Source organism: Triticum aestivum, chromosome 1A, assembly GCF_018294505.1.
Source record: "Triticum aestivum cultivar Chinese Spring chromosome 1A, IWGSC CS RefSeq v2.1, whole genome shotgun sequence".
NCBI classification, from domain to species: Eukaryota; Viridiplantae; Streptophyta; class Magnoliopsida; order Poales; family Poaceae; genus Triticum; species Triticum aestivum.
Genome location: NC_057794.1, coordinates 347961398 through 348033486, shown reverse-complemented (window position 1 = coordinate 348033486; position 72089 = coordinate 347961398). Strand labels below are relative to the sequence as shown.

The following is a 72089-nucleotide window of genomic DNA, read 5'->3' as shown; positions in this document are numbered from 1 at the left end:
AATACATGAGTAAAGCATTACATCATCCAGATACAATCAAGGTCCGACTACGGAACCAAAATAAAAGAAGAACCCCAAATGCGACAAAGGTCCCTGATCGACCCCAACTGGGCTCCACTACTGATCAACTAGAACGGAAACAATACAAAGGACAAGATCTTCATCGAGCTCCTCCTGAGCTTGGTTGCGTCACCTGCTCGATAACATAGGCACCTGCAAACTGGTTTGGAAGTATCTGTGAGCCACGGGGACTCAGCAATCTCGCACCCGCGAGATCAAGACTATTTAAGCTTATAGGAAGGCTGGAGTAATGAGGTGGAGCTGCAGCAAGCGACTAGCATATATGGTGGCTAACATACGCAAATGAGAGCGAGAAGAGAAGGCGAAGCACGGTCGATAAAAGTATGATCAAGAAGTGATCCTACAGCAACCTACATCAAGCATAACTCCAACACCGTGTTCACTTCCCGGACTCCGCCGGAAAGAGACCATCATGGTTACACACACGGTTGATGTATTTTAATTAAGGTCAACTTCGGGTTTTCTACAACCGGACGTTAACAAATTCCCATCTGCACATAACCGCGGGCACGGCTTTCGAAAGTTCAAATCCCTGCAGGGGTGTCCCAACTTAGCCCACAACAAGCTCTCACGGTCAACGAAGGAATAGACCTCCACCCGAGACATTCCGATCAGACTCGGTATCCCGGTACAACAAGACATTTCGACAGGGTAAAACTAAACCAGCAACACCGCCCGAATGTGCCGACAAATCCCGATAGGAGCTGCACATATCTCTTTCTCAGGGCACACTCAGATGAGCGCTCCGTACAACTAAAACCAAACCTCGAGTTGCCCCGAGGGGGCGCTGCACAGGACTCTAGTTCGGACCAACACTCAGAGGAGCACTGGCCCGGGGGGGTAAAATAAAGATGACCCTCGGGCTGGCCGACCCAAGGGAAAGAAAAGGCTAGGTGGCGAATGGTAAAACCAATGTTGGGCATTGCTGGAAGAGCTTTACTTAAGGCGAACTGTCAAGGGGTTCCCATTATAGCCCAACCGCGTAAGGGACGCAAAATCCGGAAACATAACACCGATATGACGGAAACTAGGGCGGCAAGAGTGGAACAAAACACCAGGCATAAGGCCGAGCCTTCCACCCTTTACCAAGTATATAGATGCATTAATTAAGTAAGATATATTGTGATATCCCAACAAGTAAACAATGTTCCAACAAGGAACGAACTCCATGTTCCAACAAGGAACAAACTTCAATCTTCACCTGCAACTAACAACGCTATAAGAGGGGCTGAGCAAAGCGGTAACATAGCCAATCAACGGTTTGCTAGGACATGGTGGGTTAGAGGTTTGACATGGCAATTTGGGAGGCTGACAAGCAAATGGTAGGCATCGTAGCAGTGGCAAAGCAAAAGAGCGAGCCAACTAGCATAGCAAAGATAGTAGTGATTTCGAGGGTATGATCATCTTGCCTGAAATCCCGCAAGGAAGAAGAATGAGTCCAAGAAGAAGACAAACGGCCGTAGACGAACGAATCCTCAAAACTCCGGAACGAAACCGAAGCTAACGTGAGAAGCAACCCGGAAAGGAACAAACAACATAGTAAACACACAAGCATAAACAAGTCATGATGCACAAACAAGTATGATGCATGTCCGGATTAAAGGGGCATGGCATGGCAAAATGCACAATCAATCCTACAAATTAAATGGAGCTCAATATGCATCGGGATGCATATTGACAAAACACCACATCGATTATTTAGTTCTCTCTCGTTTATGCTACCCAACAATATTAACTGTTGTTAAACATGGCAAGAGGTGAAGCATAACATAAACTATACCATCTAAACAATTTAAATGGGGCCGGATATAAAAACAACAAATCCGGTAAATCCCCATATGCATTTAGCAATTTAATGCAACAACAAGTTTAAACATTTTAATTGTTGTTATCATGATGCGGATGACATATACAAGTTTTATGCAATTTTAAGAAAAGTTGACAAGAGCAAATTAAGAAGCATTTGTCATCATGGCGGAAAGAAAGGGTGCCAGGGCGACGATAACGGAAACGGTGCCACGGCAACGTTCTGGTTCCGGAAACTCGATTGAGATGCCGGTGGAAAAGAACAAGTGTGACGGGAGCGTGTCATGTGATGAACGGCGGGGTGCTCCCGGATACCGGGTTCCCACAAGATGGTGGCATGGCAACGAGGTGAAACATGCACGCGACAATTCGGACACGGTGCAAACATAAGCATCTCATACAACACACATGCATTCGTTCATGGGCGGTCGTCTCAGGGTTATACCTTTGAAGCGTGCATTATCAGAACGGATCGAGTTCGGTGGTAGGGGTACACTTGTCGAAGGGGAAGTAGTTGTTCACGGGTCGTCGTGGGAAGTAGAGGAAGTAGTCGTTCAAGCGTCCGATGGTAATGGTACTCGGTCGTTTCGAAGAGGTACTTGGGGTCGTTCGAACTTGCCGATCTCGTCATCTCGAAGGGGTACTTGACGTTCTTAGCGATCCCGAAGACGAGGTAGAGGTACACTTGTTGTAGGGGTACTCGTCGGATCCACGGCGACGGTAGAGGTACAAATGTTCTTGCGGTACTTGTCGGTCCAGTCTTGGTGTAGATGTACATCGCAAATGTAGTGGTACTCGCGGACTTCGGCGCCGGTAGTCGTACACATGTCGTAGAGGAACTTGGTCTTGCGAAGAGGTACTTCACGGTAGTGGTACTTGACGCAAAACGCACTATCTGTAGAGGTACACGACTCGCAGCCATCCAGGGTCGTGGTACTGGTACTTGACGTCCATGGAAAATTAGCAGCGGAGGTCAGCGGGAGCTGGGCCGGAGGAGCTGGCGAAGCTGGACCTTGGCGAGGCCGGGGCCGGAGGAGCTGGCGAAGCTGGACCTTGGCGAGGCCGGCATCGGACCGCGTGGTCCCTGGGTAAGCAGCCAGGGCGAGAACGCAGCCCAGGCGCGGTCGAGGCGGGTGTCCTCGTGACGCTCCTGATCCTGCTCGATGGAGAGGGCTGCGGGGGCGGCGCATAGAGGTGTAGGGAAGCGACGGCTTGGACGAGGAAGCAGAGCAGCGCTGTGACTTGATGCGGCTCCGGTGAGAGAAGAACACAGTAGGAGGCGGCGATGGCTTGAGGCGCGATGCAAGGGCGACGACCATGGGACTTGCAGCGGCATCGGCGGGAACTTGGCGCGGTGGCATGGGCACGATGCAGAAGGGGCCCGAGCGAAGCTGCTCCATGGCGAGGCGACGGCGCCATGGGGATCGGGCTGTGAGGCCATGGCGAAGGAGAGGCGAGCTCCTGGCGCTGGCTGCGGGGTGCTATGCGGGTGTGTGTGTGTGCGCGGCGGCGGTAGGAAACAGAGGAGGAGAGGGATCGAGGGAGGAGCGAGACGAGGGAGAGATCGATGTGCGGGGCTTCTCCCTGGCGGCGGTGGACGAACGAGGGAGTGAGGGGAGAAGCGAGGGGATCGGGCTAGGTTAGAGGGTTAGGTGGGCCGGGGGAGTGGGCCTTGGAGCCGGCTAGGTTAGATGCAGCTGGGCCCAAATGGCCTGCTGGGCTCCCTTCTCTCCCTCTCTTATATTTACTTAGCAGAAAACAATAAAGGAGAAGAAAAGGAAAGGGAGGGTTAGGGAAAAGGATCTGCGCATGGAGACAATTTTCCCGGACTCACAAAAATGAGCTCGATCCAGGAAAAATAGAAGTGGGCATGACCGAAAGATTTAAATTCAAATTCATTTGAATTAATTCAAATGATTTGAATAGGAAGTGAGGGTTGGGAAGGTCCAAAAATGTTTGGATTTTTGGTGGAGCTCCGGAAAATGATGAAATAATTTATGGGCAAGGTTGGAGACCAAACTTGAAGCAGAAAAGGAACGAAATTATTTTGTAAGTGTGTTTTGGTGATTCCAAAAAAAATAGTGGAATATTTAATAATATAGCTCCCTAAATATCGGGAGGGTATGTTATAAAGAGAAGTCACCATGTGAGTCCCTCGATTTAAATGGATCGAAAAATCCATACAATTTATTTAGTTGAGGTTTTAAAAATTAATGATATGATGGCATGATGACATGATGCAATGCACATGATGCAAGGATGAATGCAACAAATAAAACAAATCACACGACGAAACTCGGAATAGCTGGAAGTCTTCTGGAGCGTCGGTCTCGGGGCGTTACATGCATCTCATATCATGTCATCATGTGCATTGCATTTGCATACGTGTTCATCTCATGCATTCGAGCATTTTCCCCGTTGTCCATTTTGCATTCCGGCGCTTCGTTCTCCTCCGGTGGTCATTTCTAGATTTCTTTCGTGTGTGGGGTTTAAACATTTCCGGATTGGACCGAGACTTGCCAAGCGGCCTTGGTTTACTACCGGTAGACCGCCTGTCAAGTTTCGTATCTTTTGGACTTCGTTTGATACTCCAACGGTTAACCGAGGGACCGAAAAGGCCTCGTGTGTGTTGCAGCCCAACACCCCTCCAATTTGGCCCAAAACCCACCTAGACCTGCTCCATCATCTAGAGCGTTCGATCACGATCGCGTGGCCGAAAACCGCACCTTTTTTGGACTCTCCTAGCTCCCTCTATGCCTATAAATAGGCCTCTCCCCGAAATCCGGATCCCCCTCGTCTGAAACCCTAGCCTCCGTCTTCCTCGCGCCGCCGGACAACGTCCGCGCCGAGTCGGACATGTTCGGCTAGCCGCCGTCGCCGCCACGTGTCATGCCCCCGTTGGCCCGGCCGCATACCCCGCCGCCGGCCCGCCGAAGCCCGGGGCGGGCCCTCGTCGCCGCCTCCCGGGTCGCGCCTCCTCACGCCCGAGGCCGCCCCGCGCCTCCTCTTCCCCGCCGCCACCGCGCCGGTGCTGCACCTCCGCGCCGTGCGCCACCACCTCGCCGGTGCTGCGCCGCCGCCTCGCCGCTTCCTCCGGCCACCGGCGCCGCCCCTCTGCCGGCCAGATCCGGCGTCCCCACGCCCGGATCCGGCGCCCGCGCCCCTCTCCGGCGAAGATCCGGCCCCACTCCGGCGAACCTCCCCATTTCCGACGATCCTCGATCCATGCGCCAGCCGGATCTGGATCTGGGACGAGGTTGACTTTTTCCCCTCGAGTTTTTCACTAAGTCCCTAGATTTTCAGATCCATGTGCCTATATTCATCATGTCATAACTCCGCATCCGTAGCTCCGATTTGGGCATATAGCATATCAAAATGTTCATCTCAGAGACTAAATCATTTCATTCCATTGCATCATTTTCTTTTGAGTTCATCTTGATGCCCAAAATGCTGTTAGAAGAGGGCTACTTGAGTTAATTGTCAGATCTGCTACTCCATTTAGAGTTTTGTCATTTTTTCCATGATTATTGTGTGCATGATATGCCCTGATGCTCTACATATGTTTCGTTAAGGGTTTTGTCATCTTTCCAGAGGTGCAACCCATGTATTTTTGTGATGTGTGTGGTGACTAGCACAAGCTTGCCAAGTGAGGCACTTGGTAATTCTGTTTTCAGGGACTTCGCATTTCCACTAAGTCCTTGAGCTGTTTATCTCATGTTGCCATATGTTCATGTTGTTTTCGAGTGATCCGTGCCTCTTTTGAGGATGACCAGTAAGGATGTTTTATTAATCTTGTAGTGCTCTATCCATCCATGTCTTTGTTTGAAATTATGGAGCACCCTAGCTTGAGTCAATCGAGCTCTACTTTTGCTACTTTGTAAACCTGGGCAGATTGTCAACTCGTTTGCAATTTTGCCAATGATGTTGTAGTTGACCCATGCATGCTATGCTATTGTTCTTGCCATGTCTAGCTTGCATTTTGTGTGTTCTTGATAGATGTATGCTTAGCTTTTCATGACTTGCACCGTAGTGAGTGCATCGAGCTCGTGAACATGCCTACTTGAGATATGTTTCAGCCTATGCCAGTTTTCACAAAGTCTGAAAACTGATTATGCTTTTGCTATGTTCACATGCTTGTTAGTATATTTTATGATCCCTTTTGGCTCAAGGTCACTAAGGGACTTTTGTTAAACTATTTGAGTAGCTCCACTTCATGTCTTACTTTGCCATGTTCAGGTCCTGTAGCATGTATTTTCGTTGCTCCGAAGAGTGCTACCTGATCTGAAATTCCAAACAAGTGTTAATTTCACTAAGTCTGAGATCTGTTTACCATTTGCATTTTTGCCATGCTTGTTTGAACCTGTTAATGGATGAATTGGCTGTAGCTCAGTGCTAGACTTTTGTTAAGCATCTTGAATGCATCCCTGCCATGTATTTTTTTGCCATGTTTGAGTGGTGTAGCATGTTCATCTCATTGCATTTAGATGGCTACTTGCTGTAAATCGCAGATCGTGGTCATATTTGAATCGCTTGCCATTTCCAAACCGTAACTCCGATTCCGGCGTTCTTTATATCGTTTTCAAGCGATTTCATCTCATCTTTCCAGTGGCACACTTGTATTCCCAAGTTGAGGCCAGGTTCATGCATTCTCTCTCAAATCTTGCTTATGCATCCCGCATCGCATCCCGCATAGCACATCATCATTGCACCATATTGTTCGATCCTTGCACGTGGTTGATTGTGTCCTTGTTGCTTGTTTGTCTTGTTTGGGTAGAGCCGAGAGTCGAGCTCGCTAACGAGGAGCCCGTTGAGTTTGCTTTCGAGGATCCAGTCAACTCTGACAGCTTTGCAGGCAAGATGATCATACCCTCGAAATCACTACTATCTTTGCTATGCTAGATTGCTCGCTCTTTTGCTATGCCAATGCTATGATGCCTACCACTTGCCTTCAAGCCTCCCAAATTGCCATGTCAAACCTCTAACCCACCATGTCCTAGCAAACCATTGATTGGCTATGTTACCGCTTCGCTCAGCCCCTCTTATAGCATTGCTAGTTGCAGGTGAAGATTGGAGGCCGTTCCTTGTTGGAACATTTATTTACTTGTTGGGATATCATTATAGTATCTTGTTATCTTTATGCATCTATATACTTGGTAAAGGGTGGAAGGCTCGGCCTCTCGCCTAGTGTTTTGTTCCACTCTTGCCGCCCTAGTTTTCCGTCATATCGGTGTTATGTTCCCGGATTTCGCGTTCCTTACGCGGTTGGGTTACAATGGGAACCCCTTGATAGTTCGCCTTGATTAAAGCTTTTCCAGCAATGCCCAACCTTGGTTTTACCATTTTCCACCTAGCCTCTTTTCCCTTGGGTTTCCGGAGCCCGAGGGTCATCTTATTTTAACCCCCCCGGGCCAGTGCTCCTCTGAGTGTTGGTCCACCTGTCAGCTGCCGGTGGCCACCAGGGGCAACTCTGGGTTGGCCTACCCGTACCTAGGACAATCTGAGTGTGCCCCGAGAAAGAGATATGTGCAGCTCCTATCAGGATTTGTCGGCACATTCGGGCGGTGTTGCTGGATTAGTTTTGACCCGTCGAAGTGTCTTGAAGAACCGAGGTGCCGAGTCTGATCGGAACGTCTCGGGAGGAGGTCTATTCCTTCGTTGACCGTGAGAGCTTGTCATGGGCTAAGTTGGGACTCCCCTGCAGGGATTTGAATTTTCGAAAGTCGTGCCCATGGTTATGGGCAGATGGGAATTTGTTAATGTCCGGTTGTAGATAACTTGAACCTTAACTTAATTAAAATGAATCAACCGAGTGTGTTACCGTGATGGCCTCTTCTCGGCGGAGTCCGGGAAGTGGACACGGTGTTGGAGTAATGTTTGCGTAGGTTATCCTTTAGTTTCTCGCTCGCGCTTTGCCTCCTCTTCTCGCTCTCTTTTGCGAATAAGTTAGCCACCATATATGCTAGTCGCTTGCTGCAGCTCCACATACATTTGTACCTTACCTTACCTATAAGCTTAAATAGTCTTGATCACGAGGGTGCGAGATTGCTGAGTCCCTGTGGCTCACAGATTACTATTATACCAGATGCAGGGCCTGATGATTCCGCTCCAGGTGACGCGCTCGAGCTCAAGTGGGAGTTCGACGAGGACTCTCAACGTTACTATGTTTCCTTTCCTGATGATCAATAGTGGTGCCCTGTTGGGGGTGATCGGGACCGTGTCGCATGTTGGGTTATCTTTTATTTTGGCGCCGTAGTCGGGCCATGAGTGTTTGGATGATGTAATGTTAATTATGTACCTTGATTGACGTGGCGAGTATAAGCCAACTATGTTATCTCCCCTTTATTATTATATTACATGGGATGTTGTAAAGATTACCTTACTTGCAACATATGCCTTCAATGCGATTATGCCTCTAAGTCGTGCCTCGACACGTGGGAGATATAGTCGCATCGAGGGTGTTACAGATGAGACCCCCGAAGAAAGGATGAAGACTTCATCATGATGAGCACGGAAATGAAGACATCAACAAGAGGGTTCAACTTTTTCGAGAAGGGCAACCAAGACCGAGATGACTCGTTAGAATTTCGTAACCAAATCTTTTCCCCATTAGTCCCCCTCTTGAATCTCGGGACGAGATTTCTTGTAGTGGAGGAGAATTGTGATGCCCGGATAATTAGACTACAATAATTCCCTGCTAATGATGCCACGTCACCTCTGTCACTATAATTAGTCTCGGGTTAGATCAAAACCGATTCAAACTCAAAATTGAGTTAAAGTCAAACAATTAAAGTTTTCAAAAGTCAAACTAAAATGTTCGGTGTGTGCCAAATTAAATCCTAAGTAATAATGGTGGAGAAACCAACATTTTAAAAGCATCTGAATGCACTAAAATAAATAAAACAACAACTGAAACAATAACTTAAATGCTTTTTATTAATAAAGAATACAAGGTACTTTGGTTTTGTCCCAAACTTTTTACGAGAATAGTTGATTTTACAAATCTAATTTAGGAGTGGGTTTCACTTTTTATAAAACTATAAACTATTAAATAAGTAAAAGAAAACAGAGACAAGAAAAAAAAAGTGAAAATAAACAAAAAAGGGGGGGCCCAACCCCCACCCCCCGATGGGCCTCGGCCCAGCTAGCCGCCGAGCTGGCCGGCCCACCCGTTGCCTCCTTATCCCTCCACTCGCTCGCAAACCCTAACCCACCCGCACGTTGTTCCCCACTCCCCCCCACGATCTAGATCGAGCGCTCAACGCGCTCGTCGCCCCTGACGCCCTGCACTCGCCCGTCGTCGTCCAACATTGGACAAGGTCCCCGCCGCCCGCGGCGTCGTCGCGGTGCGCTACACCACCGCCGCCCGGAGACCTCGCCGCCTCGACCCCTTCCCCGTCGTCGACCCCACCGACCCATCCCTGTCCTCCTCCACGCCGGACCACATCGAGCCTCGCCGCCACCTCTGCTCTCCAACGCCGGTGAGGGCCGTGCCCTCCTCCTCCCCTCTCTACCCCGTGTGCCACGACCTCGTCCGCCGTTCGCTGTTGCCACCTGACCCGCGCACTGGCCGCACCCAGTGTGTGCGCCGGCGGCCGCCGGCGGTGCTCTGTTCGCTGCTGCTGCGGCCCGCGCGCTGCCTGCGCCCCACCTCCGCCTCTGCCTCGCCACCGCGCCGCATCGCTGCGCGCCGCCCGTGAGGCCGTCGCGCTCGCCCTGTTCGACCCGCGCCTCACCTGTGCTTTGACCGACGCCTTGCTTCCCCCTCGTCGCTGCACCACGCCTTGCATGCGCCCCCACCGCATCCTCCCACGCGCGCCTCTATGACCGGCGCCTCCTGCCGGCAGATCCCGGCGAGCCCCCCCCCTCGCGCTCCGGCTGCGGCCACGGCAACCGGCGCCAAGCCGTGTGCCAGCCCCTCGCAAACCGCCCCGCAGTGCCTGCACGGGCGATGCCCGTAGCCCGCGCGCCCGCTAAGGCTACCTCTGGGCCAATGACAAACGGGGCCCACGCCCCTGAGAACGAAAATGGATTAAAAAGAAAAGGTTTAAAAATAATAATAATAACTATAAAAAATATATCAATTAATTAACTTAATTACTTCTAATTAATTAACCTAATCACTTAGTTAACTAAATTAATCATGATTAGTTAACCTAGCCAATGACAATTGGGACCCATATACACTATTTACTTTGGACTAGTCAAAATATTGACTGGGTCAACCCTGCCCCTGGCCCAACATGCCATACGTATACACACATTGCTGGGTACACTCTTGTGTACCCATAGCAGTTTGTCTTTTTTATTATTTCGAATTACATTAAATCCAGAAATTCCAGAATTTGTTTAAATCTTTGAAAAATCATATAAAATAAACTGTAACTCGGATGAAAATATTTTGAACATGAAAGTTGCTCAGAACGACGAGACAAATCCGAATACGCAGTCCATTTGTCAGCCACACGTCCCTAGCATAGCGAACATGGAACTTTCCCCCTCCGTTCCGTCTGTCCAAAAACGCGGAACACCAGGAATACTTTCCCAGATGTTTCCCCCCTTCGTCGGTATCACCTCCTATCGCGTTAGGGCATACCTAGCACCGCGTATTGCCTCGTTATGTTTTGTGATGCTTTGTTTGCTCCGTATTTACCGTTTCTTCCCCCTCTTCTTCCCCGGTAGCCCCGAGACTGACGCTGCTGCTGGTACCCCGATCGACTATGGTGTTGACAACCCCTCTCTCTTGCCAGAGCAACCAGGCAAGCCCCCCCCCCCCCCCCTTGATCACTAGATATCGCCTACTCTCCTCTATACTGCTTGCACTAGAGTAGTGTAGCATGTTACTGCTTTCCGTTAATCCTATCCTGATGCATAGCCTGTCATTGTTGCTACAACTGTTGATACCTTACCTGCAATCCTAAATGCTTAGTATAGGATGCTAGTTTATCATCAGTGGCCATACATTCTTGTTCGTCTGCCATGCTATACTATCGGGCCGTGATCACTCGGGAGTTGATCACGGGTATATACCTATACTTTATACATGATACATGTGATGACTAAAGTTGGGTTGGCTCGAGGAGTACCCGCGAGTGATTCACGGATTGGGGGCTGAAAGGACCTTTGTCCCGACGGCTCTCTGGGTGGATCTTTGTGGCGGAGCGACAGGGCAGGTTGAGACCACCTAGGAGAGAGGTGGGCCTGGCCCTGGTCGGCGTTCGCGGTGTCTTCAAGATAACACGTTTAACGAGATCTTGGTATTTAATCTGAGTCTGGCTACTGGCCTATACGCACTAACCATCTACACGGGGACAATTATGGGCACTCGACGTCGTGGTATCAGCCGAAGCCTTCGTGACGTCAGCGACTGAGTGGCGCGCGCCGGATTGGACTGGAACGCCTGCTAGGCTAGGTCTGCTTCCGGCCGCGTTCGTAACATGCAGGTGTGCAAAGGGCGATGGGCCCAGACCCCTGCGCCATAGGATTTAGACCGGCATGCTGACCTCTCTGTTGTGCCTAGGTAGGGCTGCGACGTGTTGATCTTCCGAGGCCGGGCATGACCCAAGAAAGTGTGTCCGACCAAATGGGATCGAGCGTGTTGGGTTATGTGGTGCACCCCTGCAGGGAAGTTAATCTATTCGAATAGCCATTTCCCTCGGTAAAAGGACGACCCGGAGTTGTACCTTGACGTTATGACAACTAGAACCAGATACTTAATAAAACACACCCTTCCAAGTGCCAGATACAACCGGTGGTCGCTCTCTCACAGGGCGACGAGGGGAGGATCGTCGGTTAGGATTATGCTATGCGATGCTACTTGGTGAACTTATCATCTACTATCTTCTCCTGCTGCAAGATGGAGGTGGCCAGAAGCGTAGTCCTCGATAGGACTAGCTATCCCCCTCTTATTCCGGCTTTCTGCAGTTCAGTCCACATATGATACCCTTATTCCATTTGATACCAATGCATACATATTTAGTGTAGCTCCTTGCTTGCGAGTACTTTGGATGAGTACTGACGGTTGCTTTGCTCCCCCTTTTCCCCCTTTCTATACTCGAATGCTGCGACCAGACGATGGAGCCCAGGAGCCAGACGCCACCGTTGACGACGACTACTACTACTCGGGATGTGCCTACTACTATGTGCAGCCCGCTGTCGACGATCAGGAGTAGTTTAGGAGGAACCCAGGCAGGAGGCCTGTGCCTCTTTCGATCTGTATCCCAGTTTGTGCTAGCCTTCTTAAGGTAAACTTGTTTAACTTATGTCTGTACTCAGATATTGTTGCTTCCGCTGACTCGTCTATGATCGAGCTCTTGTATTCGAGCCCTCGAGGCCCCTGGCTTGTAATATGATGCTTGTATGACTTATTTTATTTGTAGAGTTGTGTTGTGATATCTTCCCGTGAGTCCCTGATCTTGATCATACACATTTGCGTGTATGACTAGTATACGATTGAATCGGGGGCGTCACAATCCAAAAATAGGATATTACATGCTATCTAACCATTGAAGCATACCATCCTTGATATAGGCTTAGCCCTGATCATTGTATCTCTAAAATATCCAATGAAGTTTCTTCTGCAATTTACTAATGAGCATATGATGCCTTCGAAAATTGCATCATTTCTTTGAATCCAGATGGCCCATCATCCTGTGATGATAATTTCCATGAAAAAATCCCATTTGTATCTCTGTTTTGCATCCATAATCATCATGTTGGATTACGCTATTGGATTTGGATTAGATTGTGATAATATCAGATTTTGGATTATATGGGGATCAACTTTGGTGAATGAAGAATTGAAGATTTGACCGATATGGTGACCGGTAGAAGGATAACCCTAATTTGCTATTATTGTGGTTCTACCAACCGCTTATGAAAATGCTTTTACAAAACTACTATATGTACCTAGTAGGTTAAATTTGGTTTTTCATAAATGATGAGACCTAGCATAACAACCCCCTTTCATGTACTAAGCCATGCATTAATATCTATTACACCTCCTTATGGGTTGCTTGTGAGTACATTGTTGTCCCTCACTATTAACTTGGTCAGGCATGGAGGAGTAGTATGTGGATGAGGGGTTTGACGATGACCTGGCGAACTAGGATGCAATCCTAGTCGATTGCATGTGGCGTCCTGATGGGTCTACTCGATGCATTTAAAGATTCCGCTGCAATGTTTGGAGTGGTGACCATCACCTCAACCAAATGGTCATAACTATGTAAGTATAAGTTCAATGTTTATGGATGTTCTTTTGTTACCAGTTCGACTGTGCAAATTGACACACTGGTCATGAGATCGTTGTAGGATGCACGAGGAAGCTTCAGTTAGCTAGACCGGGGTCCCCACATAACCACTTTTACTTAGCTCATTAAAGGTAAGGAGTTAAAGTTCGAGACAACATTTGAGAGGCTACATTTGAAGGATTCGACTAGAGATGCTCTTAGCCTATGTCGACAAGCTCATACCACCAGAAAGAAGCGTGACGAGTTGTTGAGATCCGTATTAATCAATGTGTCGGTTCATTAAAAAGAAAAAGAAAAACAGTAACTGAAAGCTCTCGGATAACTCACGGTGATGATTGTCCAGACGTGGAACAAGATGATGACTACTTTAGATTGTCGTCTAAGTATAAGGGCATCTTCAATGCTATACATCAAAACGTCTATAACCCTCGGATTGTGCAATCAAGACACTTTGCACTCTCCAACACCGTCCATCGAACATCTATGCGCAGGTCCATACGTCGGAATTTTCGCAAGCGTAGAGATACGATCTGCATGTCTAGTGGATTTAGCTGGTACTCGTCTGTGCTTTAGGGTGTGTTTGGTAGCATTCCCAACCTAGCGTGGTTGTTTTCCTTTGATACATGCTCAGTGTAGACATACTGAGTGCATGCATTTGCTATTGTTTGGTAGCGGTGTATGTGCTGACACATGCTAAGCCGAAACTCTGTTTGGTAGCTTGCATGTGTTTAGACATGTCAGTCGGTACTGTAGCAACCGATATTTTCAAATAAGTGAACAAAACATTTCAAAAATGTGAGCAATTTTTTGAAACATGAAAAAATAACATTTTTTAAAATGTAAACATATTTCGAAATTCTAAAGTGTTTCAAAAATTTAAACAAATTTTGAAAGTTTGATCTTTTTTGAAATTTAACCAAATTTGAAATCTAAACCTTTTTTGGAAAATCAAATTTTTTCAAAAGTGCAAACTTTTTTCAACAAAAAATTAAACAAAATTTAAAATTCTGAATATTTTTAAAAAATCTTAGCAAAATTTGAAAAGCTGAACATTTTTTGAAAATTTCGAAAATCTAGGCATTTTTTGAAAATTTGAGCAATTTTTGGTATTTTGGAAATTAAATTATTTTTTAGAAATTCAGAACATTTTTTGAAACACGTTGTCGCTCGCTTCGCTCATGCATGCTGACCAGTGGATGGCTCTGGGGATGTTCTCTCTTCGTGTATGCTAAAAAGGTTTTTGGGCTGAGCTCGTGCATACTAAGGAGGCCCCTGCAGACTACCAAACACCTAAAAATGGATTGAGGAAGGAACTTTTAGCTAATACACCCCTCATGCACTCTACAAAACACACCCAACAATGAAGGCAGAAACTAGGACGATGTATGAAATGTTCATAAGGCAAACCAACCTCTAATTGAGATGGTTAGATGGATAGTGGTATCCCCAACCCAGGGAAAAAATCTGGTGCATCGGTGCTTGTGGTGCTACCGGTGCACCGAACTTAAGTTGCACATTTTAAATGCATGAAAAATTCTGAAAAAAATGTAGCACATTCACACAACATTAACGTAGATTGTCATAAAATTTCAAGTAAATATTCGAAGCATAGCTCCTAAAACAAAAATGATAAATTCAACATTGAATAGTACATAACATAAATTGGGCTTCAGATTTGGCCCGTTATCACACTGATGTCAATTTTGTCATTTTTGTATCTCAAAAAATATTTCATATTTTGATACGAAATTTTGTGGAGATATACATTGTTGTTGTGTCAATGTGCTAGATATTTTTCAGATTTTTTGAAATGTTGCACGGTATCCGGTGCACCGGTAGCACCACAAGTGTGGGTACACCGGATACGTTCCCCCCCAACCCACCAGGGTTCAAATCCTGGTGCTCGCATTTATCCTGGATTTATTTCAGGAATTTCAGCGATACGCTTTCAGTGGGAGAAGACGTTCTCGTCGACTACGAGGCGCTACGGTGACTTCGTAAAATCTCAAGATGATATGCCGGCTCATTCTCTCGAAGGTGCTCATAGGGATAGGGTGTGCGTGTGTGCGTTCATAGAGGTGAGTGTATGCGCGTGTATATGAGCGCTTATGTCTATACTGATGCTCAAAAAAAAAATGTGCGTAAGTCCTAGGACAATGCTCGGTCATTCCAACTTGGTATTTCATTTCTGCTTTCCGTTCACTTCCAGAAATAACATCTATGATTTCGTTAATGAAATCTGGGAACAAACTATCTCTTTCCTAAAAAAGCGAGGTCGTGACCAGAGGACAGAGCGGGAGCTCTAGAAACAAATCCAGAGCGTGACGAGGTGGCACCCTTGTCAGAGACACCTCCCGGCGCACTGCGGGGCCCACGCGCCAGCCGCCGCGTTCAAAACCTCGCGTCGCCCTCCGCATTTTCAAAAATCAAAACCCTCGCCGATCCCTCGCCTGCCTCCCATCGCGGCCCCTCAATCCACTGCTAGGGTTTCGGTCCACCATGGCGAGGGTCAGCCGGACGACGCCCAACGCCGCGGCATCGTCGCGGACCAAGGAGGCGGCGGCGCCCAAGTCGCGGACCAAGAAGACCCCTGCCGCGCCCCGGTCGCGGACGAAGAAGACCCCCCCCCCCCCCCCCCCCCCCCAGCCGCCAGGCCGCCCTCTCCGGCGCCTGCGCCGGCGAATCAGACGGTACCTGCGCCGGCGACGGCGAATCAGATGGCACCTGCGCCGGACGTTGAGGTGATCGAAATCTTCGATTTCCCCACCGCATCGTTGAGCTCCGGGAAGAGGAGGGATCGGAAGAGGGCGGGGGCGACCGCCTCCTCGCCGCTCGACGTCGACGAGATCGAGATGTGGACGCCGCGGCAGAAGCGCCGATTCGACGAGGACTGCCTCATCCTCTCCGCCGACCCCCTGGCCGCCAACAAGGCCCGACCCGTCGTCGTCCCCGCCGCCGCCGACGACGAAGACTTGGCGGTTGTCGCCGAGCGCGGCCCGGTACGAACGCCACCACTCACGGAATTTTTCATTCCCCTCTCAGATTGTTCCTTCCCCAAATGAGCCCGCGATCGGCGCGATTTCGATTTGGATGTGTCTGCAGGTGGCCTGCAGAGATTTTCCGCACGCGAGGTACCTCTGCGTCAAGTTCCCCTTCGCCACCACCCCTCACGAGAAGCACTGCGAGCAGGTATCTTCGATTGACAGAATATCCGAATTACGATTATCTAAAATTCCGAAATGTCGCTAGTGCCATAATACAACTACAATCTCGGTTTTTTATGCCAAAAATGTCACTCCGGTCAAGTGTCAATTTTTCTCACTGGGAGACCATGGCTTCGGCCCCAACCGCTGCATCGCGCGCCCGCGTTCGCTCCTCCCTGCTGCTTCCCTGTCCCTTAGTTCCCCTCTCCGCAGACCGTGTAGCGCCCTTGTCCTGGCTAGGCCCCGTGATGTCGACGTCGACCGCCGGCCCGTCCTGCTCTGCTAACCACGCTGCCGGAACCCTGCTCTGCCGACCGCGTCCCTGTTTAAGCTTGCTCCCTCGACGCCGACTTCAACCGGCCGGCTGCGCGTGTCCAGGTGCTGCCCGTCTCCCTGTCTCTTTCCCGTGGTCTTCTCTCTATGTGGCGGTTGTGCAGCTGCGTAGCAGGATCAGCACTGTGTCTGGAGCAGAGGCTCCCGTGGCTCTGTCTCTCCCTTAGGTGATTTTTTTCTCTCAACTTCATCACACAATGCCAGTCATTTCAAGGCTCAAAGTGCAAATGATACGGCAATTCATCATTTGTAACCCCAAATTTCAAGCGAGTAGTGTACAATATAGTAATCCATCGCTGTACTCAACTGCAGCACACAATGCTAGTCATTTCAAAGCTCAAAGTGCAAATGATACGGCAATTCATCATTCATGACTGCAAAATTTCAAGCAAGTAGTGTATATATAGTAATCCATCGCTGTACTCAATTATTGTCTTGCTAATTCACAAGGTCACATGCTAAGCTCGCCGGCCCGCTAAATTCCGGCGGATTTACAGTTCGCGTGAAAAAACAGGCCCGGATAGATACCGTAAAAACAGCCCGGCCATAAACCGCCCCCGATTCCCGCATATATATCGGAGCGACTGCGTTTTAGGGTTCACATCCGGCATTTCCCATATCCCCTGTGTCGCAAATTGTCTTCTCCAGCTAGAAATCCTCCTTCCTCCGGCCGCTGTTTGCCGCACGCGTAGGCAGCCAAAGCTTGCCCCGATGTCGAGCGTTGGTCGTGGGAGGGGTGACCAAGGGGGCTGCGGCGGCTCGCCGCCGCTGAAGCGCCGCCATGACGGCGAGGCGGGGAGCTCCTCCCGCAGCGGTGGCCGGCGGGCCTAGAGCAAGTTCGACTGCCTCGGCAAGATCTTCTGGCCCGCGCTCAAGCGACTCCAGGAGGCGGAGCGCACATGGTACGGGGCGAAGGAGGCAGCCGTGCTCAAGTGACTCCACAAGGCGGAGCGCATGTGGTATGAGGTGAGGAGGCGGCCACCGCCGGAGAAGAAGGTGCCATGGCGCGGGTGGCGGTGGCGAAGTAGGAGTACGATCTGGCGTTCGTCCTCTCCAACTCGCTGATGGAGTACCATCTCCAGGTCAAGAAGCCTGTTGATGATGATGAGTAGATTTAGGTTTTTATTATGTTTTAAGCTAGTATGAACTCTGTGGTTAACTTCAGAGATGTATGTGGCGCGAACTAGTAGTTTACATTATGCGGTATGTGTTTATCGGATCTGATCTTTCATTACGTCCGCGGTACCGCGAATTCGGTTTACAGTACCCCGTAAACAAAATTTGCGGTACCGCGGTTTGCGGGATCTGCTAGAGATGCTCTTAGCCTCAGTTTGATACTAGTGTTATTTTGGCATGAAACTATTGAACTGAGTGGCATTTTGGTACTTTGGTTTTCACTAGTGGTATTCTGGAACTTTCAGTTTTGACTAGCGCTATTTTTGCTATTCTCTCTTTTCAATTGTCCCATTCTGTTGGGTACCACTTAATCACACTGACAAGCCTACATTTGAAGCCTGAAAATGGTCATGTTTGCATGCTAGATTATCACTCATCTTGTTTCTTCTGTGCTGCAGTGCTACTGCTTTGTGTGCGACGTTGCTGCTCCGTGCGCAACTTGGAGAGGACATGCCATGTATGGGCATTGCCATGCTTCAGACCAGGACAAGATTTGGAAAACCATGAGAGGAGCGAAGAAGGCGAACCCGTGCAAGACCTACTGATCGTCCACCATGCTTTAATCATCAATCAACTTGTCCGGGCCGTATGGTTACTTTGCAGAATTACCTGTATAGAGTTGGATTAGGAAAGAACATGATATAAAGAACTTGGCGCGTGAGCTCGGAATGTATTGCAAACAAACTAGCAGCCGATACATATGGCATATATTAATATCAGTGCAATCAGCTTAATGTTCCATCCAATTTTAGCATGCTACTTGTTCTTGTCTTGCTGTTCACTTACAGCTAGCTCTTCTACTAATTTACCCCCTTGAGATCAGCAGATGCATGCAAATTTACATGTTCAGGTTCTGTTTGACATAAATTGCATACTGTCTTTGTATGCCTCCGATTCCACATGAGGCTCATTCTTGCTTGATGTTCCATTTGGGATTCTGCAGCTTGTTTTTTCTGTCAACAAGTACGCCCTCTCCTTCCCTTTTATGTCCATGCGATAAGTAGTATTTCTCTGTTTGGGAGCTCTCCTGCTTGCTGGTTGAGAACTAGGAAGGAGGAGATGATCAAGCTTGAGAAATGGAAGAAGTCAGAGCAATTGAAGCAGAAAAGCAACAGTATTGCTAGGGGGGCTGAGACCAGGGCTCATCTTTCTTCATTCCTGTGTCACTTTGAGCTCCTCAGAAGAAACAGAATGAGACACCATTTAGAAAAAGTAGACAGGGGTAGCAAGGGAATGTTGGTTCACCCTGTTCATTTAGTCATGCTTGACTAATAAGATCCCTATCAAAGATACTACGGTCTGCAAGATGAGGGCCGCTCCCTAGCCTGCAGTGTCCCTCAGTCCCACACGTTGAAGCTCAATACACCTTGGGCGAAGGCTGTATGCGACTTGCTCCACCTTTCTTCGGTCCTTTGGTCTCGCCAGAAATTTCCATACCTGTAAAAGAGGATCACCATTTTATACATCAAGTTAGCCAGGTGACGAAACAACTTTCCTTCTATAATAGCTTTATTGTGTGTAGTGCATAAAGTCCAAGCCAACGCGGTGAACTTCACCCAAGCCAACCTACGGTTTTGGACACACATTTCTTTGATAAACCAGTATAAGTCCGGAAAAGCACTAGCATTTCATCTACACCTTGTGGCCTCGTGAAGCACACTCCACGCAAATCTCGTCACAATACACCGAATAATGATATAGCCGTTTCGTCTTGCCCGCACCAAACATATTTGCCATCCCCTGGCCCATGTCGTTTCCTAACTTGATCCCCACCTGGGATCCTATTCCTCGCCACTTGCCATTTTTTTTTCTATTTTAGACGGTTTACATCACATGGTGTTATCGTGTCAAAAATCTCCCGATATAAGGACACCGTAGAGAAATTGCTTATTAATCGATACCCTAAGTGACCCCGTCTCTCCCAGAGCTGACCCTATGGCCGGCAGTATCTCGGCAGACCCTCCCACTCATGTGTTTCTTGGGCTCCAGGTGATCTATGAAATCGGGGAACCGAACAGTTACTCGCCCACACATCCTCCACCAGCCTCGGGGTTGTCCGAGATGGCAAACATCTTAGGATATGTCTTGTTAAGCGAAAGTGCCTTTCTGCTCCCGAGCTCATTTAAGCTCGGTGAACAGTAAAATCGAAAAAAAAACAAAAAAAATTCAAAAAATTCCAAAAAAATTCTCAGAGAAACATGGACAAAAGTTCTAAATGCTTGCAAAAATTCATCATGAAATCACATTCATGTAAGGCGTGGCAAAAAAAACAAATTCAGCCTCCAAAATGCTTTTGAAAGTAGTATTTTCAGAGTACCGATTTTGTTTTTTTTGCCACGCCTTCTAGAAATGTGATTTCATGACGAATTTTTGCAAGCACTTAAAACTTTTGTCAATGTTTCTACCAAAAAAAATCTGAATTTTTTTGAATTTTTTTCGATTTTACTGTTCACCCGAGCTCATATGAGCTCGGGTGCAGAAACTTCACGTCCCTTGTTAAGAGCCTTCTCACCACACCATTTATTCAGCCAAAAGAGGGTCACTCTACCGTTCTTCACCTAAAATCTAGTACCCGATTGCAACAAAGGTTGAACTTTTCCCACACCCTTGGCAAATTGGGAAAATTTGGTATTCGGACGGAAATCCGTCCCCTCCTCCGCAAGGTACTTTGATTTGACTATTTCTAACCAAAGGCCACCCTAACCAACAAGAAATTTCCACGCCCATTTCGCGATTAATGCGTGTATTATTTTTCCATACACAAACTATAACATACCACAAAAGATACGATGTGATGTGATTTCTTTAAGACTTGGTGAACATATTTTGTGTGATTATCTATTTCCCCTATAGTCAAATCCTGGCTCCGCCCCTGTCTCTCCCCCGCCCTCCTAATGTTTGTGGGCGCATCCGGTCGGTGTCTAAGGAAAATTTCAACAGGCCAACCCAAACGGACACCAAATGTGCTCGTTTTTTGTCCGTTTGGTTGGCCAGGCGAACACCAAAAGTCTGCCCGTCTTCGATGTCCCACCAGCGCGCCCAACGAGTCAGCCGCATTTTTTCCTTTTTTGAATTAAATATATATATATATATATATATATATATATATATATATATATATATATATATATATATATATATATATATATTGCCACCAAAAGTCTATCCATTACATTAATCACTACTAGAAAACAGGCTATAGATGATATAGACACTAATGGCGCATTATACATGCGGTGCGCCACTACTATATAATAATGGCGCACCTATACATAGTGCGCCATTAGTATCTAAAATAGTAATGGCGCACCTAGTAAAAAGTGCGCCATTACTATGTTTGACCAAGCTTTGGCCCACTTCTGAGCATAGTAATGGCGCACTTTTCCCTGATGCGCCATTGCTATTTTTGATACTAATGGCACACGTTTCCCTGCAGTGTGCCATTGTGGTTTTATAGGTAAGTGCCGCGGCCTGACCGCCCACCATCTCTCTCCTCTCTCTCGCACGGAACCCTGTCCTCTTCTTCCTCACCCCACGCGCACACACACACACACACACACACGTCTCTCGGCCTCGCCCCGGCCCCGATCCATGCCGCCTCCCAGTGCTCCCTCCTCTTACTGCGCGACGGCCCTTGCCCTCCTCTCTCTTTGGTCCCCTTCGCGCCTCCTCGCGGCAGTCGCAGCCAAGGAGCCCGAGCTCGGCGGCGACGGATCGGAAGGCAGCGTCGGCGCTGGATCTGGGAGTGGTGGAGCCGCCACCGTCTCCACTCGCCGGGAACTGGCCAGATCCGTCCCACAAGCTTCACAGGTGCCACCCCCTCCACCACCAGCCATGGTGGCCTCCCCTGCCCCGTATCGGCGTGGATACAGCCGCCATCTCCCGCAGCAACGGCGGCCTCGCCCTGCTCCGCCCCCGCTCCTCCTCCTCCGCCTCCGCGCCTTCGCCTCGCTCCCCATCCTGGCCGCCGCGAGAGGTGGCCTCGACCCGTCTCCCTCAGGTTCTCTCCGCTCTCACACCCTCCGTGTCCGTCCTCTGGATTCCGTTTCCCAGGGCCTTGCGCGCAGCGACGCACGCCGCGCTTGCTGGACCGGCGACCGATATCGTACATGTGGCTAGCTCGATAGGACGCGGATCCGTTAGTTGGCTTGAATTCGTGGATTATGCCGCTGTTATTCACGGACTGGGACTGGTGTTAAGACAGACTGTCAGTGCACTGGCAGTGGCAGTGATGAAGAGCAAGAGCTCTCCGGATGCATGATTTGGAGTGACTCCTACACTAATTCGTAAACCTAGATTCCTGAAATGGCACATATCTTCTCTCTGTCTGTCACCAAACTTGCTCTATCAGTCAAGACTATGCATCCATTTGCCACTTGCTGGCCACATGTTAATTCAGCTCCCGCAATTAATGTTACCAAATGAATATCTTCTCTGTTTCCCCAAACTCGCTTTATCAGTCACGGCCGCATATCGATCTGCCACTTTCCTGCCATAGATTAATTCAGCTCCTTGAAAAAATAAGAATAGGAAAAAAATCAGCATCTATTTGGTCGTCTTTTCATTCTTCATAAACTTCACATGCAATTTCTAGCATATGGTGTTCACCCAAGTAATAATCTGCTATTGTTAACCAGGTATCATCGATGAAAAACATGGGTCGTTTTCGCGTACTCTTCTTCAGGATAAGCCTGAGATCACATATGCTTTGTAATCAGAGCTTTCACTTTCTATTCATGTTCTTCTTGCGAGGGAATATTTGTTGAAACATGCCCCGCAATGGTTTTTCCAACAAATTTAGGGAAGAAATGATTCGTGGGTATATGAGCAATTCTGAACTTGAGACTGTTATACAAGACTTTGGGTGGCGCTGTGCTAATGTCTCCAGGATATACAAGTATATGATGTAATACTTTGCTCCCTGTCAATGAGTACGCTCAGAGTCTGTCGAGCATTTTTTGGGATCGTCAATTTGTTTAGCCATGTCATATAGATATTGTTATGATTGGTTAATATCCAACTGTGGTAGGTAGACGATAGAAATAAAATGCATTACTGGTCTAAATGGGGTTCAGTAGTTCACAGTTACACTCAATAAGAGGTAATATAACTTAATATCAGTTTAATGTGTATGACTGTAACTTGCGGCGGAGGAGCAGAGGCGGCAGCCCGCGCGCAGGGCGGCTGCTCCGGCCAGCCCCTTCGACTTCTCCAGCATGATGAACTTGCTGAATGTAACCAAGAGCTTATACTGAATTCTCTGAATGAAGCGTTTACAGTTTCATACTCTGTTTTGTTCTGTTCATTTCCAAACGCGAGTTCTTGGAGGATTTTACATATACTACAGGTTTGAATCGGTTGTTAATTTGGTTGGGTTTCACTAAAGATATTCGCGTCCATTTTAACATATTCGAACTTGCTCAATGTAACCAAGCTCTACTGAAGCATTTTACAGTTTCTGCAAAACTAGAAATACTCTGCTCTGTTCTCTCCATTGTCAAAGTTGAGTTCTTGGGAAGATCTATTTATACAAGCTCGAATTTCCTGTGAACATATTTCGATTTCATGGGAATTTGTGTGAAAATTAACTTGAATCGTGGATTTTGTTGTGGCATGGGCGCAGGACCCGAGCATCAAGGAGATGGCGGAGCAAATCGCCAAGGACCCGTCCTTCAGCGAGATGCCCCGTAAATCTACTGTATGATCAATCAAAACACGTTTTGTCCAAAGTCCAAACTTAATGGTAAACAAGAGGCTAATCTTGCTATTTTTGTTTGTTATTCGGTTTGCACTTTCTGTTTCCTTGAACAGTTTACAGTTCATCTAATTTTCATTTTTTATGTTAACTTTAGCAATTAATTTACCTCAAACAAGGTAATTAATATGATAATTATCCCCTGTGTATACCGCAAGTAAGTAACTTACTGTAATTATGTTAAGAAATTAGAATGTTTGTGACCGACTGTTTAATAAGATGCTCTTTTCACAAGGTGTGATATTGTGGCATATTTACCCTGGAGCTAGCATATATATGGAGCTGACTTTGTTCCTGGAGGTGAGCATATATTGTTGATCTTCTCATGTCAATTGCAGCAGTTCCTTGATTCACAATTTATATAGTGTGGTATAGTGGTTATATTTGGAGGTTTATCCCTGTGAAATAATCACCGCTGCAGCTAATGTGTTATGCATAAGCTCAGTGTGTTTGCTCAATTAGCTACTGCTCAATTAAAATTGGTGACCTTCCATTGATGATAGGTTTAGCAATTATGCATTGAGTAACTGGACCTGACCTGGAGTACTTGGTTAATTCAGTGATCTTTTAACAAAATTTTAACTGAATTATTTTGGGCAATGGAGTACTGAATTTTAACTGAGTAACTTGCACTTGCATATGCACTAGACCACTTGTAAATTCTTTGGCTCCTCTTTAATCTGGTGCAATTACTTAACTGACCGTAATAGCCCTGACACTTGTAAGTAACCATATCATTCAAACATCCAATTAAATCTATTCTACTCCATTTCCTGAGATGAAATTGTGATGATGGGAGTGACATTAAACAGCTTGAACATCTAATTGTGCATGTACTCCATTGTTATATACTGATCCATCTTATCTTTGCCCCATGTTAACATTCAAATTGTTAATTGCATTCAAAGTGTTAATTGCAGGAGCAGACACAGAGGAGGAATCTGCTACCTCAAAGCAGTTGATCGACGCTGGGAGGGTGGGTACGTGATGTCGGAGGCTGCCGGGAGGGTGGTGACGAGCTACCGAAGAGATGAGTTCTGGCTCTCCTCAATGCCAGGACGAGGCGCTGCTGCCGATCGGACGTGGACTCGATTGATTTTGATTTGAAATATGACAGGTTGTAATGTAAAATGCACTTCAGTTCAAAATTTCCTCCCCTTGCGAGAGGTATTCTTGGACCGAGGGAGTAGAAGATTAGTTATAGGATTTTGTTTTATTTCTGTGCAATTTTCTTTTTATTGGATACTTGTAAAGACATGGTAATATTCTTGCTATAATAAAAATTATGGTTCTATTTCATTTTTTGTTTTTAAATTATTTTTCCTTATAGGTTGTTTTTTGTAAATTTGTATTTTTTTTGTTTCCAAATATACTATTAATGGCGCATTTCAGCCTTTATTGGTGGCGCACCTAGCTTTTTAGCTAGTGGCGCACCTCTAAGGTTACTAGTGGCGCACTTGGCTTTATTACCAGTGGGGCACCTAAAGGTTAGTAATGACGCACTATTAGGTGCGCCATTACTGTCTGGGATAGTAATGGCGCACCAAATGTGCGCCATTACTAAAACTTACTAATGGCGTGCTAGTAATGACGCACCTAATGTGCGCCATTAGTAACCAAAATAGATGCGCCATTAGTAACCTGTTTTCCAGTAGTGAATTAAACTTAAAAAATAACAACAAACTTAGATCTACTTGTTATCCTTATCCACGTCCTCGTCACTGACGAGGTCAATGTAAACTGGAGGCGCCCATGGATATGGCCACGCTGGTGCAATGGACATGCTCGTCAGTGCGCGGGGTGGCGTAGTTGGCGCATCCTGGTGCTTCTCCTCTGGCTCAGGAGTGCAAGGGAACATGGAAGTCCACATTTACCCCACCAGCCCTTGTAGTGGCCACGGCTCTGGTGGCGGCGCGGTGGCCTCCGCCGCTGATGCGTGGAGCGCCATTTGTAGACTAGGCTACACATGAGCTCGGCCAACTCGGAGGCCTCGAGGGCCTACTTGAGGGTCTCGTCGTCCTCAGGCTCCTCCTCCTTCACCATGGTCCCCCGTTGCGGAGCACACGCACGCGGCAGCGCTGGAGCACGTGCGAAGCACGACTGGCGATGTTGGTTGTGCTCGTCGTCGAAACACGTGTCCCAGTAGGGGTAGTCCTCGACAACTGTCAAGTCATGGACGATGTCCTCGGCCAGTAGATCCCGACGACGGCGAATCTCCAAAGCCCCCCCCCTAGCCGCGACATTTAGCCGCGTGAGCCTGGGATGAACACCAAGCAGATGCACGATGTGTTCATCTCCTGTTCATGTGGACGTAAAACCGACCCAAATTTAGGGTGGATTTGCGTCCATACGGATACAAAACATAAAGATTTGCCAAATGGGTCGCCGCATAGGGCCATGGTTTTTACCCACGCGGACTCAAACGGACGCGAGCGGATGAAATGCGTCCCATGTTGAAGTTTCCCTAAGCACATTCTCTTTGAACCCTCATTTTTTTCTCTCACACAACAACCCCCCTAAATTTTCCTATCACTTCACACATTTCATCGAACATGTCGCGGGTGGCACCGGCAGAGCACGCCTGAATGCGGGACGACCTCACAGACGATGTGTGCATTCCCGAGCAGTTCCACCGCCGGGAGGGCGCGAGATCGGATGGCCTCGCCCGAGCAGTGCCTAGCACGCACGTGCGGCTATAAGCGGCTAGCTAGTTGTCTAGCACGCACACTCGCAGTAGCCAGCCAGAGCACGCGCGAGGGCGCTGACAGGGGAGATGAGCGCAAACGGTGGCGGAAGGCGTGAGCGAGCTCTTCTCCGGCTTCGGGAACGGATGTGAGTGACGAGCAGCCTCAGCCTCGACCACGAGCGGCATGGGCTCCACTGGCGGTGCGGGTGGTGGCCAGCACACCCGGGTGAGCTCCTCTCCGGCCTTGGAGGACACGAGCGTGAGCTCCTCCTCTGTCCTAGAAAACGAGAGAGAGAAAAGGGAAAATCTCTACTCCTAATGGACGAATTGGTTGAATAGTCCCCCCCCACTTTCAACCGGTTTATTTTCAACTGGTTTATTTTCAACCGGTTTTTCTTCGTCCCACCTCCCACCAGCCCCTCCCACCGGTTTTTCTTTTTTCTCGTCTGACCAGCAATACCCAACATATTTATGGTAATCAATCATAATTAATCCATGTATAGTAATAAATCAATCCAGGTATGGTAAGGTCATAACTCAGGAAATTTTGAATATGGTAATTATATGTAATAAATTTAAATTACCCCAAAGGCTATCAATCCAGGTATGGTAAGGCCATAACTCGGGAAATATCGAATATGGTAATAAATTTAAATTACCACCAGGTATGGTAAGGCTATCCACGTATAGTAATAAATCATATAGTAATAAATCATAATTAATCCACGTATAGTAATAAATCAATCCAGGTATGGTAAGGTCATAACTCAGGAAATTTTGAATATGGTAATTATATGGTAATAAATTTAAATTACCCCAAAGGCTATCAATCCAGGTATGGTAAGGCCATAACTCGGGAAATATCGAATATGGTAATAAATTTAAATTACCACCAGGTATGGTAAGGCTATCCACGTATAGTAATAAATCATATAGTAATAAATCATAATTAATCCACGTATAGTAATAAATCAATCCAGGTATGGTAAGGTCATAACTCAGGAAATTTTGAATATGGTAATTATATGGTAATAAATTTAAATTACCCCAAAGGCTATCAATCCAGGTATGGTAAGGCCATAACTCGGGAAATATCGAATATGGTAATAAATTTAAATTACCACCAGGTATGGTAAGGCTATCGATCCAGGTATGGCACGCCCTCACCTGATCACCTATCACAATCTCCAGCCCCACGCACGCACCAAAGAACCCACCCGGCACCAAACGCAGCTCCTCTCGATCCCCTCGAGTAAACGCCGCCGCCGTCGTGCGATCTTCCTGACACAGACGCCGTCGCCGCCTCCTTCCCACCTACGGCGTCCCCCACGTCCATGGTGACGGCGCTCGCGTCCTACACTGACCCTCCGCCTCATATAGGTTGGTCGTTGATGGAGTGGGATGTGCCGCTGCGGTTTGGGGAGGCGCAATCACGATCTGGTTGGGATCTCAGTGTGGACTCGTTCTCTGCGATGAAGGATGGCGCTGCCTCCCTGGCAAATGGGATCGGAGGAAGGGGCTCTACGTCGTGAATGTCGGCGAGGCAGCGGCCGAAGGCGAGCCCGACGGTGAGCACGGGTGTTCGTCCCATGAAATAGGCGGCCACGGAGGGCGGATCTGAGGCCACCCCAATCGCCGGTGGCCCTTCCTCCCATCGCTCATCGCCTCCATTCTCTCTCTCCTCTAAATCTTTGTCGCCCCTGCCTGATTCTGGCCGACGCCATCCGGCTCTCGCATCGACCACCACCAGCACGGCTGCGGACGAGGCGCAACCGCAGACGCCGCCGCCGCCATCCTCATCCACCTCCTCCACCATCCTTCCCAGCCGTCGTCGGGGGCACCCGCCATCTGCGCTCTAGCCCACCCGCTCCCTCCTATCCCCTCCCCCTGCCTGCCAGCCCCGTGATCCATCGCACAGATGGCAGGTACTACAGCGACCTCCTCCCCAGCGGATCCGGCCTCCTCCGATGGAGATCCATCCTGGGCACCGCCTTATTCTCATGCGTGCACGTCTATATCAACGTCTCATTCCACCTCACCTGAGCCTTTACCTTCCCACCTCTGCTTCAGATCCACATCACTTTGCAAGGTATGTGCTTGATTGTTCCGAACTGGATCGATGGATTGTGCAAGGTACTTTGGGTGTCGTCATTGACGGCAATTGTCACGCCATGCTACCATCGGAGGGGTCCCTCATCGATGATTAGGGTCTTCCGAACTGCACGAGCTCCATTGAGAAGGATGTTTTTAATTCTGGTTTTGCCTACATGCTTTCTTTGCCTGTATCTACTTAGCTAATGTCTTCTTATAGATAGTAGCTGCTGAAGTGGTGATCAAAGTTGTTCACTATAAGGAAACAACCATGATAACAAAAGTGTATATTCCCTGACCTTTGACCTGAAGTACTTTTTCATTAGAAACTTGCAACAGCCAGGCATTGAAATTAGCAACAGCTTCGTACGTACTGAACTAATTTGCAGCAACACGTACTGAACTAAGTTAGGTTATGCTCATCGTTCCAACATGCTTAGTGATAACCACCTAGCAAGCTGATCAAACATGAAAAAATTGAAGTGCTACTGCTAATCGTACTATTCTGAATGTGAAAATCTATTTAATTGGCTCTTCTCTAATTGTACACTTGCATAAATCTCAGATCTTGCAAATTACAGTATAACCATAAAAGTCATGCTTTGACTCCTATAGGGCCTTTTGCACTTTAATATGACTAATAATTTGCCTTAATATCACAGATTGTATTACTACCTTTCTAAGTGAATGACATTCAAGAAGGTCATTAAATAAAACCAAGAAATCCTTCTGGTATTGGAGTGTAGGAAAGTTGAGACTATAAAACCAAAAGGTTATATTTACGTTTATTAGAGAAGGTTCTTTACTTTTTATAGGAAAACACAAAATGTTGCGATGTAGAGTCTAGGTGGTGGGCCTCCTTGATCCACTTGGTGGATGAGGGCGACTCCGGTCCTGGCACCCATAGTGCCAGTGATCCAAAAATCATAGGGCCTGGATATAGCTCTAGCAGACGTATGCGGCTTGCGCATCGAGCTTGGTCGTCTCGAGCATGGAGATAGGCGAGTTGTAGACCAAGAGCTGGTACAGAGATAGGCGAGTTGTAGACAAGAGCTGGTGGGCAGCAAGAAACGCATGCACACCAAAGAACAAATCTGAGTCACATGCCTACTTCTATTGGTTTCTACAAAGAGCGGCTAGCTTAGATCTTAGACCAGTCGGTCACTGTCGAGGTCGCCAAGGTGATCTTACAGCACCGCCGTGGGGATTTCTCATGATTTTATGTAGGCAAGCCGCAAGCGGTGGTGGTGATTGGCTGGGTGGTGTCGCTGCCTTGGGAAGAGACGAAGTGATGGTAAAAGTAAGCAGGATCCGATGATTCTTCCGTGGGGATAGCCAAAGTCAAGATGTCGACTACAGACTCGTCGCAGACTTGCAGTGAACCTGGATGCGGCGAGCCTGATTTGTGGATCGATGGCGGGTCTTGACTTTGTTAGGCTGGGATTGGATGGTTGCGGAGGGTGGTGTGCTTGGTTGGGTTCCCATGGAAGAATGTGGCCTCCTCGTGGATCTGGTCATGCCCATCCTAGAGAACATTGTGTCCCTAGCTCCCTCGAGGAGCAAGGACAGTGCAAGCGGCAGCAGGGGGTAGGGGTAGATGTGGGGAGGGATGTTGGCGGCTGCTCGAGGTCATCATGATGAAACCCTTGACGTCCCATCTTTATCAATGGAAGTGGAAGAGCACGAAGTCGAGATTGGATAGGAGTTTGAGTTCTTTTTGGCACCGATCGATTCCCCACTTTAGAGATGTATTTTTTTTGCGTGCGAGCAAACAGTGGGTTGATTCTAAAAGGGATAGGCACTTTTCAACAGAAGTGCATGACGGACCAAAAATATGACCTCATTTTATTCGTTTGGTAGATATCGTATTATTCGTTGTTGTTCGTTCGGTGAAATTTCCTAATATTTGATTGTTGTGTTTCTAATTAGAGCACCCCATAATCACCCAATATGAGGGGATGATAAATGAAAGATACTGATTATAAATTTTGAAGAGCCCGTGGCAACGCACGGGTGTTATACTAGTTATGTAAGGTTGCAGGTGACGCTAGGTGGGTTGGATGAAATTTGGGCTGACATTGCGGACATGTCGAGCCTCCCCACCTTTTTGAAAAAAAATGTCGAGCCTCCCCATATTTGGCTTATATATGGGTTGGATTTGAGAGCACCAGGACAACCCGGACATGTAGTGAGGAAATGTTGAGTCTGGTTGGGTGGGCTTTTTTCTATATCATGTCCGAGCCCTAATCGAGTTCTTGGCCTGGATGTATAGGAAAAGAATGGAGAGTGGGTCCAGTTGTAGATGCTCTTACTGCTCTTAAACCCTTAAAGCAAGTATAATAAAGTGATGCAAGCAGCATGTAAGCATTTAAATATGATATTTATACTGAGCTGGAGGAGAGAAAAAAGAAGCAACTTGTAAATTAAAAGTCGACTATAGCATGGAATCCAAAAAACTTTATGAAAGAGTGAGATGGGTTAGATATTAATAAAGTGGTATCTTTTTTTGCAAAAAAGTGATATCTATTTACAATCAACTACTATACATGTTGACTATAAAATTGTCCATAAATCACATGTCAACAAGATATAGCCAACAATCAACTATATTATTAAGCATGCTCTTAGGTGGCGACGTGGGTCCCAAAGGAGCTTCATATTATCTTGATACATGAGTACCATGCGTCAGTAAAATCATGTCTGAATGCGAGAGTGGACAATGCTTGCCACCGAAGAGGCTAGCAATAGGATGTTATCGAGGCGGAAGCCCAAAACTCAAAAATTTGGATTAATAATCATAAAGAACTCATCAACCAAATAAATGCCTCATGAAATTAATAGTCATAGTACAACAAGTCAAGCATCTCATGGGGGAAGATCGATAGGCTCAACACCATCGTTCCATGCGGAAAAAAAATTCTCTTCCATGTGACAGACATTTTGCTTGTCGTGTTGTCACGTGCGGCCCTTTTCTTCTCTCAATTGTTTCCACTCACCTACTCCCTCCGTTCTGAATTACTTGTCTTGGATTTGTCTAGATACGGAGGTATCTAGCACTAAAATGATTCTAGATACATCCGTATCTAGACAAATCCAAGACAAGTAATTCGGAACGGAGGGAGTACCTTTTTTTGGCATAGTTGCATGTACACCGGCCCCTCCACTTTGCTCCTCTTTGTCATCCAATCCAATAGATTGTTGGGAAGTTGATCCACCGTTTTCTTGAACTTCTTGATGCCATTTCGAGCTCTTCAACGATGGTTCACTTTGCTTTCCCGTTCAGTTTCAACCAATAATGCGACAAAGTGGATGACTTGCCCTCGGTTTGGTTGTACAAAGTGTCCCCCAAACCCAACTAGCAAAACAAGAATCACTCAAAACAATGCAAAACCGCAATGAAATACAAATGATGACAATGTGAAGTAAGTCAAACTTACATGGCTACTCACTGCAATGACGATCTGGTTCCGGCACTATTTGTGTATAGTAACCGCAGAACTTGTAGACGCTCTCTTGGGTGAAAGACGATCTATGTTTGAGAAAGGTCTCTTTGCGGGTGGTATGGATAGCGTGTGGCTCCACATAGTTCTTGTGCTCATGGTAGTGTTTATAGATCTTTTTTGCCAATACTTGACGCCCTTTTGCTCAGTTTTGACAAATGGGATACATGATTGTGGCCAACAAAGATTCACACAACAATACATTCATAACTTGTGAATGTCGGACCTCTTGCCTTTGGTATCTTCGCTTTTTTAGCGTGTGATGTTTGTCCAACATCAAACATAGGGAAATTGATATCACCCATGTCAAAATGCCTAGGTTCTTGACCATCGTGTATCATGTTAATCATGAGTGTGTCCTACAATATACATCGTAATGAAACTACCATCTCTAGTTGATCCAATGGCATATAGGGCAAGAATTAATGTACCATATCTTGGTCGGCCATATCATCAAACAACACAGCATGCCCGACGCCGGCCTTTCCTAACGTTGCCCGCTCCGTTGGAGTTGCGGCAAGTCGTACACCATACCCATGACACCGTCCTCTTTCGTCCAGCGATCCAGAATGCCCGCCCATTGGGAGGTCGGAACAAAGTCGGGCTCGGTCGACAGCTTCGTCCTTCTCACGGTCACGGTGGAAGACACAAAGGCAGTTGCCAGACCTAACGCGCCCAAGTCCATGTCAGCGACCTTCACCAAAGTTGCCTTCTCCACAGCTCCCCAACACACACTGCTGTCTGTATCGATCCCTTCAGGCGACGTTCTCCACTTTGCAAGAGACGACAGCCGAGAGCAATATGGACTCCGTCAAGGCATCATCCATGGCGGCAGTGGGGGCCAGGGTACTTCGTGTCAGTATCTAGGACAGCAAAATCGGACGGCGGAGAAAGGGAGGGGAACACAAGAGGAGTGCAATCGATTTGATGGATTTAGTCAATTTGGAGTAGGTCCGACCTAGGTGCCGAACAGCCTAAAATGAAGGACATCAACAAAAAGTAGAACATCATAACATTTCATTCAACAGTATTTGTCTTTACCAAGATATGAGTTGCAAGCCAAGCCGTAATTCACATCCAAGCCAAAGCTCATCTGCACCTGATGAATAGTAAATCCAAAAAAAAGTACAAAATTCTAAACTCTTTTGGCATAAAAAATGCTCAACTGCACAAGGAGCATGCAAAGTTTCGCGGTATTTGGAAAATTTGAGGACCTCTAGGCAAAAATACAAAATTGGGTCCAAACAGTGTTCCTTTTCAAAGTTCGAATTTACTGTCCATGCCCAGGTGCATCTGGGCACCGAACAATATTTTGTTCTACAACAAGAGTCCACATCCTTCTGGGTCTTAAAATTCGGATACATGTAGCCTGCAAGGTGAACGAGGCATCGGTTTTCTTTAAGACGAATAAACATGTACAGTCACAGGAAATTTCGAGGATATGCAAGATGGATACATACTTGGAGATCCAACCCAATGTGTTTAGCAATCTCTATCTTCCTCATAATATACTCATTCCATGTCTTCTCTTTGTGAAGCTGAAATTTAAAATGAAGTTTAGTTGCAACTTCAAGAATAAAAAAGGAACTTGCAGACTGTACCAGAAGTCCAGAACAAGCATGCATACCTTGCTCGAAACCGCCATTGTAATTAACCTGCGGCCTTCATCCTCTGGAGTCTACAGCAACCAAATGTTTGTGTCATCGATATGAGATTTAAGAAGGTATACACAAATTAAAAGAAAACAATGACACACTATCTTCATCCCATATTGCGCGTATCGCAGCAGAGAGACGGTTTAAACTCACCCGAATACAGCACAAAAATTATAAGAAAACAATGACGCGATATCTTCTATATCTAAATAGTTAGTCCCTACTATTGGATTTCTCTGCAATTTTATGCAGCCACACCATTGCCAAATAGTAAATAGTAAAATTTGTTCGCTGTGTCTCCAAACAGGTGTCGGGATTGGCAACTTTACGCTGGGCAATCTGGAAGACTAGAAACAGGGATTGCTTCGAGCACAGACTAATACATTTGTCAGCTGAATTTATTTGTTTGTCCTGTTATCCTTCACAAGTGGGCAAAGCTCCAAACAGGCAATGACTAAGTTTCCAAGAGGATAAGCTGTTGAAACATCAAGAGGCTATTCACACACACAAAAAAACATCAAGAGGCGCTCCACCAATGGTGTGCCTAGAGAAGCAGATGGGACACCTGCGTCCAAAACCTGCCCTGATGATTGTATGGATAATTCACAGCAACTTGCCGATGTAATGGGCTATGTAACGTCTGATGTGTTTTGACTCTGTTTTGCAGTTTAGAACTGTTAGCTGCTAATACTTTCTGCTGGGTTGTGACTTGTGTGTGTTATATACACTAGTCAGTAACTAGTTTTCGCTTTAAGATTTTTAATTTTCTTTCTTTTGAACTGCTAGTGATAGTGGCAACTGTTGAACCTGTCTAGAACTAATTCTATTGTTGACTATAATGGAATCGAGAGGTAAGCCATCATTAAAAAAAAGCACAATCAACGATGTGATTCACTGTAAATTGCATATAATTTTTATATATCATACATACCTCATCAGAGATGTCTTCCACGCAAGTATCAAACTGGAATTTTTTTGAAAGGATTAGCAAGGATAATGCACGTCAATAATCAGAACTCAAGAGGATTAGGGCATAAATTGCAGAACCTCGGCCTAGAATAAGAACTTACAGTTGATTGCAAACGAGTATAGATACTAGTATTATCCAGTACAAATTGTATACACTTCTCCTGTCGAGGGAACATGTTCTCTTGCTGGACTTGGTCTAGAGCCTGTCTGAATGTAATCTGAGCAATGTTCAAGAAAGGAACATACATCAACAAGCATATACAACAGGCATGAACACAAACAGATACTATGGTCTTGTTTGTAAACACCAAGGTTTCATTGGATGAGTACACCACAAATGACAGCTCCATAGCATACATGCCAAGGTACGATGCTAACCTTTTGCTTAGTGAGACGTTTCCAAATCTCAAAAAGAAGAGGATCAATTTCTTCATGGTCAAAATAATCAAATCTCGTGTTAAAAATATGATCCTGAATAACAAGAGTGTCGATGTCAAATAAAACAAGAACTGTTGCTGATCTCAGGAATTACTGAAAAAGAAGAGAATATATTGTACCGTGTATGCAGTCAAAGCTAAATCAAAGCTCATGTGTGGAAAGTCTACCGCGATCTCCACTGCTTGCCAAAATCCTCTAGCTTCCATCTCTATCCACTAAAGAGCAAAGGGATTATCATGGTATTATACTTCATTTGTACCTTTTACTCCACATGGTTTTCTTTAGGGTATGTTTACCTCAGGAGATCCTCGTTCAAATTTCATGTAACATTTAATCCACTGTCTCAAAAGATAAAGGTTATTGGTATCCCAGAAAGATGAAGAAATTAGCTTAGATTAAACCTTCATAGTACATCTGATGATGCATACCTTAATTTTCTTTGATATTTCTTCAAAGTACTTGAGATACTCTTCATCTGTTTCGTAGGTAGTAAACCATGAGCAGTACTTCTCCCAGTCAAGGTACCGCGTGCCCTGCACTCCCGAGGGAGAGAAGAAATAGATGACATACATTACTTAACGAATGGTTTCGATGCTATTAAACAGATCACTGTGCTAATTAAACTTCCGTACAATGTTCATCATCACTGAAGTGTTAAAACAAGGGACAGTTCTGAAGAAAACCAAAAGCTTCAAAAACATAGCTTGGACATCAGGGGAAATAGTGAATGTGTAACCGTGTGTCGATATTTCATACTTCCCACGGTCTCCAGGATGCAATTTCAATATTTGTTTGCACTTTCAGAACCACAAAACTTTAATATAGAGAAATTACTGTGTGAAGAATACCACAATGGCACTTTTGCATGATCAATCCAAATACATACAAAGGTGCTATCAATTATCAATATTGCTTCAAAACTGAATGCCCTGACAAGTATTTGCAACTAGAAGGAACACGGCATCTTATTTGGTCCAAACAGAAGTACCAGATTAGTTGAAATGCGCAATTGATTCACGCGTACTATATAAACTAAATGCTGAAGCTGAAGCTGAACTAGTCATCGGTATGAGTATGAGCGGATGCCACTTACATCTCCATTTTTAAGGACAAGGCGGTGGTAGTCACTCAAGTAGGAGTGGACCGAGTGGTCAGGGTTGAAGTACCAATCAATGGTGTCACCATGTGTTAGGGCTGCTGTCCATCAGTGGAGGCTGGCTTGGTTTAGTCTCACCTCGCTTACGGGAGGAGGCCATGACCAACTTATAAGGGAGTATCCCTCCTCCTTTCAGTCCGGGCTTTTGGGATGGAGTGGGCTCTCCACTGAATGTTGGCCCATGTGCGCATAAACGTCCAGAACGTAAGTAGAGTATGGGCTAGATCGAGTTGGACGCTAACATCTGGTATCAGAGCCAGCATCGTCATGCCTTTCTGAGGGGCTTCTCAGAGGGATGGGATGTTAGGACTGCTGTCCATCAGTGGAGGCTGGCTTGGTTTAGTCCCACCTCGCTTACGGGAGAAGGCCATGACCAACTTATGAGGGAGAGTATCCCTTCTCCTTTCAGTCCGGGCTTTTGGGATGGAGTGGGCTCTCCCCTGAATGTTGGCCCATGTGCGCATAAACGTCCAGAACGTAAGTAGAGTGTCGGCTAGATCGAGTTGGACGCTAACACCATGGTCGTAGTCACTGAAGTAACACGTCTCCTCGAGAGCTTCCGGGGGGTATTCCTTTCTCAGAGTCATGTCATCCAGCTCATTCATGGACACTCCCTGTGCCATCTGCATGTGCAACAGAAACACAAGCCGTGAGAGATAAAAGTTCATCAGAAACTTGCAGGGGCATTGCAGATAAATTAGCAGAAAACAGACCGGATGTGCACACAAAGATGGGATATCAAGATGATAGGGGGAATGCGAGGAAATAATAACCTTGGATGCTCTGATGCGGTAGAGCGCAAGGCGCTCGTAGACCTCGCGCTGCTGTTCACTGTCAATCCTGGGCCCGACGATGGTTGTGGGACGAGGCCTGCTGGACAAAACAGCGAGGTGCTTGCAGAAATCCTCCTCGCTGACTCTGTAATCCTCCTGGTCCGCAAGCTCGTGTGATGAATCCGGTGGCGTCTGACGGTGTGAGAGACGGGCCTTCATCAGTGTCACCAGCGGCGGAGCCGAACTCTGGATCAAATTGAACGGGGGTCCTCCCGTGCCGCATCTCCGCCGGCAATCGAGATCATCGCCGAATCCAAACCCTATATAATATGTAATCGGCGGAAGGGGATTTCGCTTCTTCCCTTCTCGCCGGTCTCCTCTGTTGGAGGAATCCCTCCTCTCCCGGACAGTCCCTTTTTTCTTCTTTTTGAGACATATTCCGGACAGTACCTCCCTTTCCACCTGTCTTATCCCCAAATAATTAAAACTCTGATAAGTGTCACACGTGTGGCACAAAGTAATCCCGCCCTAACATTTTTTATGGCAATTTTTAATTACCTAGAGATAAAAAATTTAGTTGTAAATCATGACAAGTTTCAATTTTTTTTAAAATGTCAGAGTGATGTTACTACATGCCACACATGTGACACTTATCGTTTGAGAGTAATTAAGGTGGTTGCCGATTTGGGCCTGTGGGCCCATGACAACGGGGTATGCCCACTATGAACCTTTCAAAATATCCTAGAAGCTTTTGGACTACGGACCTTTGAGAAGACTCATCATCTATCATTTTGGAACCTTTCAAAACATTTGACACGGGATACTTGGTACCTCGAAACACTTCCAAACACTTCCAAAATTATATGAAACGCTTTTGAAACCCTTCTCTCTCATTCTCTTTTATCTTAGGCCTTTTTTGGTTCATAGGATAGGATTATCGTAGGAATAGAAATTTTATAAAAAATGAGATGACATGTATCTCAAATCTTATAAGTAGGAATAAGAAACGAGATGTCATTTGGTTGACACCAAAAGTATTTTTTCATTGAGTCTAGGCTCATTTTTATTTTTCTATGAAATGTGAAGGATAGGAACCAATCCTATGTAGAAATAGGAATCCATTCCTATGAATCAAAGGGCTTTGAAGGAAAAAATCCTATAAGAATCCTATCCTCCAAACCAAAGGAGGCCTCAATGGTACTTCTATGTACTGCTAATCATTAAGCGTGTGATCCTATATATTCAATAATATGAACATGTCTAAGACACCTTCCAGTTAATAATTATTGGCCAAATATGGACACTCATAATGGTTCCCACATAGATTGTTATCGATCGAACCATATGTTATCATATACGATTCTCTTTATCTCGCGATAAGTTACAAAACTTGAGGCGAGACTTTTAGGATATCCCCATGATTAATACCTTGATCACTATACATGGTTATCCTTGTTATTAGTTTGTACTCTTTTCTCTATATTTTAGTATCATTAGCCACAGTGTTTGGCCAGATGATGATGGACACAGTAATGCTAAGTGGGCCCAGAGTGTATCTCTCCATCACCGGAGGGGCAAATCGCAGTCTTGAACTACCGAGAATCATGAAATACTTTTCTGGTATACCTGAAAGTTACCTTTATAATTACCCAGTTACAGAGCAAAACCCCAAAGCAATCATCCGGTATCTATATTCTCATGGGCTAAGGACACAAGTAGTCCTGGCCATCCCTCGGGCCGGGCCGGGCTTCGGGCCGGGCCAACCAAAGCCCGACACAAAAAACCCAGACCCAAGCCCGACCCAGCCTGGCTGTCGGGCCTAAAAATCCGGCCCGAGCCCGGCCCATCATGTTAAAAGCCCACCGGGCCTCGGGCCGGGCCTCTTCCTTAAACAGCAAAAACGATGGGCCCGGGCCCGACCCAGCCCATGCTTCGGGCTCAAAACCTAGGCCCAAGCCTGACCCATGGACAAGGTCGGGTCGGGCCAGGCCGGGTCGGGCTTTTTCGGGCCGGGTTGGGCTTTTTCGGGCCGGGTTGGGCTTTTTCGGGCCGGGTTGGGTCGGGCCGACCGGGCCGGGCTGCCCATGGCCAGGACTAGACACAAGTAAACATTAACAATTTATATGAGAATACCGATAACATATCAACGACGTGGCCTCATTGTACTCCCTCCGTTTCAGTTTACAAGTCCTGCGTGTATACCTAGGTTGCTAATTTTATCACCCTAGCTAATATAAACTATATAACACAAAAATATACCGTTTGAAAATAGAACATCTGAAGTTTATATTGATATATTTTTTGTAATGTATGACTTGTATTAGGTTGGTCAAATTGACGACCTAGGGGTACGCACACGCCCTATAAACTGAGAGAGAGGGAGTATTTCGTAAGTTAGGTCTATCCAACACCATTGTTACTCTAACAACGTGTCCTCATTATTGTAATCATCGTTTTTACATCAACTATGTCCATGGTTAGGAAAACTGAACCATCAACGATACATGAGCTAGTCCAAAGGCCTGACTAGGGATCTTTTTGGTGTTTATCTTTGAGCACATGCAATTAGATTTTCCTCCTAATCTCATGTTCAAGAACCAATGTAATTCTAAAATAGAAATATAAACTTAATTATGAACATGGAGATAGAATACTAAGAACTTTATTATTACCTCTAGGGATTCTTCAAACAACAAAAGCTACCTCCCTCCCTTGCACAACATGGACAGGAAAGTAACGAAGATCGCCTTAGTCATGTCGATGAGGAGACACTTAATCATTGTTGCATCTATCTGTTAGGAGAGGAATAGTGATGGTGTGTATGATACAGAACCACAGTAGTATGCGCTTAGCTATACTCGCTCTGCCCACACATAAAAACATATAAAAGTGGATTAGTTATTTAAATCCATAGTAGTGCAATTGCATTATTAAGTAACATACATTTTTAGCGGCGATCCCACTCTCTGAGAATGCCTTCGTTACTCTCTTGTTAGCTACTTCCATTCTTGCGCACTTCAATTATGTGAGACACACTTGCAATATTTCCAATTCCGTATCGCTTTTGCTTCGAATCACAATTAACATGTAGGCACATTCTGATAAACCTCTATAAGCGGCAATGACCATTTTGTAACTCTCTGTGGGATCAATACTCTTACTTCAAAAAGGCTACAACTCAACCCCGTGCACTCAGAAGACATCACGTGCGCATCTACTCCATTTGCATTTTGGGGCAAATCTAATGGATCCCATGCAATCTCATGTTCGAAGACATGGCGCAGGACTTCGGGATGGTAGTTCGGCACCATTGTCGCTGTCTCCCAGAAGAACAAGATTATCATCGCAAATCACCTTGTGTCTGTATTTCACAAAGCACCTTGACATGCATGTGTATTGACCACTCAATCCGCACGTCAACCGCAAATCTGTTGGAAGTGACCACTGGTCTGAGATACTCCGTAAAAATATGAAAAATCTCCAAAACAATGTTGCGCTGTGGTGGGGCATTTCAAAAATAAGTTTTCCAATTTCCCAAAGGAGAAACATGCAACAGTCTTCTCCTTTGACGACATGGTGTTGCCTCTCTGGAAGGCTTTGGGTCCAGTGAGTCATTCCCTAAACTTAGAGGGGTGATGTCGTCGACGAATTTGGAGCTTGAGGACAACTCTAAGGAGCACCGGTCCAGGGTGCCAGACGTAGTCATCAATGCGGTAGCTACAATCGTCAAGCCGTTGTTTGTCTCATGATACGTCCATTTTGCATCATGCTTTTTATATTGATATTTAATGCATTATGGGCTGTTATTACACATTATATCACAATAATTATGCCTATTTCTCTTATTTTACAAGGTTTACATGTAGAGGGAGAATGCCAGCAGCTGGAATTCTAGGCTGGAAAAGGAGTAAATATTAAAGACCTATTCTGCACAACTTCAAAAGTCCTGAAACTTCACGGAGCACGTTTTTGGCATAAATAAAAAATATTGGACGAAGAAAGTACTAGATGGGGCCACTAGCCAGCCACAAGGGTGGAGGGCACGCCCTACTGGAGGAAATGTTCCCTAGAGGCAATAATAAAGTTGTTATTTATATTTCCTTATATCATGATAAATGTTTATTATTAATGCTAGAATTGTATTAACCAGAAACTTAGTACATGTGTGAATACATAGACAAACAGAGTGTCCCTAGTATGCCTCTACTTGACTAGCTCGTTAATCAAAGATGGTTAAGTTTCCTGACCATAGATGTCGGTGTCAAAACCGGCGGATCTCGGGTAGGGGGTCCCGAACTGTGCGTCTAGGCGATGGTAACAGGAGGCAGGGGACACGAAGTTTTACCCAGGTTCGGGCCCTCTTGATGGAGGTAAAACCCTACGTCCTGCTTGATTAATATTGATGATATGGGTAGTACAAGAGTAGATCTACCACGAGATCAGAGAGGTTAAACCCTAGAAGCTAGCCTATGGTATGATTGTATGTTGTCCTACGGACTAAAACCCTCTGGTTTATATAGACACCGGAGAGGGCTAGGGTTACACAAGGTCGGTTACAAAGGAGGAGATATGCATATCCGTATTGCCTAGCTTGCCTTCCATGCCAAGTAGAGTCCCATCCGGACACAAGACGGAGTCTTCAATCTTGTATCTTCATAGTCCAGCAGTCCGGCCAAAGGATATAATCCGGCTGTCCGGAGACCCCCCAATCCAGGACTCCCTAAGTAGCCCTTGAACCAGGCTTCAATGATGATGAGTCCGGCGCGTAGTATTGTCTTCGGCATTGCAAGGCGGGTTCCTCCTCCGAATACATCACGGAAGAATTTGAATACAAGGATAGTGTCCGACCCTGCAAAATAAGCTCCACATATCACCATAGAGAGAATAATATTTCCACAAATTTAATTTGCTGACACGTTTTGGCAACACGACATTATGTCATGGCCCGGTGATTATTCGAACCGTTTCCTTTAACTAGCCCCGCACATAACGCGAGGCAGTTTTTTGACATGTCCTGTCAAAGCAGAGATCGTGTCCCCTTATCACGAGATTCTCATGAATACGGGCGTGGGTAACCCAACTGTGCCATCGATTACGGCGCTTGGGGGATAAGCGAGTTTTACCAGGCTAATGGGGACTCCTAGTTTCGTTCGCCCATATAAAGGGATAAGGATTCACCTTTTCATCCACGCCTTCTTCCTCCTTTGCTCATCCATTTTTGCACACTTGAGCTCCAGCGCCCAAGTCCGCATTTCCCACCTCGACCTTCTCCAACCATGTCCGGAGCGGGAGGCGGGTGGATGGTCTCCTCCGTCATGGAGGGACACATCAAGAAGCTGAGGAGAGCCGGATACCTGCCCGATGATATCGCGCACCGGCTCCCAGATGAGGGGCAGCTCATCCCCACCCCCAGGCCCCATGAGAGGGTAGTGTTCCTTACCCACTTCCTCCGCGGACTGGGATTCCCTCTCCACCCATTCGTCCAGGGGCTCATGTTCTACTACGGCCTGGATTTCCACGATCTGGCCCCGAACTTCATCCTCAACATCTCGGCGTTTATCGTCGTGTGCGAGGCCTTCCTTCGCATCAAGCCCCACTTCGGCTTATGGCTGAAGACCTTCAATGTCAAGCCGAAGGTAGTGAGCGGCCGCCAGGTGGAGTGCGGAGGCGCCATGGTGGGCAAGATGCCCAATGTCACATGGCTCGAGGGCTCCTTTGTGGAGACCATAAAGGGGTGGCAATCGGGGTGGTTCTACATCACCGAGCCGCGTGACCCTAAATGGGCAGCGGCCCCCGAGTTCCGATCTGGCTTCCCCACGCGGCTCACCTCCTGGCAAGAGAAGGGCCTGTCCTGGGGTAGTTCGGGGGAGCTGACCGGACTCCAAACATGTATTCAAAACATGGTGAACAAGAAGCTCAAACTTGTCAACGTAGTCCAGGTCATGCTCATCCGCCGGATCCTCCCGTGCCAACAACGGACTTTCAACTTGTGGGAGTTCAGCCCGGCCTAGCACCGAACTCTAAACAGGCTCTTCGACACAACTCACGAAGATGCCTGGAAGGTGCTATTCAAGAGTGCCGAGGTTCCCCCTCCCACTACCGAGGACCGCGGATTCTGCGCGAAGCGCCAAGCCAGCGCGATAAGATGTTTTACCTCTCACAGGATACTTGTTTTTCATAGTTTGACTCTATGCGGGATCTAAGCTCCCGTACCTTTGACAGGACTGGCAGGAGACGGCCGGACAAATCGACTGTCTGGCTCCTTTGCCCGAAGGCCCAGCAGACGCTCTCCTGACGAAGATGCTGACTCCGGCTCCTTACACGGTGCTGGAGAAGACCAAGAAGGCCAAGGGAACCCGAAAGAGTTCCCGACGCCAGGCGTCATCGGACTCACCGTCCGATGACTCTGCGGCACACTCCTCCCCCGAAGACGAGGAGGAAGAAGAAGATGCTCCCCATTCAGTCGGGGGAGACAAGAAAAGGAAGGCCACCCCAACTGGGGAGGCCGGAGGGTCCAAGAAGGGAAGGACTCGACTTCCGGACAGTTCCACCACCGCCGCCGAAGGCGAAGACGAGTGGTTGCCTAGGGCCAAGCCCCTGAGGAGGGCGTAAGTATTCGGATACCAGAGTAACTCATAGCATTCATTTGTCGCACTGCTTTCCCTAACGCCGAATATGATGGCTAACCTGTTCGCAAAAGAGAGCGAGAAGAGAAGGCAAAGCACGAACGAAGAACTATAGAACAACCTACGTCAAACATTACTCCAACATCGTGTTCACTTCCCGGATTCCGCCGAGAAGAGGCCATCACGGTAACACACGCGGTTGATTCATTTTAATTAAGTTAAGATTCATGTTATCTACAACCGGACATTAACAAATTCCCATCTGCCCATAACCGCAGGCACAACTTTCGAAAGTTCAAATCCCTGCAAGGGAGTCCCAACTTAGCCCATCACAAGCTCTCACGGTCAACAAAGGATATTCCTTCTCCCGAGACATTCCGATCAGACTCGGCATCCCGGTTCTACAAGACATCCTCGACAAGGGTAAAACTAAACCAGCAACACCACCCAGATGTGCCAACAAATCCCGATAGGAGCTGCACATATCTCGTTCTCAGGGCACACCGGATGAGCAAGACATCGGGTAGGCCAGCCCAGAGTTGCCCCTGGTAGCCCCGGACATCGCTCAGTTGGACCAACACTTAGAGAAGCACTGGCCCGGGGGGGGGGTGTTAAAATAAAGATGACCCTTGAGTCTGCGAAACCCAAGGGAAAAAGGCTAGGTGGCAAATGGTAAAACCAATGTTGGGCATTGCTGGAAGAGTTTTATTCAAGGTGAACTGTCAAGGGGTTCCCATTATCACCCAACCGCGTAAGGAACGCAAAATCCGGGAACATAACACCGATATGACGGAAAACTAGGGCGGCAAGAGTGGAACAAAACACTAGGCAAAAGGCTGAGCCTTCTACCCTTTACCAAGTATATAGATGCATTAAGATAACAAGATAATATGGTGATATCCCAACAATAAACAATGTTCCAACAAGGAACGATCTCCAATCTTCACCTGCAACTAGCAACGCTATAAGAGGGGCTGAGCAAAGCGGTAACATAGCCAATCAACGGTTTGCTAGGGGTGGGTTAGAGGTTTGTCATGGCAATTTGGGAGGCATGATAAGCAAGTGGTAGGCATCGTAGCATAGGCATAGCAAAAGAGCGAGCATCTAGCAAGCAAAGATAGAAGTGATTTCGAGGGAATGATCATCTTGCCTGCAAACTTGCCAGAGTTGACTTGATCCTCGTAAGCAAACTCAACGGGCTCCTCGTTAGCGAACTCGTCTCCCAGCTCTACCCAAACAAGACAAACAAGCGAAAGGAACACAATCAACCACGTGCAAAGCTCAAACAAACATGATGCAAACATGGTATGCTAAGCGGGATGCGATATGTGATGCATATGCAAGATTTGACAAGGAATGATTGAACCTGTGCTCAACTTGGAAATCCAAGAGTGCCATTGGCAAGATGAGGTGATTTCGGTAATCGATATAAAGATCACCGGAATCGGATGCACGGTATGGAAATGGCAAGCAAAACAAATATGGCACCGGTCTGCGATAAACAGCAAGTAGCCATCTAAAAGCACCAAGATAATTATGCTACATCACTCAAATATGACAACCAAATACATGGCAGGGATTCAATCATAATGCTTGACAAAAGATAAACACTGAGCTACGGCTAAATCATCCATTAACAGGTTCAAACAAGCATGGCAAAAATGCAAACGATGACAGGTTTCAGACTTAGTGAAATTAACACAAGTCTGGAATCTAACATCAGGTAGCACACTTTGGAGCATGAGAACTATATGCTATAGGAACTTAACATGGCAAAAAGGCATGGCATGAAGCTACTCAAAGCACTTAACAAAAGTCCCTTACTGACCTTGAGCCAAAAGGGATCATAAAATACAATTGCGAGTATGTGAACATGGCAAAAACATAAACAAATCTCAGACTTAGTGAAAAACTGGAGCATGCAAATCTGTTAACGAGTAGGCATGTTTACGAGCTCGATGCACTCACTACAGAGCAAGGCATGACAAACAAAGCATACACCCATCAAGAATACATAACATATAAGCTAGACATGGCAAGAACAACAACATAGCATGCACGGATCAATAACAACATCCTCGGCAAAATCGCTAACAAGTAAACAATCTGCCAGGATTCACGAAATAGCAAAAGTAGAGCTTGATTGACTCAAGCTAGGGTGCTCCATAAATGCAAACAAATACATGGATGGATAGAGCACCATAATGTTAACAAATAATCCTTACTGATCATCCTCAAAAGAGGCACGAATCACTAGGAAACAACATGAACATATGGCATATTGATAAAATCAGATCAAGGACTTGGTGAAATTCTAAGTCCCAGAAATCAACATTAACGAATGCACTACTTTGCAAGCTTGTGCTAGTCACCACACATATCACAAAAATACATGGTAAGCACCTCTGTAAAGATGGCATGGCATATAACAAAACTCATGTAGAGCTCAGGAGCATATCATGCACACATTAATCATGGCAAAAATGACAAATAGCTATTTGATGCAGCAGATCTGACAATTTAACCATATAGCTCTCTTCCAACAGCATTTCGGGCATCAAGATGAGCTCAAATGAAATGATGTACTCTCTGAGACTAACATTTTGATATGCTACACGCGCAAATCGGAGCTACGGATGCGGAGTTACGGCATGAGCAAGAATGCAAAAAAATACTAGGGAGAGGGAAAAGTCAACCCTCTAGGGTTTCACTGTAGCTCGGATCTGGATCACGGTGGTGCACACACTGAGGTTCATCGGCGAGGATGGCAGCGTGGCGACTGGAGCTGAGGGAGCTCGCCGGCGTGGAGGGGCTCGTCGGGGCGGCGTCGGCTCGCCGGGGCGAGGAGGCGGCGCTGATGGCGGCGGACGTTGGCGGCGAGGTAGCCGCGGTGGGGGCGGCGAGGTGCGGACGGCGTGGGACGGAGCTCGTCTCCAACCGGTGAAGTGCGTGGCGGAGGCGGCCGGCGCATGAAACAAAGACGGCGGCGCGACGAGGGCCTCTCGGGCGCGGGCGGCGGTCGGGAAGAGGAGGCGGGGCCCGGTCACGGGGGCGGAGAGGGCCGGCCTTGGGCCCGACGGGCCTTGGCGGCGGCGGGACGAACGAGTGCCACGTGGCGCGCGGTTACAGGCTGGGCGCGGCGGCGCAGGCGGTGGACATGTCCGGCCCGACCGGATCTCGTCCGGCGGCGCGAGGAGGAGATTTTAGGGTTTGGGGGAAGAAGACCCGAAAATCTCGGGAGAGGATCTATATATAGGCATAGAGGGAGCTAGGAAGCTCCAAATGGAGTGCGGTTTTCGACCACGCGATCGTGATCGAACGCTCTAGATGATGGAGAGGGTTTTGGTGGGTTTTGGGCCAAATTGGAAGGGTGTTGGGCTGCAACACACACGAGGCCCTCTCGGTCCCTCGGTTAACCGTTGGAGTATCAAACGAAGTCCAAATGGTACGAAACTTGACAAGAGGTCTACCGGTAGTAAACCAAGGCCGCATGGCAAGTCTCAGTCCAATCCGGAGATGTTTAACCCCCACACACGAAAAGAGGTAGAAAGGACCACCGGAGGAGATAGGAGCGCCGGAATGCAAAACGGACAACGGGGAAAATGCTCGGATGCATGAGATGAACACGTATGCTAATGCAATGCACATGATGACACGATATGGGATGCATGACAACGACAACAACACACGGAGACAAAAACCCGAACCCGAGGAAAATAAAATAACTTAGCGCCGGAAACAGCAAGAGTTGGGATACATATAAGGTAAATTACATCCGGGGTGTTACAACACTCCACCACTATGAAAGGATCTCGTCCCGAGATCTAGGACTGGAAAAACGCCGGGTACTCAGAACGGAGGTGATCCTCGCATTCCTAGGTGGCTTCACGGTTGGAATGGTGTGACTACTTGACTTTGAGGAATTTGATTGACTTATTGCGAGTCTTGCGTTCAGTCTCTTCAAGAATAGCAACGGGGTGCTCACAATAAGAAAGGTCTTCTTGGAGATCAAAGTCTTTGAAGTTGACGGTGCGGTCAGGGGTCTTGAAGCACTTGCGGAGCTGAGAGACATGGAACATGTCGTGCACATTTGCAAAGTTGGGAGGAAGCTCGAGTTGATAGGCGAGATCGCCTCTCTTGCTGACGATCTTGAAAGGACCCACGTATCTAGGGGCAAGCTTCCCTTTGATACCGAAGTGATGAGTACCTTTCATTGGAGAGACTCAGAGGTAAACATGGTCTCCGATCTCGAAATCCAAATCACGATGCTTACTATCATAGTAGCTCTTCTGACGCGATTACGCTGCTTTGAGGTTATCACGAATGACTTTGCACATCTCCTCTGCCTCTGTGATCAAGTCATTTCCAAGAAGTTAACGTTCACCGGTCTCCGACCAGTTAAGAGGAGTACGGCACTTCCTGCCATAGAGAATTTCAAATGGGGCCTTGCCCGAACTTTCTTGAAAACTGTTGTTGTAGGAGAATTCGGCATATGGAAGACAATCTTCCCACTTCATACCGAAGGAGATAACGCAAGCCCTGAGCATATCTTTGAGAATCTGATTGACACGCTCGACTTGACCACTAGTTTGAGGATGAAAAGCTGTGCTGAAGCGGATGTTGGTGCCCAAGGCCTTTTGAAAAGAATCCCAAAACTTGGAGGTAAAGATGCTGCCATGGTCTGAAGAGATCAACTGTGGAATGCCATGCAGAGAGACGATCCGAGAGGTATACAGCTCCGCCAATTGAGCTGCAGTGATAGACTCTTTGATAGGCAGAAAGTTAGCCACTTTAGTGAGCTTGTCGGTGACAATGAATATAACATCATTGCCACGCTTGGACTTTGGAAACCCAGTCACGAAGTCCATCTCAATGTGGTCAAACTTCCATTCTGGAATGGCAAGAGTTTGGAGGAGACCAGCTGGTCGTTGGTGTTCTGCCTTCACTCTTCTGCAGACATCACATTCATTCACGAACTGAGCAATCTTGCGCTTCATTCAAGTCCACCAATAAGCCTGCTTGAGGTCCTGGTACATCTTCATACTCCCAGGGTGGATGGAGAGGAGTGAATTGTGAGCCTCATTCATAATAACTTTACGAAGGTCACCTTTAGGCACAACAATGCGATCCTCGAAGAAGAGAGTATCCTTGTCATCCAGGCGATAGCACTTGTACTTGGGTTGACTCTTGGCAATCCCAATCTTCACCTTCTTCACCATAGCATCAAGAAGTTGAGCCTCGCGAATCTGATCTTCCAAAGTAGGAGAGACTTGAAGGTTGGCGAGGAAACCTTGAGGAACAACTTGCAGATTGAGTTTGCGGAAAGCTTCACAAAGCTCGGGTTGGTAAGGCTTGAGAATCAGACTGCTGCAGTAAGCCTTCCTACTCAAAGCGTCAGCAATCACATTGGCCTTGCTTGGAGTATACTCGATGCTCGGACTATACTCTTGAATCATTTCGACCCAACGAGTCTGCCTGAGGTTGAGATTAGGCTGAGTGAAGATGTACTTGAGACTCTTGTGGTTAGTGAAGATGTCCACTTTTCTTCCCAATAAGAGATGTCTCCAAGTCAAAAGAGCATGCACAACTGCCGCCAACTCGAGGTCATGAGTGGGGTAGTTCTTCTCGTTGGGCTTCAACTGGCGAGAGGTATAAGCCACAAATTTCATCTCTTGCATCAACACTGCACCAAGGCCTTGAAGAGAGGCATCGCAGAAGACCTCATACGGTTTGGATTCATCAGGAGGAGTCAGAACTGGAGCAGTGACCAATTTCTCTTTCAAAGTGTTGAAAGCGATGTCACATTCCGGAGACCAAACGTACTTGACGTGCTTTTGGAGAAGGTTTGAAAGAGGCTTCGCGATCTTTGAAAAGTTCTCAACGAACCTTCGACAGTAGCTTGCAAGACCAAGGAAGCTGCGGAGTTGCTTCACGTTCTGAGGTGGTTCCTAATTCACAATTGCAGACACCTTCTTAGGATTTACCGCTATGCCTTTGGCAGAGATGATATGACCAAGATAGAGAACCTCATTGAGCCAAAACTCGCACTTTGAGAACTTGGCGTAGAACTGATGTTCCCTAAGCTTATCGAGCACCAAACACAAGTGCTTGGCATGATCTTCCTTGTTCTTCGAAAAGACCAGAATGTCATCGATATAGACCAAAACAAAGTCATTTGTGTAAGCGTTGAAGATGAAGTTCATCATGCGAGAGAAAGTCGGAGGAGCGTTGACGAGGCCAAAAGACATGACAATGTATTCATATGAACCATAGCTTGTTCTGAAAGCCGTCTTGGGAATATCTTGCTCACAGATTCGAATCTGGTGATAGCCCATACGAAGATCAAGCTTGGAGAATACTTGGGCACCTTTGAGTTGTTCGAACAACTCATTGATGTTGGGAAGTGGGTACTTGTTCTTGATGGTCTTCTTGTTCAATGGACGGTAGTCAACACAAAGTCAGTCCGTTCCATCCTTCTTCTTCACAAAAAGAACTCCACAACCCCACGGAGAAGAACTAGGTCGGATGAGACCCATTGTCTCTTGAATATCGAGTTGCTTCTTCAACTCCTTCAACTCTTCAGGTCCGAGCTTGTAAGGACGTTTGCAAATAGGTTCCGTGCCAGGCTCAAGATCGATGACGAATTCAACTGGCCGGTGCGGAGGCATTCCTGGAAGCTCTTCTGGAAAGACGTCTTGATATTCGCAAACGACTGGAATTTGAGAGATGGCATCCAGTTCACCCTTCTCATTGAGAGAAAACAGACGGATGGTATCATCACGAGCGGTAAAGACAATCACATCCTCAGACGAATGAGTCAATTGAATCTGCCTGGCAGCACAATCAAGATGCGCCTTGTGCTTAGAAAGCCAACCATTCCAAGAATAAGATCAATATCCGAGTTGCCAAGGACCATTGGAGAAGAAGGAAACTTGTAATAGCCCAATGTGATAGTAACATCCGGAGCCATCATTTTGGTGTTCATGAACAAACCCGGAGAAGAAACCGCTATCGGCTTAGGCAAATCAACAGTATGCACATCATGCATGGATGCAAAAGGCTTTGATAAAAATGACAAAGATGCACCAGTATAAAAAAGAACTCTTGCGGGAATGTCATTAACAGGAAGGTTACCCATAATCACATCTGGCGAGTCCTCTGCCTGAGCTGCGTTCAACAAGTTGACCTTAGCAGACTTGGGGTTATGCTTGACCATAGCTATACTTGCCGATCTCACAAGAGGAGGAGGAGGGAGACGCCTCTGATTGAAGCATTTTTTGGCATAGTGACCCTTCTGTTGACACTTGTTGCACATGAGCTCTGAAAGCGGACGGTGATATGGAGCACTCGATCTTGAAGCTTGAGACAAAGTCTTGTTCTGAAAGCCAGGGTTGGGTGGGTGGGAAGATCCACTGTCCCCTTTGCTCTTCTACTGATAAGGCTGACGGAACGGAGGAGGAGGAAGCCAATACTTCTGCTGCTTAGCCACTTGAGTTGAGGAAGAAGGAGTAGCATCTCTGACTCGCTTCTTGGAAGCATCGCACTTCAGTTGAGCAGTCTCTTGCTTCAATGCCATGTTGTAAAACTCATCGTACCTCTTGGGCTCAAAGAGAACGAGAGCTAGCTGGATTTCTTCTTTGAGACCACCCCTGAACTAGTATATCATGCTCTTCTCGTCAGGGACATCCTACTTAGCAAAACGGGCAAGCTTCTGAAACATCTTGTTGTACTCATAGATAGACATAGAGCCTTGTTTCAGGTTGCGGAATTCCTCACGCTTGCTTTCAACCATGCTCTGAGGAATATGATGAGCTTTGAAGTCTTGATGGAATTCATCCCAGGTAATCACACGGCCTCCTCTGGAATCTTTGTACTGCTGAAACCATTCTGCAGCTTGGTCTTTGAGTTGGAAGGAAGTGAACTTGACAAAGTCCTCAGGCCTGACGTTACTGCACTCGAAATGCTTGCATAAGTCCATGAGCCAATCATCAGCGTCAGTTGCCTCAACGCAATTGCTAAAGGTCTTTGGCTGGTTAGCAAGGAACTGGTTGAGTGTAGCAAAGTGATTCTGATTGTTGCCTTGGTTCCCTTGGTTGCGCTCTTGAAGAAGTTGCATGATCAGCTACGTGTTTGCATTGGTAGCGGCCATCACAGCTTGCCATGCCTCCGGAGGTGGAGGTGGTGGTGGCGGATCAGGATTCGGAGTCGTGCGCATTGGAGGAGCCATCCTGAAGAGGTTGACATCCATTAGCACATTGATAGACAAATATTGAAGCTGAATCAAACGGGTTGAAATTGCAACATATAGTCTTCACATCCGAACAAAATGAACGAATGCATTCCAATTGAAATGGTCACATATCCATAAATTGAGAAGCCACTTAGAATTTAGGTAGAAGAATAAAAGCAACAAGGTATGGAAAAAGAACGAATACTCGGTAAAGATCACCCAATCTCAAACCAAATATCCGTGGAAGAGGAACTAGAGCTACAAGAATTCCCACCTATGAAACTCCCGAACCTTTCTGGTTATGCAATCAGGTGTTGGGGATACAGGGGAAGCATAATATCTCACCCAAATCTAGCAAATCCTACATCCAGATGTATCCATCCTTCAACACATAACCGAGAAAAACTTCGGAAATCGTCTACGTCAACCTTCGAAAAGCATTCGTTATACAAGTTATGGCAATACTCCCGAACTCCCGCCCCAGTACTGGGTGGCGTCAAGGTTATCTCACCAACAACTGCATAAAAGAGATTTTCGATGTCGGCGAAACTAAACTCAGGTATTCCAGAACTGCAATGATAAAATTGTGACGACAAGACCTCGGAGCTCAACTCCCCGGGACACTGCCACAACCCCTAAATGACAGGAGGCACCAAGAACAATGTTCTCGTCACAAATCGATCGGAACGATTCCAAGATACCCGCGTGATCCTAAATTTTTTTAGTGAAATTTTAGAAGAGAAGAGTCAAAACTCTACGTCAGGATGCCTTACCAGAGCGATGAAGGGACTGGGGAGTAAAAAGAATTCCTAAACTCTCTGATATATAATTCCTAAAAGACTCAAAAAAAAATTTCTAGACTCAACAACGTCAGCTAATTCGATCAAGCAGGGGGGCTCCTAAGGTTGGGGAAGGCTCTGATTACCAACTTGTAACGCCCTCGATGCGGCTATATCTCCTATGTGTCAAAGCACGACTTAGAGGCATAACCGCATTGAAAGCAATGTCGCAAGTAAGGTAATCTTCACAACAACCCATGTAAATAGATAATAGGGGAAAAAGGTACATAGTTGGCTTACACTCGCCACGTCACACAAATACATGAATAACATTACAATCATCCAATACACTCATGGTCCGACTACGGTACCAAAATAAAAGATCAACCCCAACAAGCGACATGGTCCCGATCGCCCCAACTGGGCACCACTACTAATCATCAGGGAAAGACACGTAATAACAATGAGAGGCTTCATCGAACTCCCACTTGAGCTCAAGCGCATCATCTGGAATGGTATCGTCGGTCCCTGCATCTGGTTTGGAAGTAATCTGTGAGCCACGGGGACTCAGCAATCTCGCACCCTCGCGATCAAGACTATTTAAGCTTATAGGTAAGGCAAGGTAATATGTGGAGCTGCAGCAAGCGACTAGCATATATGGTGGCTAACCTGTTCGCAAAAGAGAGTGAGAAGAGAAGGCAAAGCACGAACGAAGAACTATAGAACAACCTACGTCAAACATTACTCCAACCCCGTGTTCACTTCCCGGACTCCGCCGAGAAGAGACCATCACGGTAACACACGCGGTTGATTCATTTTAATTAAGTTAAGATTCATGTTATCTACAACCGGACGTTAACAAATTCCCATCTGCCCATAACCGCGGGCATGGCTTTCGAAAGTTCAAATCCCTGCAGGGGAGTCCCAACTTAGCCCATCACAAGCTCTCACGGTCAACGAAGGATATTCCTTCTCCCAAGACATTCCGATCAGACTCGGCATCCCGGTTCTACAAGACATCCTCGACAAGGGTAAAACTAAACCAGCAACACCACCCAGATGTGCCGACAAATCCTAATAGGAGCTGCACATATCTCGTTCTCAGGGCACACCGGATGAGCAAGACGTCGGGTAGGCCAGCCCAGAGTTGCCCCTGGTAGCCCCGGACATCGCTCAGTTGGACCAACACTTAGAGAAGCACTGGCCCGGGGGGGGGGTGTTAAAATAAAGATGACCCTTGAGTCCGCGAAACCCAAGGGAGAAAAGGCTAGGTGGCAAATGATAAAACCAATGTTGGGCATTTCTGGAAGAGTTTTATTCAAGGCGAACTGTCAAGGGGTTCCCATTATCACCCAACCGCGTAAGGAACGCAAAATCCGGGAACATAACACCGATATGACGGAAAACTAGGGCGGCAAGAGTGGAACAAAACACTAGGCAAAAGGCCGAGCCTTCCACCCTTTACCAAGTATATAGATTCATTAAGATAACAAGATAATATGGTGATATCCCAACAATAAACAATGTTCCAACAAGGAACGATCTCCAATCTTCACCTGCAACTAGCAACGCTATAAGAGGGGCTGAGCAAAGCGGTAACATAGCCAATCAACGGTTTGCTAGGACATGGTGGGTTAGAGGTTTGTCATGGCAATTTGGGAGGCATGATAAGCAAGTGGTAGGCATCATAGCATAGGCATAGCAAAAGAGCGAGCATCTAGCAAGCAAAGATAGAAGTGATTTCGAGGGAATGATCATCTTGCCTGCAAACTTTCCAGAGTTGACTTGATCCTCGTAAGCAAACTCAACGGGCTCCTCGTTAGCGAACTCATCTCCCGGCTCTACCCAAACAAGACAAACAAGCAAAAGGAACACAATCAACCACGTGCAAAGCTCAAACAAACATGATGGAAACATGGTATGCTAAGCGGGATGCGATATGTGATGCATATGCAAGATTTGACAAGGAATGATTGAACCTGGCCTCAACTTGGAAATCCTAGAGTTCCGCTGGAAAGATGAGGTGATTTCTGTTGAAATCAATATAAAGATCACCGGAATCGGATGCACGGTTTGGAAATGCCAAGCAAAAAAAATATGGCACCGGTCTGCGATAAACAGCAAGTAGCCATCTAAAAGCACCAAGATAATTATGCTACATCACTCAAACATGACAAGAAAATACATGGCAGGGATTCACTCATAATACTTGACAAAAGATGAACACTGAGCTACGGCTAAATCATCCATTAACAGGATCAAACAAGCATGGCAAAAATGCAAATGATAACAGGTTTCAGACTTAGTAAAATTAACACAAGTCTCGGATCTAACATCAGGTAACACACTTTGGAGAATGAGAACTATATGCTACAGGAACTTAACATGGCAAAGTAAGGCATGGAATGAAGCTATTCAAAGCACTTAACAAAAGTCCCTTAGTGACCTTGAGCCAAAAGGGATCAAAAAATACAATTGCAAGCATGCGAACATGGCAAAAACATAAACAGATCTCAGACTTAGTGAAAAACTGGAGCATGCAAATCTGTTAACGAGTAGGCATGTTTACGAGCTCGATGCACTCACTACAGAGCAAGGCATGACAAACTAAGCATACACCCATCAACAATACATAACATAGAAGCTAAACATGGCAAGAACAACAACGTAGCATGCACGGATCAATAAAAACATCCTCGGCAAAATCGCTAACAAGTAAACAATCTGCCAGGATTCACGAAATAGCAAAAGTAGAGCTCGATTGACTCAAGCTAGGGTGCTCCATAAATGCAAATAAAGACATGGATGGATAGAGAACCACAATGTTAACAAATCATCCTTACTGATCATCCTGAAAAGAGGCATGTATCACTAGGAAACAACATGAACATATGGCATATTGACAAAATCAGATCAAGGACTTGGTGAAATTCTAAGTCCCTGGAATCAACATTAACGAATGCTCTACTTTGCAAGCTTGTGCTAGTCACCACACATATCACAAAAATACATGGTAAGCACCTCTGTAAAGATGGCATGGCATATAACAAAACTCATGTAGAGCTCAGGAGCATATCATGCACACATTAATCATGGCAAAAATGACAAATAGCTATTTGATGCAGCAGATCTGACAATTTAACCATATAGCTCTCTTCCAACAGCATTTCGATCAAGATGAGCTCAAATGAAATGATGTACTCTCTAAGACTAACATTTTGATATGCTACACGCGCAAATCGGAGCTACGGATGCGGAATTACGACATGAGCAAGAATGCAAAAAAAAAATACTAGGGAGAGGGAAAAGTCAACCCTCTAGGGTTTCACTATAGCTCGGATCTGGATCGCGGTGGCGCGCACACTGAAGTTCATCGGCGAGGATGGCAGCGTGGCGACTGGAGCTGAGGGAGCTCGCCGGCGTGGAGGGGCTCGTCGGGGCGGCGTCGGCTCGCCGGGGCGAGGAGGCGGCGCTGATGGCGGCGGACGTCAGCGGCGAGGTAGCCGCGGTGGGGGCGGCGAGGTGCAGCCGGCGTGGGACGGAGCTTGGCTCCAACCGGCGAAGTGCGTGGCGGAGGCGGCCGGCGCACGGAACAAAGACGGCGGCGCGGCGAGGGCCTCTCGGGCGCGGGCGGCGGTCGGGAAGAGGAGGCGGGGCCCGGTCACGGGGGCGGAGAGGGCCGGCCTTGGGCCCGACGGGCCTTGGCGGCGGCGGCAGGAACGGATCACTAGGAAACAACATGAACATATGGCATATTGACAAAATCAGATCAAGGACTTGGTGAAATTCTAAGTCCCTGAAATCAGCATTAACGAATGCACTACTTTGCAAGCTTGTGCTAGTCACCACACATATCACAAAAATACATGGTAAGCACCTCTATAAAGATGGCATGGCATATAACAAAACTCATGTAGAGACCAGGAGCATATCATGCACACATTAATCATGGCAAAAATGACAAATAGCTATTTGATGCAGCAGATCTGACAATTTAACCATATAGCTCTCTTCCAACAGCATTTCGAGCATCAAGATGAGCTCAAATGAAAATGATGCGAAGAGATGAAATGATGTACTCTCTGAGGCGAACATTTTGATATGCTACACGCGCAAATTGGACCTACGGATGCGGAGTTAAGGCATGAGCAAGAATGCAAAAAATATACTAGGGAGAGGGAAAAGTCAACCCTCTAGGGTTTCACTGTAGCTCGGATCTGGATTGCGGTGGCGCGCACACCGAGGTTCGTCGGCGAGGATGGCAGCGCGGTGACCGGAGCTGAGGGAGCTCGCTGGCATGGAGGGGCTCGTCGGGGCGGCGCCGGCTTGCCGGGGCGAGGAGGCGGCGCTGATGGCGGCGGACGTCGGCGGCGAGGTAGCCGCGGTGGGGGCGGCGAGGTGCGGCCGGTGCGGGACGGAGCTCGGCTCCAGTAGGCGAAGTGCGTGGCGGAGGCGGTCAGCCCACGCAACAAAGACGGTGGCGCGGCGAGGGCCTCTCGGGCGCGGGCGGCGCTCGGGAAGAGGAGGTGGGGCCCGGTCACTGGGGCGGAGAGGGTCGGCCTTGGGCCCGGCGGGCCTTGGCGGCGGCGGCGGGAATGGGTGCCACGTGGCGCGCGGTTACAGGCTGGGCGCGGCGGCGCGGGCGGCGGACATGTCCGGCCCGATCGGATCTCGTCCGGCGGCACGAGGAGGAGATTTTAGGGTTTGGGGGAAGAAGACCCGAAAATCTTGGGAGAGGATCTATATATAGGCATAGAGGGAGCTAGGAAGCTCCAAATGGAGTGTGGTTTTTGGCCATGCGATCGTGATCGAACGCTCTAGATGATGGAGAGGGTTTTGGTGGATTTTGGGCCAAATTGGAAGGTTGTTGGGCTGCAACACACACGAGGCCCTCTCGGTCCCTCGGTTAACCGTTGGAGTATCAAACGAAGTCCAAATGGTACGAAACTTGACAGGCGGTCTACCAGTAGTAAACCAAGGCCGCATGGCAAGTCTCGGTCCAATCCGGAGATGTTTAACCCCCACACACGAAAAGAGGTAGAAAGGACCACCGGAGGAGATAGGAGCGCCGGAATGCAAAACGGACAACGGGGAAAATGCTCGGATGCATGAGACGAACACGTATGCTAATGCAATGCACATGATGACATGATATGAGATGCATGACAACGACAACAACACATGGAGACAAAAACCCGAACCCGAGGAAAATAAAATAACTTAGCACCGGAAACGACAAGAGTTGGGATACATATAAGGTAAATTACATCCGGGGTGTTACAATATCGGTCGTGTAGTTTAAGCTTCCAAACCTGACCCGATGGCCAGGGGCCTAGCTTTCAATCTGCTCCAGATGGCCAAGCGAATTGGCCCGTAGTGTAAATCCATCGAATACAAAAATCTGTCTGGGGAAAAAACTCTCACCCTGGACTACATCGGTATCGATGATCATAGGAGCCATCAAGCCTAACAGCGACGACACAAAGGAACTCTCAATGAAAGCACCAATGTCGGTGTCAAAACCGGCGGATCTCGGGTAGGGGGTCCCGAACTGTGCGTCTAGGCGGATGGTAACAGGAGGCAGGGGACCCGAAGTTTTACCCAGGTTCGGGCCCTCTTGATGGAGGTAAAACCCTACGTCCTGCTTGATTAATATTGATGATATGGGTAGTACAAGAGTATATCTACCACGAGATCAGAGAGGCTAAACCCTAGAAGCTAGCCTATGGTATGATTGTATTTGTCCTACGGACTAAAACCCTCCGGTTTATATAGACACCAAAGAGGGCTAGGGTTACACAAGGTCGGTTACAAAGGAGGAGATATGCATATCCGTATTGCCTAGCTTGCCTTCCACGCCAAGTAGAGTCCCATCCGGACATGAGACGAAGTCTTCAATCTTGTATCTTCATAGTCCAGCAGTTCGGCCAAAGGATATAATCTGGCTGTCCGGAGACCCCCCAATCCAGGACTCCCTCAATAGACATGTGTTGTCATTCGATGAACGGGATCACATCATTAGAGAATAATGTGATGGACAAGACCCATCTGTTAGCTTAGCATTATGATCGTCTAGTTTTATTGCTATTGCTTTCTTCATGACTTATACATATTCCTCTGACTATGAGATTATGCAACTCCCGAATACCGGAGCAACACCTTGTGTGCTATCAAACGTCACAATGTAATTGGGTGATTATAAAGATGCTCTACAGGTGTCTCCAAAGGTGTTTGTTGAGTTGGCATAAATCAAGATTAGGATTTGTCACTCCGTGTATCGAAGAGGTATCTCTGGGCCCTCTTAGTAATGCACATCACTATAAGCCTTGCAAGCAATGTGATTAATGAGTTAATTGTGGTATGATGCATTAAGGAACGAGTAAAGAGACTTTTCGGTAACGAGATTGAACTAGGTATGATGATCGAATCTCGGGCAAGTAACATACAAATGATAAAGGGAATAACTATGTTGTTATGCGGTTTGACCAATAAAGATCTTAGTAGAATATGTAGGAGCCAATATGAGCATCCAGGTTCCGCTATTGGTTATTGACCGGTGATGTGTCTCGGTCATGTCTACATAGTTCTCAAACCCATAGGGTCTGCACGCTTAGCGTTTGATGACGATTTGTATTATGAGTTATGTGTTTTGGTGATCCAAGTTTGTTCAGAGTCCCAGATGAGATCATGGACATGACGAGGAGTCTCGAAATGGTCGAGAGGTAAATATTGATATATTGGACGAAGGTATTCGTACACCGGAAAGGTTTCGGGACATTTCAGATATTTATCGGGGAACCGAGGGGTTACGGGAGCCCCTCGGGGAAGTTATGAGCCCTAATGGGCCATAAGGGAGTAGGAGAGGGCAGGCCACAAGGTGGCACCCCCAAGGCTGTACGAATTGGACTAGGGGGAGGGGGCGCCGCCCCCTCTTTCCTTTCCCTCTCCCTCTCCTTCTCTCCTTCCCCCTCTTGGAATAGGAAAGGGAATCTGTCGGTGTCAAAACCGGCGGATCTCGGGTAGGGGGTCCCGAACTGTCGTCTAAGGCGGATGGTAACAGGAGGCAGGGGACACAATGTTTTACCCAGGTTCGGGCCCTCTTGATGGAGGTAAGACCCTACGTCCTGGTTGATTAATATTGATGATATGGGTAGTACAAGAGTAGATCTACCACGAGATCGGAGAGGCTAAACCCTAGAAGCTAGCCTATGGTCTAATTGTATGTTGTCCTACGGACTATAACCCTCCGGTTTATATAGACACCGAAGGGGGCTAGGGTTACACAAGGTCGGTTACAAAGGAGGAGATATACATATCCGTATTGCCTAGCTTGCCTTCCACACCAAGTAGAGTCCCATCCGGACACGAGACGAAGTCTTCAATCTTGTATCTTCATAGTCCAACAGTCCGGCCAAAGGATATAATCCGGCTGTCCGGATACCCCCTAATCCAGGACTCCCTCAGTAGCCCCCGAACCAGGCTTCAATGACGATGAGTCCGGCGCGCAGTGTTGTCTTCAGCATTGCAAGGCGGGCTCTTCTCCAACTTTCAAGTGTTCGTAAGCAGTGTCTGGTTCCATAAATGTTGAACCTCTTGGCTTCTGTGCCCAATAAGGGCTATCTCCCACGCGTCGAATAAATACGAGGCGCCAGGGCGTTTTTACATTCGCCCCCCTAGCCAGATAAATAAATTGTCTATTAAAGGGATGGGGATTCTTAGATCCGACCCATATCATCCTCCCCCAGTGAGAATTCATCAGAGCGTGCTTCGGAAAGATCCATTCTAGCATGGCCGACCTCTGCAGCTCCTCCTCCCGCCCTCGTAGCCCTAAGCCCGGTGATTGGGAGAGGTGTTCAGTCCCGCACAACTGATTAGTCGAGCTGCAGACTAAGGGATTTCTCCCTCCGGCGTATATGGTGCATGTTCGAGCCGGGCTCACCACCTACAATGGCGGGGCGCAAGCGGAGAGCCTTCCTTGTCCCTCCATGGGAGAACGGGTCTGCCTTGTTCCTTATTTACTAAGGGGACTCGGATTTCCAATTCACCCATTCCTCCATAGGCTCTTGGAGTTCTACGGCCTGCAATTACACAATCTCATCCCTGCCTCCATTCTACATACGCCGGCTATGTTGCTCTTTGCGAGTTGTTCCTGGGCTGCGAGGCTCACTTCGAGCTGTGGAAAAGGCTATTCTGCCTTGTCCCTCACACACAGAGGGAATCACTTTATCAAGTGGGCGGAGCCGAAATATGGCGCATCGCCGACACCGGATACCTGTCCGGTACCCCGAAGAAGCCGTCCAAAGACTGGCCTTCGGAATGGTTTTATATGGAGGACGTCCCCCTTCCGGACCCTGTTCGGCGGGGTCTACCTGAGTTCAACAATGCTCCTCTGAAGAAGCGCCGAAGTTGGCGCCCACGGAGCCCCCAGGCGGAAGACAACGGAGAAGTCCTCTATCTGATGAACCGGATCAAAGCACTGGCTCAATCAGGATTGACAATAATTGAAGTTATGTCAATTTGCATAATGCGGGGAGTGCAGCCACTTCAATATCGTGGGCATCCCTTGTGGTGTTATAATGGGGCGGATGACGCCACCCGCTGCGGGCGTAAGGGTCCGGACAATGCTGCCGCTCTAGCGAAGATTCTGTCCGAACTGTTCAAGGGTGAGGAGGAGGAGTTCGCCCACATCAAACCACGGGATGGATTCTCCATGTACAATCCTCCAAGCTGGGTAAGTCATATCTCCCTGCTCCCATTTTTCCCGCATTCATTGTCGTAAGTATTTACCTTGCCACTTTGCGGCAGGAACTGCGAAAGGCCATAAAGGAGGTCAGCAGCCCTTCTCCACAACCATAGGACCCTGACTGGGCCCTCGACTCCGGACTCAAAGAAGATTTGGTCATATCCGTGGAGCTGATAAACCGGTAGTTCTATCAGTTAAGCTGCGATGATGCCATGGTGGCCATTACGGCCGACTATCCCGGATTGCTCCCTGCATCGCACGTGCGAAACCAAAAATCCCAACTCCAAAACTAGGATCCTTTTTTAGACACTTCACCCACCATATACACATGGCATTTTACAGGGAAGACATTCGGGACGCCCTGCCGAGCCCATGGCAACACGCCAACAGGAGGCACCGAGGCCGGGCAGGCCAAAAAGGAAGGCGGTCAGGACGGAGACGCCAACGCAAAGGTATAACAAACCCCACTCCGTGGTTGCCGTCTCTCTTGAAATATAATGATGCCCACATTTCTTTAACAGAAAAAACGCTCGCCGGAATATGTCCGGCGATGATACTAATCATGCTTCCACCAGCCGGGCGCCAGGACCGGACATAGAGGCGGAAGCCGATATGGGGCAGGCGTCGGATAATCCCTCTACGAAGGATGAGGATAGGTTATCTGCTACTAACTCATAAGTGGAAAGCGCCATGAACCATAGGCGCCGCCGGGCCGTACTCCAGGACGCTTGTTTCTCACCAGAGGCATTTGATGCCTTCAATTCCGGAGAGGCGTACCTCCGTGCTGCTCAAGATGGCCTAGCCAAAGCCACGGATCAATATGTAAAGGATGTACGGGTAAGTGAATCTGACGGTTCATATGTATCAGTAGCCCCTGAGACTTGAAACAGTTAGCAGAACTGATTTAAGGATCATCTTATTTGTGCAGGTTCTTACAAAGAATAATACTAGGCTACCACAGGAGCTAGAGGAATGCAAGACCCAACTGCGGGCTGCTGTGGCCACATTGCAGGAACCGAAAAAGTCACCTGTTGGTAACATTTATTTTAAAGAGTAATGGTTACCATATAATGTGTGGCATGGCTGCAGATCTAACGACAGATGTTGTAGATGAATCCGGAGAAAATCCGAAGGACCAGCATGTTATGCGATAGCTAGAGGCTGGCAAACGCGTGCTGACTGAGGTTAGGTGGGAGAAAACAATCTCCAAGACGCCAATATTAAGCTGAGCGTGGAACTAAAAGACGTTCGGGGCCAGCTTGCCGACTCCGAGAAGGAGAATAAGCGGCTTCGGCGCGGCATTTTCAGTAAGTGCTTGAACGAATCCTGTTAAAGGAATTCGACGAAGAAGCCGACTAATAGCGTTATGTCTGTAGGTATGCTGACGGGTCATCCCGCGGAGGAAATGCCCGGGTCTGCAGGTGATCTTCTATTCGAGTTGTCACATCTGCACGAACAAGTTCGGCAGGTGATGCAAGGTGTTGCCCAGGCCTTGTGGCCATCTGTCTCCATGCTAGAGGGCATTGCAGAGCTTACGGGGAAGCTCAAGGGAGCACGGCGGCGCCTCCGATTATGGAAGATATTGGCCCGCCGACAGGGTGCCAGAGAGGCCTGGGCCATGGTGAAGACTCGGTATACCAAGGCAGACCCAAATCACATGGCCGAGGTCGAACCTGTGGGGCCCGAAGGAAAAGAGATCCATGTTAGCTTAGTTTATGGGCAAGTAGGATTAGCCGCAAAGTATTCCCAACAGGATTGTAAGCTAGACCGCCTGTTGGATGGTATAGAGGAGGAGTTTAGTCAGTCTGCATGACTATGTAATTACAGTGACATGTATAATGCCTTCTAGCCGGATTGTAGATCATTTGTCGTTGCGGACCTTTTCGCTTCAACCTCCGGGCCCGATAGTCCGGAGTGAATCCGAATACCCGCTCAGTTATATAAGAACCGGGGTATGTGTGGAGACTAGGCGTAGGGGTCATTAGTGCTTTATCAAACAAGTGCCCAACTAGTTATGTTATATTACATGGGTAGTAAGAAACATCTTCCAGGGAGAATAGTTCCGTTAAGGGTTCCTTTCCCTGGGTAAGCATGCCCTAAAGTGTATGTCCGGACTGCGATAAGAAACACAGAAAAAGCATCTGGGGGCAGATATGGACAATAAATAAGAATCATCTTTTGTTCACAGACCGAATATTCCCTTAAGAACGCTAACTTTAGGCTTCACCCAGTCTGAGGTACACATCCAGCAGACCCAGCATTAACAATCGCAGAGGTGCTCCCCTTATGCCCTAGACGAATTAACGGGAACGTAGGGCATAAATACAAGAGCTAGGCAACCCAGCTTGGCCAAAACTTAAGTCATATCGATGCATATAATGGTGAAAAAAGGTACATGCGGAAGTATAACACATGTGTTGGGCGTGAGGCCCAGGTAAATAATTTAAGCTTCTGTGAAAGAAGCCCCCAGGTATGGAGAGTGCGGCTAGCACATCTGTAATGTACAAGTGAGGCACAAGGTGACCCTTGAAGGCCTAGAGAAATAATAAGAGAAAGAAAGAAAGGTAAACAAGACAAATGATGTATATGCAGAAAATGGACAAAGGGAGGGGACTAACATAGAGTCCGGTGCTAGGCGTAGAATCTTCGGAGCCTGGCCGCGTTCCATGGGTTCGGCTCGAGTCGACTAGTCGATGCATCCTGCAGTCGGTACGCTCCACCGGTCAGAACTTGGTCAATAATGAAGGGACCTTCCCATTTGGGCTCGAGCTTGTTCTTTTTCTTATCCGGCAGGCGTAGAACTAGTTCGCCAACGTTATAAGTTTTGGACCGTACTTCTCTGGTTTGGTATCTGCGAGCATGTTGCTGATAAAATGCGGAACGGGCTTTGGCTACGTCGCACTCCTCCTCCAAGGTGTCCAGACTATCCTGTCGATCGAGCTAGGCTTCTCTTTCTTCGTACATGCGCACTTGAGGTGAGTCATGAATTATGTCACAGGGCAAGACTGCCTCTGCGCCGTACACCATAAAAAACGGTGTATATCTGGTACTACGATTCGGCGTGGTCCGTAGCCCCCAGAGTACAGAGTCGAGCTCCTCTACCCAGTGCGTGTCAGACTCCGTTAAGGAACGCACTAATCTGGGTTTAATGCCGCTCATTATAAGACTGTTTGCTCGTTCGACTTGACCGTTGGTTTGTGGGTGATAGACTGAAGCATAATCGAGCTTGATGCCCATTTTGCTGCACCAGAGTTTTACCTCGTCGGCCGTGAAGTTCGTGCCGTTATCAGTGATGATGCTGTGGGGGACGCCGTAACGGTGTACAACCTCAGATATGAAATCTATCACCGGTCCGGATTCGGCTGTTTTAACCGGTTTTGCCTCTATCCATTTGGTGAATTTATCCACCATGACCAATAAGTATTTTTTATTGTGGGTTCCCCCTTTAAGGGGTCCAACCATGTCAAGCTCCCAGACCACACAGGGCCATGTAATGGGGATTGTTTGGAGGGCGGTGGGTGGCATGTGGCTTTGGTTTGCAAAGAGCTGGCAACCGGCGCAACGTTGGACCAAGTCATGTGCATCTGCCCGGGCCGTTGGCCAATAGAATCCTGTATGGAAGGCCTTGCTTACAAGAGCCCGGGCTGCGCCGTGATGACCTCTGAGTCCGGCGTGAATTTCTGCCAAAAGATTCCGCCCTTCCTCTTCGGAGATGCACCTTTGAAGGACTCCGGTAGTGCTTTTCTTGTACAATTATCCCTCATGGACCCTGTAGGCCTTGGACCGCCGCACTATGCAGCGTGCCTCATTTTGGTCCTCCGGAAGTTCCTGTCTAGTTAGGTAAGCCAGGAATGGTTCTGTCCACGGGGCAATAATGGCCATTATTTCGTGGGCTGAAGGTATTATTTCGGTGGCGGAGCCTCCGATTATGTCAGAGAGTTCGGAATCGGGTATTTTGGCCGGGTCCAGACTGTTGTTACCAGTGTCCCCTTCCCATGCTGGGGGGGGGGGACCGCGTCGCGTTTTGCGCCGATGCGGGCGAGGATATCCGCCGCCTGATTGTTTTCCCGAGCCACATGGTGAAATTCGAGTCCCTCGAATCGAGCTGCCATTTTTAGGACGACATTTCGATAGGTCGCCATTTTTAGATCCTTGGCGTCGAAATCTCCGTGTATTTTGGATATTGCGAGGTTTGAATCCCCACGCACCTCCAGGCGTTGAATGCCCATGGAGACTGCCATCCGAAGACCATGCAACAGAGCTTCATATTCGGCTACATTGTTGGAATCTGTATACAATATTTGCAGTATGTACCGAACGGTATCTCCGGTTGGGGACGTCGGGACGATGCCAGCCCCTAGACCGGCCAGCATTTTAGAACCGTCGAAGTGCATGATCCAATTGGAGCATGCGCCGTACTCTTTAGGGAGTTCGGCCTCCGTCCATTCGGCGACGAAGTCGGCCAGTACTTGCGATTTAATGGCTCAGCGAGGTTTGTATGTTATGTCGAATGAGAGGAGCTCAATGGCCCATTTGGCAATCCGGCCCATGGCATCGCGGTTGTTGATAATATCATTAAGTGGCACTTCCAAGGCTACTATAATCGAACACTCTTGAAAGTAGTATCGCAATTTCCGCGATGCCATGAATACCGCATATGCTATTTTTTTGGTAATGCGGATACCGTGATTTGCATGGAGTGAGGACAGTGGATACATAGTATACCGGCTTTTGAAGAAGGAATTTGTGTCCGTCCGCTTCCCGTTCGACAACGAGCACCACGCTTACAACTTGATGAGTTGCCGCAATGTACAACATCATTGGTTCGCCGATGTTTGGTGCGGTCAGGATCGGGTTGGTTGCCAGAATGGCCTTTATTTCTTCCAATTCGGCTGTGGCCACGTCTGTCCACTCGAAGTGTTCGGTGCACCGAAGGAGGCGATAAAGGGGTAAAGCCTTTTCTCCCAAGCGGGAGATAAAGCGGCTTAGAGCCACCACGCATCCAGTTAGCTTCTGGATTTGTTTGAGGTCTGTTGGGGTAGCCAACTGTGACAACGCTCGGATTTTGGCCAGATTAGCTTCGATACCTCTACTGGAGACAATAAATCCCAGGAACTTTCCGGCTGGTACGCCGAAGACGCATTTTTCTGGATTGAGCTTAATGTCATATGTTCGGAGGTTGTCGAATGTGAGCCTCAAGTCGTCTATCAAAGAGTCGACGTGTTTGGTTTTGACGGCCACATCATCTACGTATGCCTCTACTGTTTTGCCAATTTGTTTCTCTAGGCATGTCTAAATCATGCGCTGATATGTTACGCCGGCATTTTTGAGCCCAAAAGGCATTGTGTTGAAACGGAAGGGACCGTATGGTGTGATGAATGCTATTGCGGCTTGGTCGGACTCCGCCATCTTGATTTGGTGGTAACCGAGTATGCGTCGAGGAAACACAATGACTCGTGTCCTGCGGTAGCATCAATGATTTGATCGATGCGTGGGAGGGGGAAGGGATCCTTTGGGCAAGCTTTATTGAGGTCTTTGAAATCGACGCAAAGGCGCTAGGATTTGTCCTTCTTTGGTACCATCACTAGGTTTGCTAGCCAGTTCGGATGTTTTATTTCTCTGATGAATCCGGCCTCCAATAACTTGGCTAGTTCTTCTCCCATGGCCTGTCTCTTAGGTTCGGAGAAACGCCGAAGAGCTTGCTTGACCGGCTTGAATCCCTTTAGGATATTGAGGCTATGCTCGGCCAGCCTGCGTGGGATTCCTGGCATGTCTGAAGGATGCCAGGCGAATATGTCCCAATTCTGGCGCAGGAACTCTCATAGTGCGGCATCCACAACGGGGTTTAACTATGCCCCGATGGAGGCTGTTTTGGTAGGGTCCGTTGGGTGGACTTGGAATTTGACTATTTCATCCGCTGGTTTAAAAGGGATGGACCTGGATCTCTTGTCGAGTATCACGTCATCCCTGTCCACTATGGAGCGTAGCGTAGTTAATTCCTCGGCCGAGAGGGCTTCGGATAGTGCCTCGAGGGCCAATGCGGCTGTTTTGTTTTCGGCGTGGAGTGCTGTGTCCGGATCGCTGGCGAGAGTGATGATTCTGTTGGGCCCGGGCATTTTGAGCTTCATGTACCCGTAATGGGGTACGGCTTGGAAGATTGTGAATGCCTCCCGTCCTAAAAGAGCGTGATAACCACTACTGAACGGGGCCACTTGGAATGTAATTTCTCCGGACCTGTAATTATCCGCGTGTCGAATACCACATCTAGTGTGATTTTCCCAGCACAGCGTGCTTCCCGATTGGGGATGATTCCTCTAAAGGTTGTGCTACTTTGCTCAATGCGGCTCTAGTCTATTTCCATCTTTTGAAGAGTTTCCTCATGGATGAGGTTTAATCCGCTGCCGCCATCCATGAGTACCTTGGTGAGTCGAAAGCCATCCACGATTGGATTGAGGACCAGTGCGGCTAGTGCTCGGGCTGTTCAGAATTTAGGTTCGTCACTGGCATTGAAGGTAATAGCCGTGTCACTCCATGGATTTATTGCTGCTACGTGGCAGATTTCGGCCATGCTGCGGAGTGTTCGCTTGCGTCTATTATTCGACGGGAAGGTCTCAAAGACCATTAACACTGTATTGTTGTCCACGGGATGGTGCTCTGTGGTATTTGGGAGAAGTAGATCCTCACCACTTTTGGCCACCTGCCGGAGTATCCAACATGCTCTAAGGCTGTGCATTGGTATTGTATCCGCCGTACTATGAATTTTGCAGGGTCCGTCGAGCCATCCCTCCAGTACGGTTCCTTGCCCCGTAGAGGGTTTTTCTTTTTGGTAGTTAACCCGGGTGTATTGTGATAATGCACCCTTTTATTTCGGACTGGGTTTGTGTTCAGGGCCGGATTATCCCAAAAGTTTGTTTCGGTTTTCCAGGCACTTTCCATCGCACAGTACTTTTGTACTATGGATGCCAAGTCAGCGAAGTGTGTTATCTCACGGCGATTTATGGCGTTAAGGATTCCCTTGTCCGTGCAATTATTGTGGAAAAATAAGATTGCGTCTTCCTCGCGCCAGTCCTTAACCTTGTTCATCGCAAGGAGGAATCTGGCCCAGTAGTGATGTACTGTTTCCTGGGGCTCTTGCCTAATATGGGAAAGGTCGCTTGTGTTTGGGTGGGTGTCGGTGAGGGAGTCCTGGATTAGGGGGTGTCCGGATAGCCGGACTATACCTTCGGCTGGACTCCTAGACTATGAAGATACAAGATTGAAGACTTCGTCCCATGTCCGGAAGGGACTTTCCTTGGCGTGGAAGGCAAGCTTGGCGATACAAATATGTAGATCTCCTATCATTGTAACCGACTCTGTGTAACCCTAGCCCTCTCCGGTGTCTATATAAACCGGTGGGTTTTAGTCCCTAGGACAAAGAACAATCATACCATAGGCTAGCTTCTAGAGTTTAGCCTCTCTGATCTCATGGTAGATCTACTCTTGTACTACCCATATCATCAATATTAGTCAAGCAGGACGTAGGGTTTTACCTCCATCAAGAGGGCCCGAACCTGGATAAAACATCGTGTCCCCTGCCTCCTGTTACCATCCGGCCTAGACGCACAGTTCGGGACCCCCTACCTGAGATCCGCCGGTTTTGACACCGACATTGGTGCTTTCATTGAGAGTTCCTCTGTGTCGTCACTTTTAGTACCTTACATTCCATTATATCGGCTAAGGTAGCACTAGGAGAACTACTGCGATTGTGCCCCAGTTGAGCTGGGCTAAGCACCTCAGTAGAGAAAGCTAGAACTGACCGTCATGATGAGGCAAGAGCTGGTCGCTGTTCGAGAGGTTTTCGAGTCCCTAAAGACTTATGCCGCTTAGAGCGAGGAGTCGGCTTTGTCCGGCCTAGGCATGGATAGCGCCCCGAACTCGGTCTTCCGAACACTAGGGGCTTCGCCGAAATTTAAAATTATAGAATTCTATGGCTAAGTGAGAGTGTTCAAGCATTATACTCCGATTGCCTTGTTCGTTGTGTTGAGCGCCTCCCTCGAAGGACCCAAGAATGGGAAAAAGAGCGCTCATGTTTATCCCGAACACCCCAGCACTCGTGGCATGGGGGCAGAAGCCGACGACTTGCCATCTCTCAAATTTGATAAACGGACGCACAGAAGGTAATATTTTAAATTCAAAAGCGTTGCTTAGCGCATATGAACAAGTTTTCAGCGTACAGGATCACAAATGCGAGTTTACTCAAAAATTACATCTTTGGAGCATTCATCCGCTATAAGGCGGGCACCCTTCAGGACGCCCTCATAATACGCTTCCGGGACGAGATGCTCCTTGCCCGGCGGCGGCCCGTCCTTCACCAGCTTCTCCTCATCCATCTTGCCCTAGTGCACTTTAGCACGGGCAAGCGCCCTACGGGCACCTTCGATGCAGATGGTGCGCTTGATTACTTCAAGCCGTGGACAGGCATCCACCAGTCGCCTCACCAGCCCGAAGTAGCTCCCAGGAAGAGCCTCTCCAGGCCAAAGCCGAACTACGAGGCCCTTGATGGCCTGTTCGGCCACCTTGTGGAGCTCGACCATTTGCTTCAGTTGGTCGCTCAAAGGCACTAGGTGTCTGGCCTCAGCATACTAAGACCAGAACACCTTCTCCGTCGAGCTCCCCTCCTCGGCTCGGTAGTAGGCGGTGGCATCAGACGCACTGCGGGGCAAATCTGCAAATGCTCCTGGAGAGCTCCGGACCCGGGTAAGTAACAAGTAATTCACTTTCACGTGCTTGCTTTGCATAATGAATGCCTTACCCGCCGCTATCTTCTTCATCGCTTCAATTTCTTGGAGGGCTTTCTGGGCTTCGGCCTTGGCAGACTTCGCGCTTTTGAGGGCTGCCGCAAGCTCGGATGCTTGCATCTTTGAGTCAAGCTCCAAACTCTCGTGTTTTTTCATGAGAGCCTGGAGCTCTTTCTGCACCTCCTCCACCCGCGCCTCCTTCTTCCCTCTCTCGGTGCGCTCCGCGGACGCTCTGTTTTTGGTCTCGGACAGCGCTTGCTTAAGGGTTGCCACCTCGGTCGTGGCCCCTATAATAGCACGTTGATCATGTCATTTTTGCAACCACATCTTCTCTATATACTTGCGCAAGGTATTACTTACCTTCCTTCTCCTCGAGTTGCCTCTTAGCATGGCCGAGCTCGTTCTCGGACCGCGCGAGGTTTTGCTTCAGCGTATCCACCTCTGGCAGTCAGTGCAGCGAAGGCCAGCACCGAAGCCTGTATACGCATATTGACTTGATTATGTTAGACTCCTGCGAATGTTATTAGATCCTCTATTCGGCTTTTCTTTCCGAACACCGAACAGAGCATCAGGGGCTACTGTCTATGCGGTAATATTTTTATTCTTTACTTACCTCAAAGCCTGTTAGAAGGCTGGCACAGGCTTCATTCAGTCCGCTCTTGGCGGACTGAACCTTCTCGATCACCGCACTCATAATAGTGCGGTGCTCCTCGTCGATGGAGGTGCCCTTAAGCACCTCCAGCAAATTGTCCGGTGCCTCCGGTTGGACGGAGGTCACCGGCTCGGTAGGCTTGCTCCTCTTGGAAGGAGGCTGCCTACCGGAGTCTGGAACCGTTGAAGGTTCCGGCGCGGTGTCCGGCTCAATGCCGGACTCGGGGCCCTTGGGGGTTTTATCCCTTTGCGCCTGGAGTCTGGGAGGTCGCCTTGCGGCGCCTCCAGGACCACCTCCTCCTGGCTTGGAACCTGTTAGGACAGCACCTCGGCATCGTCCGTAGGGTGGGGGGAGGTAGTGGGCGGAAGTGAATTCACGTCTGATGAATCCAGGGAGCCGCTCGACGACTCGTCGAGCCCGGCCTTGGGCGGACTGCATAGTCATATTCGGCGTAAGGAGGAGCTGTGCAAAAAAGGAACACTATGAATTGCTCTGGTGTCTGAATACTTACGATCTCGCCAGGGGCTTGGCCATGTGCGACCACTCCTCTTCGCCGTCGTTGGCGTTGGTGGAGTAGTCCGGAGGAGGGGTCTTCCCCTTCTTGGACCCTTCGACCTCCCCAGTTGGGGCGGCCTTCCTTTTCTTCCCTCCCCCCACTGGAGGGGGAGAGGTCTCTTCTTCCTCCTCCTCGTTCTCACGAGAGGAGTGCGCCTTGGAGTCGTCGGATGATGAATCCGACACCTCCTGGCGCTGGGCACTCTTTCGAGTCCCCGTGGCCTTCTTCTTGGCCTTCTTCTCCGGCACCACATAGGGTGCCGGAACCAGCAGCTTCGCCAAGCGAGCGTCCGCTGGGCCTTCGGGCAAAGGAGCCGGACAGTTGATCTGTCCGGACGTCTCCTGCCAATCCTGTCAAAGGTAAGGGAGCTTAGATCCCGCATGGAGTCAAACTATGAAAAAACTAATACCCTGTAAAAGGTAAAAACAGCTTACTGCACGAGCAGGACGCTGCGTGCTGAATCCGCGATCCTCGGTAGCGGATGCGGGGGCCTCAGCGCCCTTGAAAAGCACCTTCCAGGCATCTTCGTACGTCGTGTCGAAGAGCCTGCTCAGAGTTCGGTGCTGCGCCGGGTCGAACTCCCACAGGTTGAAAGCCCGTTGTTGACACGGGAGGATCCGGTGGATGAGCATAACCTGGACTACGTTGACAAGTTTGAGCTTCTTGTCCACCAGGGTTTCGACGCATGTTTGTAGTCCGGTCAGCTCTCCTTCTTTACCCCACGACAGACCCGTCTCTTTCCAGGAGGTGAGCCACGTAGGGGGTCCGGATCGGAACTCGGGGGCTGCGACCCTTTTAGGGTCGCGCGGCTCGGTGATGTAAAACCACCCCGATTGCCACCCCTTTAGGGACTCCACG

At 47.8% G+C, this 72089-nt stretch overlaps 2 protein-coding genes across 3 annotated transcripts; one reads left to right on the top strand and one right to left on the bottom strand.

Annotated features, from left to right (window-relative positions):
• The first annotated feature begins 15549 nt into the window (after window positions 1–15549).
• LOC123127283 (uncharacterized) lies at window positions 15550–18570 on the top strand. Its single transcript, XM_044546958.1, has 3 exons — window positions 15550–16132; window positions 16236–16322; window positions 18244–18570. Exons 1-3 carry the CDS (start codon window positions 15851–15853, stop codon window positions 18388–18390), a joined length of 516 nt encoding a protein of 171 aa, XP_044402893.1. The 5' UTR covers window positions 15550–15850; the 3' UTR covers window positions 18391–18570.
• Window positions 18571–32866: 14296 nt separating this feature from the next.
• Window positions 32867–37317, bottom strand: LOC123050065 (uncharacterized). 2 transcript variants are annotated; one of them, XM_044472916.1, is made up of 12 exons: window positions 36869–37317; window positions 36616–36718; window positions 36033–36124; window positions 35368–35472; window positions 35236–35277; window positions 35059–35154; window positions 34880–34972; window positions 34603–34719; window positions 34464–34496; window positions 33505–33555; window positions 33338–33415; window positions 32867–33246 (listed from the first exon to the last, which is right to left on the bottom strand). In XM_044472916.1, exons 1-12 carry the CDS (start codon window positions 37085–37087, stop codon window positions 33148–33150), a joined length of 1128 nt encoding a protein of 375 aa, XP_044328851.1. In that variant the 5' UTR covers window positions 37088–37317; the 3' UTR covers window positions 32867–33147. The 2 variants fall into 2 exon arrangements, with proteins under 2 accessions (XP_044328851.1, XP_044328842.1); XM_044472907.1 differs by lacking the exons at window positions 36033–36124; window positions 36616–36718 and having other exon boundaries at window positions 36869–37314.
• Window positions 37318–72089: the final 34772 nt, after the last annotated feature.

Bases quoted from the DNA above. Each gene is read 5' to 3' on its own strand.
- LOC123127283 (XM_044546958.1), top strand. From the start codon at position 15,851: ATGGCACCTGCGCCGGACGTTGAGGTGATCGAAATCTTCGATTTCCCC. The intron at 16,133-16,235 runs GTACGAACGCCA...ATGTGTCTGCAG, and splicing joins TTGTCGCCGAGCGCGGCCCG to GTGGCCTGCAGAGATTTTCC. The intron at 16,323-18,243 runs GTATCTTCGATT...TCTGTGCTGCAG, and splicing joins ACGAGAAGCACTGCGAGCAG to TGCTACTGCTTTGTGTGCGA.
- LOC123050065 (XM_044472916.1), bottom strand. From the start codon at position 37,087: ATGAAGGCCCGTCTCTCACACCGTCAGACGCCACCGGATTCATCACAC. The intron at 35,473-36,032 runs GTAAGTGGCATC...TCGGGAGTGCAG, and splicing joins TTGTCCTTAAAAATGGAGAT to GGCACGCGGTACCTTGACTG. The intron at 34,720-34,879 runs GTTAGCATCGTA...AACATTGCTCAG, and splicing joins AACGTCTCACTAAGCAAAAG to ATTACATTCAGACAGGCTCT.